We start from the raw sequence: 72089 nt of genomic DNA, 5'->3' as shown, positions 1-72089 counted from the left end.
GGAAAGCAACACTGATTTTAGGAAAACCCAAGGCAGAAAGCATTACCCAAGCTCAAGATAGTCATTGTATATTAATAAAAGCTTCGTAACCAGTACTAGTCAGTAAATCTCCCTTGTGAGTCAAAGAACATGGACTCAAAATATATAAAACACAAACTGTGGCCAGTACCAAGAGAAACCAACAGAAATATAGTAGCTCTGGGAGACCCTAACCAACCCATCTCAGATTAAAAAAGGACCCAAGGCCCTTACTGTAAAATTAATAAGGTTTGTCAGATAGAGAGCACAACTTTACAAGTGTCCAAAGGGTATTTCAGGAAAATTTAGCCAGACTTGCCCATTTATCGATCCATTCACCCGCCCACCCAACCACCCACGCTGCTACCCATTTACCCACCCATCCATCCATCCACCTACCTACCCATCCATCCACTGATCCATCCACCCACCCATCCACCTAACCAACCACCCATCCATCCACCTAACTGCCCACCCATCCATCCACTGACCCACCCATCCAATGTGCATTGAGAATCTACTCTCTACCAGGTGCTACACAAGGTGCTGGGGATCCAATGAAATAGAAAGATATGGTGCTTGCTATTAGGAATTTTACAGACCTCCTCCAAGCACAAAGAAAAAAGTAGACAAAGTTGACAAAGTTATTAAAAACAGAGGCATGATCATAAACAATGGGGTGTGACAGAGTGTAACAGGAGTAATAATGTGTCAGCAAAGGTCTCAGGTTTTCATTCAACAAGACATGTGAAGACAAGTGAGCAAGATGTGGTTCTTGAAGAGCTTATATTTTAGTAAGAGAGAGTCGAGTAAGTAAACATGAGCACAAGAAAAGAATATGATTCCAGATAGTGCTAAGTGCCATGAAGAAGATAAAACAGAGTAATAGAAAAGAACCTGTGTGGGGCAGGAGAGACGCTGATTCTTTGGCCAGTCATCAGAGGCTCCTAAAAGGAGACGGCATTGGGTCTGAGAGCCTCCAAGGTCAGAAAGGTGCCTGGGAGCCAGCTCATGTCAGGGTGTCTGGGCATTATTCTTAGAACCACAGGAAGCCTCTGGATGTGCCTGGGTACTTTGAGCGGGTAATTCCATATGGTTCTGCCGGGCCCAGAAGACGCCTTGGGTTCCCTGGGGAACCAGACACCCTTCTAAGCCAGAGCTACCTATGCCGGCAGGCTTGCAGCATCCGCAGAGGCTCAGATGGTAAATCCTGCTCTAATTACACTGGTAATTATGAACTGACACTTGCTGAGCTGGAAAGAGCATTCCTTCTGTTAGGAAATGATCGCTGGGAAGCCAGTCCCAGCCTCTCAAACAGGGAGGGTGCCGTGAATTTACAAACAGCGGATGGAAGGAGGTGAGATGGGAGCATAGGCACCACCCTGAGAAGTAAGTGAGGAGCCTGGACGCTGGGAAAGAGACTTGCTGGAACGTCCACACCACCTCTTCCTGTCCTCAAGGCAGCACCAGAAAGAACAAATCCCACAGTCAGTCGGACCCAAATTTTAATCCTTGTCCTCCTCCAGGGAGCTGGGTGACCTGGAACGGTTATTTGCCTCTCTGGGTGTGAGGCTCCCCACCTGCAAATGGGTTTACTAATGACCTTTCTTGTGGGAGTCCCCCGGGCACACAGTAGATCTGAGAAACGCCAGACCCTTCTCTCTGGGTTCTCCCACACCTCTTGGTGGGAAGCTCTGGAGGGAGGAGGAAAGAAAAGAGGATAAAAGGAAGGGAACTGCCAACCATAGAGGTTATTATGCTCCCCGGTGGTGCTGCAAGGGAGTTAAAAAACCCGTAATAATAAGATTCTCGCCCGGTGTTCCCTGTGACGGAGAACGACAGAGACACGAGAGCAGAGCATCCACCAGAACGCACAGAGGAGGCAGAAGAAGGCAGGTGATCAGAGGAATAAATCCACTGCAATCTGAAAAACAGCCTGCCTGCTTTCATCCATCTGGGAGGTGATGCAAGGACTCACACTCCGGCCAAAAACACACTGTTTTCTACCCAAACCACCCTGAGTGCAGCCATGGGCGTGGCAGCTTTCCAGAACAGACCCCTTTGGGGCTAATCAATCTTCTCCTTGGCCTGGCCATGTCTCCCAGTTCCTCGGCCCCCACTCTGAGCTAAGCTTGAGAAATATGCCACTGCCAAGGAGATTTATCCATTTTAAAAGGTCAGAGAATTACTGCCATTGAAACCTGTGCAAGGAGCAGGTGTAAATATGCCCCAGCTCCCCTTTGTGCTTTATCATGCTCAGGAGAGGAAACCTGGGGGAAGTTACTTTCCAGGCAGAGCATTTAACCACTTCGTGCCTGGGGAGCCAGGAACTCCCTGGGGACAGGACCTACCTGCCCATGTCACCTGTATCACCCTCTTCTCCCTCTCACCTGAGAAGCATCCCATCTCCAGCTTCCTGGGCTGCCAGCAATGCTAGGAACCTAGAGCCTCCCTGTGCAGTTTTGTGCAGCATCCTACTGGGGGTAGAAAGATGAACAACTCCACACAACAAATTCAGACCTCACCCCAGTTACTGCCAAAGCATTGAGAACGCAGGATACAAAGTCAGTTAAAAAACAATCACCTTGACCGTAGATGCCAGATCATCTGTTTTGCAATATGCTTCCTAGTGGTTTTACTAGGAAGAGAGAAGAGTGGAATGTCATTCCCCGAAAAAAGAATTCTCATTTTCTCACAACTGACTTAGAAGTTCCCAGCATCTCAAGATGTTCTAGGGACTGTGTAGGTCCAGGAAAACCCAAACTGTAAATGGGTTTTTTAAAAAATCACCACACTAGTGTGGAAAATGTTGACGGCTGGGGGAGTCTGGAGAAGCCTGCAGACACAGAAGGGAGAATCCAGGCTGCAGAGATGCATAGACCCGGGTTCAAATTTCAGCTCTGCTGCTTACAAGCTGCGTGACTGTGGGCAAGTCACTTCACCTCTCTGGGCTTCCACCCACAAACCCTGGTAGGAAAAGAGGGATGATGAGACCTAGTCTGTTTATGTGCTGTGGAGACTGAGACTAATTCAAGTATTATCACACGGCTTACAGCTGATACCCAATGAACTGTTATTACTTTGTCAAGTTGACCTTGTCAGCCCTGAGAGAAAGAGAAAGAGATTGAGTAACCAGTTCAAACAACCTATCAGCAAATCAAGTGACTACTCAATCAACTGGCCCAGCAACTGCACAGAATCTTCAGAGTTTAAAGGTCAAGATGTCACATGGATTGAGGGAGACAGGCCAGGAATGATACATTTGGTCCCTTGAGGTGAGAGGAGCCTAACTGCCCTCCACTTTCCCTGCACTCCTGCTTTCCCCGGGGCAGTGCACAGAATAGGATGTGCTAAATGGGGCTGACACCCCCAAATGCAGGAAAGCATGGTGGTTGGAAACACAGGCCCTGGAGCCAGCCTGCCAGGCTTCAAATCCCAGCAGACACCAGAGACCTTGCCGAGACTCCTTTTCCTCTTGTTATAGATGGGAAAGTTTTGCAGTTCTTCAAAAAGTTAAACACAGAATTACTATATGACCCTGCAAATCCACTGCTAGGTATATACCCAGAAGAAGTGAAAACAGATGTTCAAACAAATACTTGTACACACATATTCAGAGCAGCACTATTCACCATAGCCAAAAGGTAGAAACAACCCAAATATCCACCAACAGACAAATGGATAGACAAATGTGGTCCATCCGTACAATGGAATATTATTCATCCATAAAAGGAGTGAAGGGACTTCCTTGGTAATCCAGTGGTAAAGAATCCACCTTACAATGCAGGCAACGCGGGTTTGATCGCTGGTCAGGGAACAAAGATCCCACATGCCGCGGGGCAACTAAGCCCGCCTGCCACAACTACTGAGCTCACGAGCCTCAACTAGAGAGCCCACGTGCCGCAAACTACAGAGCCCATGTGCCCTGGAGGCTGCAAGCCACAACTAGAGAGAAGCCCACATGCCGCAACGAAAGATCTCGCATGCCACAACTAAGACCCAATGCAGCCAAAAATAAATAAAATAAGTAATAATTTTTTTAAAAAAGAAGTGAAGTACTGACACAGCTACCACGTAGACGAATCTCATAAACATGATGCTCAGTGAAAGAAACCAGTCACAAGTGGCCACACATTGTTGGTTCCATTTATATGAAGTGTCCAGAATAGGCAAATCCAGAGAGAGAGAAAGCATGTTAGTGGTTGCTTAGGGCTGGGAAGAGGGGGAATGGGAAGTGAGTGCTAATGGGGTTACCTTTTGGGGTGATGAACATGTTTAGAGGCAGTGGGTGCACAACACTGTGAATATACCAAATGCCACTAAATTGTTCACTTTAAAACGGCTACTATTATGTTATACGAATTTCACATCAATAAATTACTTCCAAAAAAACCCCACAGTTCCTCAAATTCTTCTACCAATAACCAGCAGCCAACAGCAGGAGCCTGGGGAGTGCGGCTCCAGGGGACAGAACGCTGGGAGGAGGGGAGGGGGCCCTGGAGCACAGAGCCCACTCTAATCACCCCTCAAATGACAGAGACCCCAGATTCAGACTCTCCGTGAAGCCTCCTTCGCCACTTAAACCATCTCCAGTCCACTCAAGGGCCAGCCACACGTCTCTCCAATCCCATCACACAGGAAATTTACACGTTTAATAAAAAGCTGCCGTCTTGACACTAATCTTAGAAAAAAAAATTCTTACATTTGTATTAATTTTCCTTCCCGGTTTTAATTGAAGAGAGCATACAGCATCACAAGGGAAATAAAACCTTACTTTGTCTATCTGAGGGCCATGTGGCTTCATTAGAAATTACATTAGTTCCTCATTAAGCAACAATAATAATGTAGAGTTGGAATCAATAAAAAAAAATGTTTTGCCCCAAGGTATAGATCCATTTGGTTCAATTATATTCTTACATGGCCAAACTCTGGTGGCTCCAATGCTAATAAAAATGTGGCGTGATGCCAGAAGATGTGGGCTTCCTTTATTTGCCTTCAAATGAATGATGAAATAGAGGGAAGGGCTTGATTCCCATCCTCACAACCACTCTCATCATTCCTAATGAGAAGCCACCTAACCACCCATCTAGAGCTCATACATCAAAGGTGCAAATAAGTTTCATCTCACCAGCCTTCCCTGATCAATCAGTAGTAGTTCAACCTGTTCTCTCTAAGGGTTGAGTTGTGCTATGGTTGATTACAGATGTCTGCCTTGGGCATGGGATTGGACGGCCATGCCTGGTAACGAGTTTGTGCCAGTTATGTCCAGGAGCCCCTCCAACTGGGAGGGGAGGTTAAGAAAACTATAGGCTATGAGCACTGGTAATTCCCACCCTTCTCCTTAGCGTGCCCACTGCATGGCTGGGCTGGGTTTGCACAGTAATAGAGAGGATGAGACTTTTTTACCTCTTCATTTCCATCAGACTTAACAAAAATCCTAAATCAGGACAAAATGAGTACTTACCTCACCCTCGACCAGGCTGTATGGCAGGGACAGTAGATCCTGCATAAAAAAATACAAAGACAAGAAATGTTGAGTTTCGCATTGAAACAATTGCTTTTCCTTTGTTTTTCTCTTAGACAAAATAACTATGCTCCTTGGAAAGAAATATTTGATTCATTTATTCCAAAAATGTTGATGCGGTGCCTAACACAAGCCAGGCGCTATTGTAGGCTCTGTGTTTTTAGCAATAAACGGATGGCAAGTCCCTGCCACTGGGTGGGAGAGAGGAGGAAGGACGTGGCAAATAAGGTAATAAATAACCATAAATGAAGATAATGTCAGAGAGTAATAAGTCCAATGACGATAACAAAATGGGTTGTGGGATGGAGAATGACAGGTGCTACTTTATGTTGGGGAGGGTTGAAAGTGAATGACAAGAAGGAGCCAGACATATCTGGAGTAGGTATTTTCAGTGTAGAAACAGCAGTTACAAAGGCCCTGGGGCAGGCACGAGTGGACAAGGGCCAGGAAGCAGGAAGTTTGGAGTATCAGGATAGCCAGACATCAGGGAGGCAAGCAGGGGCCAGATCATGTCTAGCCTGGAAGGTCAACATATGGAATCTGGGTTTTCTCTAAGCCAGTTCGGAAGCCACCAGAAGATTTTAAGCACACTTGCACGGAACCAAAAGCCACACCCTACTCAGTAGGCCCTAAGAGCCCCCATGCTGTGGACTGACCCACGCACATGCTCCACGTGTTCTCAGAATGCCGAACCAGCTCCCAGCACAGGAAGGGCCCCGGCTGAGACGAAAGGGAAAAGGTGAGCTGCACAGACACTTTGTGAAATGCAAATCCCAGGGCCAGGTGGCCCCCGGGCCTGGGACATCACTATCCAAGCCAGGTAAACCTTCTCTTCCTTCCTGTCTCTCTCCGCCCTCTGCTCGCACTTCCACCATATTTCCTATTGGTCGAGATGGTTTCCCACCTAAAGGGAAAGAAGACACCACAAGCTCCCCTTTTCCCTGCCCAAAGCTCAGATTGAGCCCCTTCATCACATGCCTGTGGCCTCCCCAAGCACCTCGGACTCCAAGGCAGAGAAACAAGAGAACCCCTTTCCTGGACTCTGCTGAACCAAAGAAAATACCCTGGCACTGGCTAGTCCCAGCCAGGGCTCCAGGCCCAACAAGCTGCAGGGAGCTTAACCAAGCCAGTACCTTAAAGACAAAGCGATGGGAGGTTGCTCTGCTTTGCTGCCCAAGGTCTTGGACACAGCAGACCAGGCCACCTGAGAAGACAACGTTCCACCGTCACCTCCCATCCATCCCAGGCTGAGCTCCGGGCTCCCCTCCTACTTCACAGGGTGGTCATGGGGATTAAGTGAGATACCACACACCTGGTTCATGGCCACCACTCAGCAAAGGCCCCAGCATCAAGAGCTGTTATTAGCCTAGACCAGCATCTTTGCCCAAAGCATCTTTGCCGCAGGCCTTTTTGCCATAAACATTTTCGCCACAAATATTTTCACTGCAAAACTAATTGGCTGTAGGGCAATTTTACTGTAAAAGATAAAATAACAAAAAAGTAAAGAGGGATGTTAAAAAGGACATAATGAAACATGAAAAATGAATAACAAAATTTAAGACTATCGTGAAATACAAAATATTTTCACACATTTAAAATGCATGCAAAGGGCTTCCCTGGTGGCGCAGTGGTTGAGAGTCTGCCTGCCAATGCAGGGGACACAGGTTCGAGCCCTGGTCTGGGAAGATCCCACATGCCGCGGAGCAACTAGGCCCGTGAGCCACAACTACTGAGGCTGCGCGTCTGGAGCCTGTGCTCCGCAACAAGAGAGGCCGCGATAGTGAGAGGCCCGCACACCGCGATGAAGAGTGGCCCCCGCTTGCCGCAACTAGAGAAAGCCCTCGCACAGAAACGAAGACCCAACACAGCCAAAAATAATAAATAAATAAATAAATAAATTTATAAAATGCATGCAAATATTATACAATGGAATATTACTCAGCCATAAAAAAGTATGAAATAATGCCATTTGCAGCAACATGGATGGACCTAGACATTCTCATACTGAGTGAAGTAAGTCACAGAAAGACAAATATCACATGATATCACTTATATGTGGAATCTAAAAAAACTGGTACAAATGAACTTATTTACAAAACAGAAATAGAGTCACAGATGTAGAAAACAAACTTATGGTTACCAAGGGGGAAAGGGGAGGGGAGGAATAAAATGGGAGACTGGGATTGAGATATACACACTACTGTATATAAAATAGATAACTAATAAGAACCTGCTGTATAGCACAGGGAACTCCACTCAATACTCTGTAATGACCTATATGGGAAAAGAATCTTAAAAAGAATGGATATATGTATATGTGTAACTGATTCACTTTGCTGTACAGCAGAAACTAACACAACATCGTAAACCAAGTATACTCCAAAAAATTAATCTAAAAAATAAAAATGAAATAAAATGCGTGTAGATTCACAGCAATACTGAGCAAATAACTGAGAAGGATCCATCTCAAACACCAGGATACGTGTTTGTAACTGAGCTCTGTATCACTGCTGCTTCTTCTTGGCAGATTGTCACAAGGCCGTTGGTGAATGTTCCAAAGTTCTGTTGGAAACATGGGTTCAACTTTGCGCCTTCAAATCACCGAAGGATTTGCAAACTGATGCTATCATTTTCTAGTATAATATGTGATTTGGCTTTGCACTCTCAATTTCACATATCCAGTAAGTTTTATCACCGTGTTTTCTATCAACTACTTTGATAGAGTAGTTGTTACCATCCACTGTTTTAAGACGACCACATCTACTCATCACTGTTTAGACCATCATGAGGGCGAAGATGGATGGAATATAAAAATGGGAGTCCTGAGTCAGTGAAGAAAGGAAACCAACTGTTTTCCAGTTATTTTATCTTTTACAGCAAAATTGCCTTAAGGCCAATTAGTTATGGGGTGAAAATGTTTGCAGCAAAGATGTTTACAGCACAGAAGCTTTAGGGCGAAAATACCTAGAACCATTATTAGTATGTTTATTACCACTGTTGGTCAAGTCCATGCCCCACAGATTAACAATGAACGTGGGCTAGGACTAGCCAGCACAGACCGTCCACATAAAGAGAAATCTTCGGGGACATGACAGAGCTAGAGCCACAATTTGGAAACAGGTAACTCGTGGAATAAATGTTGAGCTGCTTCTCCTACCACCTCCCAAAGGCTGTTAGACCAGGCACGCCTGTGGCGTTTCTCTCCTGTTTGCAAAGTGTAAACAAGAAGGCTTGTCCTGCCTGCCTGTGTTGAAAGGCACAGGCAGGGTAGAGCACCCGTCTTCTCCTCCCCCATCAGTGCCTAGTCCACGGGGCAGGCTCAGGTGGGTCTCTGACCTCAGCTTACAAGGGAGGCACAGGCTGAAAGGTGGGCAGAGGCAAGGTGGAACCCAGGGTCTGCATACAAGGGGGTGGACCAACAGAGATCTTTCTCCTGGGGTCTCAGAACCGAGCCCTGTGCCTCCCCAGGTCTTTCCTCTGTCCAGCATCCCTCCCCTTATCTCCAAACCCTCCTTCTACGCCAGCTCCTCCTCTGAGCCCCTCTCTTCCTTGCTCCCTCACCTCCTTTAGCAACTGTAAAAGCTCAGTTCTTTTTGCTTCTTTCTGTCCACCCTCCAGAACTGTGCTCAACATTGGAGACACAGTGAGAAGAACAAATGGACATGGTCCCCAAGGGCACTTACAGTCTGGAGGAGAAGCAGACAGGAATTAGGGAATCACAAATCCAAGTAAGGCTACAGCTCCAAGGAAGAGAATGTGAGGGCCCTCTGCCTTCTCATTTACTCCTCAAAGCCCGCCCCCCCCCCTTACCCAGACAGCTTTATTGCACAGCCCAGGACCCTTATCCCTTCTCACCTTGCCAGGAACCCTCTGCAGTGAGTCTATCTGTCCCCTCTCTGACATCTTTTCCCAAAGCCCTTCGTCCTTTGGGCTCCGTTTCCTATGCCCATTCCGGGAACGCCAGCATCCTCTAGGAATCCGCCTCTGCATGCACATTACTCCCCCTCCCTTGGAACCATTTCCTGTCCCATCCAGACCTCAACCCCTACCTCCTCTAGGACCCCCGTATGTGTGTGTCTGGTCCTGGCTGCCATCCTGAGCTCCAGACCCAACAAACTGACTGTCCACTTGCTCTCTCCACATGGGTGTCCCACTGACATTTCAACATCACACGGTCCAAGCCATGCCCTCCTCTTTCCACCAATTGTGCCTCCTCATCTCCTGGGTTGGAGAAGTGCACCCCAGTTCTGCCAGCCCCCTGAGCCTGAAGCCTGCGTACCTCCTCTCACTCATCCCCATGTTCCAACCCTCTTGATCCACGGCAGCTGTGCCTCTTGCACTGTACTCTCCCCCCTGGTCTGATTACTGCATAATAACTGCATAATAATAGATGCTTCAAAGGCTTCTGGACAAGTCTCTTTGTGCTACTGAAAACAATTTGGCTGAAAGCAAAGGGACCAGAAGGACAATTTGGTCAAAACGAATATTCCATTGCTGTTGTTTTTCTGAGTGTTGGTCATCTTAGTGAGCCATGATGTGGTTTTAAAGAATTTTTATGCACTAGGATCTGTTTATTCCCCCATATTCAGAGTTTCATTTTATTTTGTTTGTTTAAGAAATCGAGACCTAGTATTGCCAGGCTCAGCTGTAACTAATGGCAGACACTGGGCAATGAAAAGAAAGAGTCTCCTATAAAAATCTCATTCATAGCATTCATCTAGAGAGCCTCATATAACAGTCCCTTAAAAAGCAATGTACGTGCTGCCCTGTGAAAATCCACTTTGCAGTATGTGCGATCCTGGAAAGGTAGGGTCTCCATTGAATCCATACAAATCACGATCGATACTATTTTCCTCACCACTCTTTTCTGAATTATAAATGAAGAAAGTCCCTACTATTCACCAAACTCACCCCTCAAAAAACAATACAAATTAGACATCTATTCTCCTGGGTTTTTTCCTAAACATGTTCAAACATATCTGCCTATATATACATATGCAGATACACATAATATATACTTCTTAATTTTAAAAAATGGATTGGAGCTGTAGATATTGATCTGAACACTTGCTTTTTATAAACTTAACAATAGAGTATGAAAATCTTTTCCAGATAATTCATGTAGAATTGAGTTTCTCAATTCCAGCACTGTTGAAAATTTGGCCTGGATAATTCTTTGTTGTGAGGGGCTGTCATGTGCATTGTGGGATGTTTAGCAACATCCCTGGCCTCTACCCACTAAATGCCAGGACCATATCCTCTCCCCCAATTGTGACAACAAAAACTGTCTACAGACACAGCCAAGGGTCCCCCAAGGGGACCACCAGTTGAGAACCCCTGGTGTGGAGCCATCGCTTCCTTTTTTAACAGCTGCATAGAATTCCATACTATGGATGAACCATATTTTATTTAATTATTCCCCTATTCATCGACATTCAGAATTTATTTTAAATGCATCAGAGGGACCTGATGGTTAAAAAAATATCGTGGCAGCGTATAAAGAGTCATTTTACTTTATCCTTCTCATAAAGTTTGAATGCTTGTGTGTCTGGCTTGTTTAAAACAGACAGGCACTCTGTGTGCATTAGGCAGCTCTGTGAGTTTCTTTTATGTTTGTTCCTATGACGTGGGCGTTGACAGAATTCCACCTTATGTCAGAAAGAGACGGGTGATCTTCCGTGCCGTGACGGCATATGGGGAGGTGGCACTCTCATCCACCACTGGTGGGAGCAGCAACCGGTACCACTTTTCTGGTGGCCGGGCAATCAGGCAAAACAGATCAAGAGCCATCACTCTGTCTAACTATCTATTTCTTGTTCAGTAAAATTAGGTGGACACCTACAGTCTGCCCCTCCCCTTCTCTTTAGCCTGTATGAACTCAGTGAAGCTAGATGGCTCTCAAAGATAAATGCCTGGCCCTTCTCAGAAAGACAATTAATGAGCTCAGAGACTGCTTAAACGGAGATGAAATGTGAGATTAACAGACGCAGGGCCATCTATCCACCCACCAACAGGCTATCTCCTCCTCGCTGCGCTGTTTCATTAGACCCCACCAAGGAAACCCACCGAATGCACCATGGCTATCAGGTCTATTTTTGAGATAATTACAAGGCTTGGGCTTGGATCCACTTAAAGGCAGAAATATGGGACAGAGAAGGATTAAGGTGAACTCTACCCCTTTCTCGTCTACTGAAAATGTCCCAACAGGCTTTAAAGGGAAGAGAAAACTGCCTGAAACTTTCACCAGAGCCTGGTTGGTTGCTGCAGGAGCTGTGGGGCCCAAAGCTCTAATTCTGAACAGTGTCCAGTACAATAATGAGGGACCTTCCCTCCCTGCAGGCTAGTCTCCTTGCCCACCCCCTCTGCTCGCCTCGTCTGGGAACACGAGTGCCTTAAGGGGAAGGAAGGAGGAGGGAAGAAGGAGAGGAGGAAGGAGGGGCAGAGGACAGGGCAGAGGACAGGGCAGAGGACAGGGCAGAGCAGGATCCTGTGTCTCTCAGCATCACACCATTGCACTCTCTGGAAGCTCAGATGTTGCCACTCCACGCATCACTCTTAAAAATGGATCTGTCCTCTGCTCGCATGACCTTGAAAACAGGGAGACCGTGACGGGGTGAAGTCACCTCTGGGCAGGCTTTCTTGTTTCCTCTCCAGGCTGCAATCTCCTAGAAGGCACAGCAAGAATGCAAAACTGCAGGAAAGAACCCGGTTTGCTTGCGGCATCTCTGTCCCTCTACCCAGTGGAGTATTTCTGCAGACACTCCTTCCCCGTCATCCGTTTCGTGAGCAGAATTTCCGCCTTGACATCTGAGCGTGTCCCTCACTCCCCACCCCGATGACAAGGACAATGACAATGGGATATCAAGCAACAATATTCATAATAGCTGCTGCACAATGCCCAAGCAGGTGACACACTTTGCTCCTGCAACAGGATTAGAACTTGGATTAATCTTTGCACTTTTCCTTGGTGCCCCTCCTTATATAAGACTTTCCATCAATCAGAGGCCTCCTCCTTGCCTCTGGGAGGATTAGGATTGCTTTAGCAGGAGTGAAAAGAGAAAGAAATAGTGTTCAGTCTTTTTTGATATCCAAAGGCAGCTGCCAATCCAATGCCTACAGAACAATCTTGCCCTTTGAGGGAGATCACATAACCCAGGATGAGGAGCTCCATCACCATGTGGAAAGAGTCTTCCACAAACAGCCACCCAAAGACTGTAGATGGTCCAGAAGGAGTCCTGCTCACGCCCCAAGCCTCTGCAGAGCCCCAACGAAACCTCTCCATGTGCCCGCCCCCTTTTCACGGGTGCCCCTCCTTTTTCAAAGGAGACTTATAAGCCCCTTAAAAGATAGAGGGTGAGGCAGAGAAGTTGTAATGGTGTAGACAGAACAGTGGCGAACTCCCCCCATCATACGTGAATGAAAACATTTAATCCTCACAAAAAGACCACAAGAAAGGTGAATATTATTATCATGTCTGGTTCACAGATCATGAAAAGAGGGAAGTAAAGGTCCCAGGGTCCCCGTGGTTGGCGAGATAGGATTCAGACCCGCTTTGTCTAACTCTAATTCCAAGACCTCTCTTGTCCCCAGATTCTTTCACATAAATGAGAGGTCACACTTGGCATTGTCCAGAAGGACACACACTTGCCCTCAGGGAACTTCCAAGTGACTCGGGAAGGCAAAAAAATATTTAAGCAGAAGTGGAATATCATAACAGGCAAGGAGCAGAACACTCCAGATGAGGGAAGAAAGTCTGTCAACTGGGTCTCCTAGAAAGCAGATGTCAAGGTGGAGTTAGCCATGCAAAAGGTTTACTGGGGAGTAACACCTGAGTGGGGGTTAAATAGTGTCCCCCCCTCAAAATATGTTCAGTCCTAATTCCCCAGAACCTGTGCATGTGACCTTATTTGGGAAAAGGTCTTTGCAGATATAATCAAGGTAAGATGAGGTCACACTGGACTGGGGTGGGGTAGGGAGGGAATCCCTAAATCCAAAGACAGTGTTCTTAAGAGAGAAAAGGAAGATTTGAGACATAAGAGACACAGACACAGCAAAGAGGGCAATGTGAAGACAGAGGCAGAGACTGGAGCGATGCAGCCACAAGCCAAGGACCACCCAGAGCCACCAGAAGCTGGAAAAGGCATGTGGGGTCCCCTCTTAGAGCCTTTGAAGGGAGCATAGCTCCCTTGATTTTGGACTTCTGGCCTCCACAACTGTGATAGGATAAACTTCTGTTGTTTTACAGCGCCAGTTCGTGATCATTTTCTGCAGCAGTCACAGGACACCTGACACAAGCTGTGCAAGGAGAAGGGAGGAGGCAGGATGGGACAAGGGAAGCTATCAGTGGGGATGCAGACCTGACAGTTCCTGGCCGCTCGCCAGGGACTCCAGAGCCAAGTGCCCATTACAGGAGTCCTGTGTCCGGCAGAAAGGGTCAGGCCCTAGGACCACAGTCTTGCAGTCATTGGCCAGTGCCGACCTGAGAAGAGAAGGGCAGCTCGAGGGCTGAGGCGGGCCCAAGGCATTAACAGCTGGAGGCTGTCATCTGTCCACACCGTTCACAGCTGGGCTATGCGTCCCTTCTCGAAGGGAGAGTTCTGTGTCTGCCATAGTGTGGACACAGGAAGAACAGGATCAAGGTTCCACCCCACTTTTAAACCCCCGCAGTGTGCAAATAAGAGAACAAATAAGAGAATCACCAACTTGGAAGGAATCATTATCTGTCTTGCTACCTCATTCATTCATTCATTCATTCACTCATTTATTCACTCCACCACTATTTCCTGGGGCCTGCTCTGTCCTGGCACTGTGCTTGGTGAACTGGCAATCCAGAGTGAGCCGGCAGCAGCTCCTGAACTCAGGGGCTTGCATCCTAGTTAGGGGGACAGAGCACGCTAAAAGGTGCTATAAGGCAAGGCTGGAGGGACGGGTGGGCACAGTATCAAAGGAGCCTTGGGATCCAGCCCAAGTTGGGAGTCCGGAGTCTTCCCAAGGGCAATGGAAAGTCACTAAACATGACGGCAGGAAGGGACGGGATCACTTTAATTCTCACATGGACAATAGTTTGGATGGAGCAAGAGTAGAGATAGCTTAATGTGTTGAGAGGCACCTGTGGTTTTTGCAAAAGGTGATACAAGTGTGAATTAAGGTGGTGTTGGAGGGAATGGAGGAAAGGAGACAGACTTGAGAAATATTTTGGAGATAGAATCAAGAGGACTTGGTGGTGGTTCACCGTGTGTGTGTGTGTGTGTGTGTGTGTGTCTGTGTGTGTGTGTGTGTGTGTGTATGTGTTTTTTGCAGGCCAGGGGGTGGGGATGGGAGAATACCACGACCTCTTGTTTTCTGAGTTGCATATCTGGTGCAAAGTGATGGGTGATGCTAATAATTGAGCGGGGAATATTTGGGGAGAAGGAAAAATTGGGGGAAGAGTAAGAAAGTGTTTGATAGGCATGGGACAAGTGGACACATGACATTTGAGATGTCCTTTAGACATCCATTTAGAATAGTCCAGAAAGCAGCTGGACATGTCAGTGTGGGATTCAGATGAGAAGTCTGAACTGAAGTATGAATTTAGGATCTGAGGGACCCTACCAGTTGGTCTAGCAAAGTGCTACGGTTGGTCTATGTCAGAATCTAGTTGGTCCCATCAGCCCCATGACAGTGCACAGGGATGTGACGAAGCCTTGGGACCCACCTGAATAGGTACGCTGTATCTGTCATACAGGTGGGACAGGGAACAGCTTGTCAGCCATGTGGATGAGGCCCTTAACACAGGGGACAAGGGTCTTCCCTGAAGACCCAGGGCCATATCTAACCTAGACTCCAATGCGTGTTCACATGTGGCCTCAGAGCACTGGGGCACAACAGATCGGACGACAATCCTGCCTAGCATGGGCGAATCCAGTCATCAGGAAGAGATGATGTTGACCAGGTACTCTCTGAGCAAGTCACCAAGAGGTCAGGGCATAGTAAGTACTGCAGGCCAGAGAGCTCCCTTCAGTACCATAGCCCATCCTGGCTCTTCAGAGACACAAGACACAGGATACACCACATGAGCCAAGAGTGTTTCAAACTATGGAAGCATCTTGGTGAAGGGGAAAGAGCCTGGGATATTAAAAGTCAAGTGGTCCTGGCTTCTGCCACTGAACTATGAGATCCATCAGCATAAGGATTGTATCTGCCTCGTTCACTCCTATATTCCCAGACCTAGCCACTCCTGGTACCCATCAGGAGCTCAGCAAGAACCAGTAAGATGGATGGATGATGGATAGGTGGATGAGTGGATGGTGGATGGATGGATGGATAGGTGGGTGGATAGGTGGGTCTAAATTCCATCATGTTCCCTTGTCATTAGGAATAAAGACAGCCAAAATTTAAAATTCTTTAAAACCCATGTGTCCATTTTGATTAATAGCAACCTTTAAACTCCTCCCTCAAGCAACAGCAGAGGCTCATAGTTAAGAGTGTGATCAGACTGCCTATGATAGCCCCACCAAGGCTACGAGGCCTTGTGCACATCTCCCAACCTCTGTGAGACTCACCTGTGTGAGGTAGAATAATAACTGTACCTGTTTCATTGGTCTCTAATGAAATGAAATGAGATAACCCATGCAAATCCCTTAGGACAATGTATGGCAAATAACAGGTGCATGATAAATTGTATATTCCCCCTCCTCCTCTCCTTTCCTCTCTCCTCCTGCCATCAGACATCAACTCTCACTGTGCAGCGCTGCCCTCCTAGCCATACCACCCATCTGCGGGCCCCCGCAGCCTCTCACCTTTTCTCTTGTTCCTGAGGACCCTAATAAATCAACAATGACACAGAAAACAACCATACACAGTTAGCACATGCTGGGTTGATTGTGCTAAAGCCTTCATAATCCAACTCTGAGGAAGAGCATCTAGTACTCAATTTTTAAAATGTAATATATATTTAATGCAATATTAATATTTAACTCAATGCAATATTTGATATTTAATGCAAATAAAAATAGTAAACAGATTTATTAATGAATTACACAAGTACTTGCTTATTCTGTTTTTAAAGCATTTTTCTACCTAGAAGATAATCTTCTACCCCCCAGAAAGCAAATACGGGAGGGCTTTTGAGCTGGTTCTTGTATGTGGGAGAGAGTTGTCAACTTGTGGGTGGGCTTGGCCAACAAGCAGCAGCCATGGCTTTCATTTATTCATATAGTTAATGAGGGCATACTATGTGCTGGACACTGGGCTAAGATCTGATGGGAAGAGAAAAGGGTCCTTATTCTCTCAGAGCTCACAATTCACTGGGAAGTAAGATAACATTCTGTGACAAATAAAATAAGTGCCAGGAAGGAAATCTACACAGATAGTCACACTGAGCACTAGCAGGGCACCCAACTCAGACTTGGGTCGGGGGATAGTCAGGGAAGGCTTCTTGGAGGAAGAAACATATGAACTGATATAATTGGGAGAAAGGGAGGAAGAGCATTCTAGGCAGAGGGAAGAGTTGACTCAAAGGCTCCTAGGGACTGAATGTTTGTGTGCCTCCAAAATTCACATGTGGAAGCCCCACTCCCCAGTGTGACAGTATTAGGAGGTAGAGCTTTGGGGAGGTTATTAAGTAATAGAGGTAGAGCCCTTGTGAATGGGATTAGTGCCCTTATATAAACAAGAGACATGAGAAAGATGATATATCTCTTCACCATCTGAGGGCACAGTGAGAAGGCAGCCAACTGCAAGCCAGGAAGAGAGGCCTCACCGGGAATCAAATCAGCTGGCACCTTGATCTTGGGCTTCCAGCCTTCAGAACTGTGAGAGATAAATTTCTATTGTTTAAGCCACCCAGTTTATGGTAGTTTGTTATAGTAGCCCAAGCTGACTAGGACAAAGGCCTTCAGAGACAGGGTTGTGCCAGAGGCAAGAGAAGTTCAGAATGAATGGAGAAGAGAAGTAGGGGTGAGATTGGGTCTTGTGGGCCACGAGAAGGGGTTTGGTTATTATTCCAAGGTGATGAGACTTACACGTTGGAATGACCGGGGCTGAACTTTAGAAGTAACACACTGACTAGAAGACAGTTCTACAGCCCATATCTATTAAATTAATCGAAAGAAGAAAGGTGTCAATGGAAATGCAAAGAAAGTAGATTCAAGAAATATTTAGGATGCTGAATTGATGGGTCTTGGTGAGTGGGTGTGGCAGGTGAGAAAGAGGAACAAAGCAAAGACATGTGCGTTTTTAACATGAACAACTGGGTGGATGCATTAAACGATGTTAGTTGTCAATATCATTGTCATCACCACTATCATCGTCATGATTGACGATGTCTTGGTGCCACTCTTGGGGACAACACAGAATAAGTCTATTTCTACTTCCACAACCTGTCAGATCTGTTCCCCCAAATAAATGTAACCCATGGAAGGTGCCAAGGGTGATGATAGACAAAGTGGGTTTCACTTGGGTTCATCCTACATGAGCCAAACAACCCAACACGACATTGAAATAACCTAAACGTTCAACAAAAGGGGACTGGTTAAGTGAAGTATAGCACAGTCGTACAATTCAATATTATGTAACCTTTAGAAATCATGCTCCACTGTTATATTTAATGACACGAAGAAATGGGCTTATGCATTACATTTTTTTTTAATTTTTATTTATTTATTTATTTTTAATTTATGGCTATGTTGGGTCTTCGTTTCTGTGCGAGGGCTTTCACTAGTTGTGGCAAGGGGGGGCCACTCTTCATCGCTGTGCGCGGGCCTCTCACTATCGCGGCCTCTCTTGTTGCGGAGCACAGGCTCCAGACACGCAGGCTCAGTAATTGTGGCTCACGGGCCCAGCCGCTCCGCGGCATGTGGGATCCTCCCAGACCAGGGCTCGAACCCGTGTTCCCTGCATTAGCAGGCAGATTCTCAACCACTGTGCCACCAGGGAAGCCCTGCATTACATTTTTTTAAGTGTCAGGGTACATAGAGTAATCTGCTTATTTTAAGCACATGGTTGTGGGTTTTTTAGTTCTATATGCCACAATATTAACATTCATTTTCTGTTAATTTTTCATTTCTTTTATATTTTTCTACATTCTCCTTTTTTTTTTCCATAGTGCACATGGATTGCTTTGGTATTCATAACATTGTAAATGTAAACAAAACTCATGAGGTTCAATTTCATCCAAACAATACCTAATGAAAACACTAGAAGCCTTGGGTTAATGCTATGAACTGTCCTCCCTAACTTGAGGGGTGAAGTCAAAGGCTAATTCTGTTCCAAGACCAACAGGCTTTATTTCAAGGACTTATTTCTCAAGACCAGGGCTCTCTGGCCAAGGACCCCTACCCCCATCTCCCTCTTCATGACCATTATCATGGCTATACCACCATCTTTCTATCTTCCCATTAAGAGAGTGAGCAAAGAGAATGTAAATAAATACCAAAGCACTGACTTTCTGGGTTGTTGAAATCACATGTGTGGAGACTATACAGGGAAATAACGGGTCTTTCTCTGTGGAAGAAGAGGATCCAGTTGAATCAAACATTTATAGAAACCTAAGGAGGAGAAGAGAAATATTGGAAACTTACCCAGTCACTTTGGGTAAGGATGAAAGAAAGACTCCTAAGTAGTCTCCAAAGTCTGCTTCTTGTGGTGGTTTTAAAACCTGGTCCAAAATCAGGTGATGCTCCTCCCATCAAGAGGGGAGGTCTATGTCCCATCCCTCAAATCTGGGTGGGCTCGTGACTGTTTCAACCAATAAGGAACAGCACAAGTGATGCTATGTGACTTCTGAAGCCAGATTATAAAAGGCCACATAGCCTCTGCCTTAGTATCTTGGAAAATTCACTCTCTGGGCACTCCCTCTTGACATGGTTCCTTTTAAAACCCAGCCACCATGTGATGAGAAGCCCAAGCCACATGGGTGAGTCCCATGGAGGCACTCTGTCCCTGAATCCTAGCCAAAGAGAGGGTGTGGAGAAAAGCGAGCCCTCCTGCACTGTTGGTGGGAATGTAAATTGTTACAGCCACTATGGGAAAACATTATGGAGGTTCCTTTAAGAACTAAGAATAGAGCTACCATATAATCCAACAATCCCACTCCTGGGCATATATGTGGAAAAGACGAAAACCCTAATTCAAAAAAATACATGCACCCCAATGTTCATAGCAGCACTATTCACAGCAGCCAAGACATGAAAGCAACCTAAGTGTCCATCAACAGATGAATGGATAAAGAAGATGTGGTATATACAATATATATATATATGATGAAATATTACTCAGCCATAAAATAGAATGAAATATTGCCATTTGCAGCTACATGGATGGACCTAAAGAATATCATACTAAGTGAAGTAAGTCAGACAAAGACAAATATTATATGAGATAACTTACATGTGGAATCTAAAAATAATACAAATGAACTTATTTACAAAACAGAAACAGACTCACAGACATAGAAAACAAAGTTATGGTTACCAAAGGGGAAAGGGAAGGGGGCAATAAAATAGGAGTTTGGGATTAACAGATACACACTACTATATATAAAATAGATAAGCAACAAGGATTTACTGTATAACACAGGGAACAATATCCAACATACGTAATAACCTATAATGGAAAATAACCTGAAAAAAAAAATATATATATATACACACACACACATATTATTGAATCACTTTGCTGTACACCTGAAACTAACACAATATTGTAAACCAACTACACTTCAATTAAAAAAAAAAGAACCCTAGCCGAGCCCAGCCTTTCAATCATCCCAACCCAGGCACCAGACATGTGAGTAAAGAAGTTTCCAGTTGGTAATTTAGCTTCAAGCTGTATGAGTCACCCCCAGCCATCTGAGTCTCCCTAGTTGAGGCTCCAAACATTAGAGGACAGAGACAAGCTATGCCCTGTCCAAATTCCTGACCCACAGAACCGACAAACACAATAAAATCATCATCTTATTTTACTGCTAAGTTTGGGGTGATTTGGTAGAGAGCAACAGACAACTGGAACAAAAGTTGGTTCCTAGAAGTGGGATGCCACTAAATCAAAACCCAGATCATGTGGCATTCACTTGGCAACCATGTGACAGGCCTCGAGGAAACAGTTGGTGAGGGCAAGAAGGAAACCACTATTAGAAGCTGAGGAAAAAGGAGTTCCTTGTTCTGTAGTGGAAGAAAGTTTGAAAGCACTGTTGGTTGCAGTCATTTGGAAACTAAAAGTGTTCTGAATGAACTCAGGGATGCATCTAAGGAGATTTCCATAGTATTGAAGGTGTCTCCTGGTTTCTTCTAGATGCCTGTATTAAACTGAGGAAGGACAGAGCTCAATTAAAGAATAAATGATATCATTTGGGGGAAAGTTGGGAGTAAATACAAAAAGCCAAGGACAATCTTTCCACCCAGCAAAAGGCACTCAAAGTAAGAAAGGACACATCAATTCCAGATTGTTATCAGAACACTATGCTTGTTCTGGAGTAAAGATGAGGCCAATGGTGACTGACATCCATTTGTTAAAATCTCAGAAATTTCAAAGAGGACAGAGAAGGGGGGAGGGATAAACTAGGAGTTTGGGATAAACAGATACAAACTACTATACATATAAAATAGATAAGCAACAATATTTACTGTGTAACAAAGAGAATTTATAGCCATTACCTTATAATAACCTGTAATGAATTACAATCTGCAAAAATACTTAATCACTATGCTATACACCTGAAACTAACATAATATTGTAAATCAAATATACTTCAATAAAAAAAATCTCAGAAATATTTAAGGTGGTGCCTCCTAGAGACCATTTCAGTCGAACAAAATCCCATCTGAGAATCTTAAGGAGGTACTTGAAGACAATAGATTTTCTAAGGATATTAAGTGTGCTATCCCACAGGAGCCCCACAGGAGGCCCAATTACAGAAGGACTTATCTCAGAGAGATTTATGTGTGCAGTTTTGGTCAAATGAAACAGATAATGAATTGCCACATAAGAAATCCACAAAGTTTTTAAAGTAATTATACCAGCTTGGACTAAGAAGAACTGAGATGGTACTAATAAAAGGGGTTCTTTGGATCCCCAAACTTCTACAGACAGAAAGAAAGTTGAGAAATCTACTCAGCTGCAAATATGGCCTATTTCTTATGGGGGTAAAAGAAGGTGACTCAAAGGTCAGAATCAAGATCTCAGAGGATGGAGCCAAAAGCCACAAAAATCATTCCCAAAGACCTGTTTTGAACCTTAATCAAGAAATGGTCCTTATATGCCAAGCTGAATTTTAGAATTACTATGGGCAACTGACTGCTATGTTTTCCCCTTTTTTTTGAATAAGAACTTTTATTACAATTATCCTACACCTGTCTCATCATTACATATTGTGTAGAGAGGGGGAGCAGATAATTTGTGTCTTCAGTTTACAGGTCTTCAGATCTAGAGGAACTATATCCAAGGAACCAAACTCAAGGATCCTCATCCACATCTAGACCTTAAATAGGGTTTATGATATCCTTGGCCTCAAGCCAAGCTTGATGGTATAGTGGGAGATACTTTTAGGGGATCTTAGAGGAGAGTCAAGTATATTTTGCAGTGAGATAAATGCAAATAATTTGTAGCCAGATAACATACTGTGTTGGTTTTAGAAACATGGCCCCAACTCCTTTAACACTCTATTGGGATGTGGGAGCCATCTCCCCTGAGTCTCTAGCTTGCTGGCCCACCTGGCAGGTGTTAGACTTGCAAAGCTGCATAATGTGTGTGCCAATTCCTTTCAATAAATGTCTTTCTATATATTACACACCCTATTGGCTGTGTGCAGTTCAAGTCCAAAGGCCTTCTGCTGCAGAATTCCCTCTTGCTCAGTGCAGGTCTTTTGTTCTAGTCAGACCTTCAACTGATTGGATGAGGCCCACCCACATTATGGACAGCACTCTGCTTTGCTCAAAGTCCACCAATTTAAGGGTAAATCTCATCCAAAAATACCCTCACAGGAACACTCAGAAGAATGTTTGACCACATACCTGGGCACTGTGGCCCAGTCAGTTTGACACACAAAATTAACCATCACACTGGTCCAAACCTCTGATCCAGAGATTCTCTGAGTTTAATAAAATAGTTGTTGTTTTATGTTTTTTTAGGGTGGATTATTATATAGCAATGCAACATTAGAACACCCCTTAGAGTCACTACTTTGGGAAAAATCCCGGTGTTCTTCTTACTTGCTGCAAGTAATAATAAATCCTTCCTTCCCCTGAAAAAAAATAAATTAGAACACCCCTTGATATAGACTCCTACAGAGGAAGGCATAAAAGACTTTGGCCAGGCAACTTTGTACCTGAAACACTGGAAGCATGCAATCACTTAGTGAGAAGACTGCATTTCACTCTAAGTCAGCAAGGACAAGGAATAAAATCCAAACTTCAAATAAAACCCAACCTCCTCACACAGGATGCCATGGGCCCCAGCCCACCTCTCCAGCCTACCTCCTTTGACTCTCCCTTCCTGGAACACACCAAACTCTTCCCATTCTCTTTGCCTAAGATACTCTTCCCCCACCTTTTTCCAACTTGAGAACTAAACTAAAACAGTATGATCCCTGACCACTCTATCTAAGGAAACCCCCCAGTGAGCAAAGGGATAACAAAACCCTTCCTCCTTCTGTATGAGAACTTAACCTTCAGTTAACTTCCTAGCACTGTCTCCCTGGTAAACTAATTAGCTGAGATGTCAATTCTATTACTAGGCAACATTACCCAGAGTATAAGTGACCTCTCACTGGTATGTGGCATCCGGTCTAGGAAGAACTATAAATGAACTATAAGTACCTGATGGGATGCCATAATTTTGATGTCATTCCTCTGTATTAAGATGCTCCTTGCAGAGTTCCTGAGAGCTCTGCTGATGGCACTGTGACAAGAGATACTGGCTCCTGTGACACATGCAGCTTCTAAGCCAGGGCAGACCCACCCCTGCCCAAGGTGAAGTCTTCTTGCACTGATGCTGCATGAACCACTGAGGAGGAAGAACACCTGGTGTTGCCCTAGCAGCCAGCTGGGTTTCCCATCCTCTATCCTCCTAGAGCTTGTGATGCTGAGAGTGAACTGTGGAATTCTTATGAGTCTGAATGTTTAGTTGAATCTAGGAAGACCCTTAGTGCACCTCCCTCCTCCCATTTTCTCCCTCGTATCACCCTGTTTTTCCTTTATGGCACCTTTCACATTTAGTTTACTAATTACCTGTTAGTTTATTGACTGTGAACTTGAGGAGGTCAAAGACCATGTCCATCTTGTTCACCACTGTAAACTCAGCACTTACCCAACTGCCTTCACATAGTAGGAGCTTGATAAATATTGGATGGATGGAAAAAATTAGAGGAGGAAGTTGCTAGAAAGTTGTAAGAGACAAAGTAAGAGGTAAACAGAATCCAAACTGCAGAAGACCTTATTCGAAGTGCTCATGAGCAGTGAAGTACCCTAAGGGCCTTGAAGAGATGCAGAAGAGAGGGAGCTTCAAGATGGCGGAAGAGTAAGACGCGGAGATCACCTTCCTCCCCACAGATACATCAGAAATACATCCACATGTGGAACAACTCCTACAGAACACCTACTGAACGCTGGCAGAAGACCTCAGACCTCCCAAAAGGCAAGAAACTCCCCACGTACCTGGGTAGGGCAAAAGAAAAAAGAAAAAACAGAGACAAAAGAATAGGGACGAGACCCGCACCAGTGGGAGGGAGCTGTGGAGGAGGAAAGGTTTCCACACACTAGGAAGCCCCTTCGCAGGCGGAGACTGCGGGTGGCGGAGGGGGGAAGCTTCGGAGCCGCGGAGGAGAGCGCAGCCACAGGGGTGCGGAGGGCAAAGCAGAGAGATTCCCGCACAGAGGATCGGTGCTGACCAGCACTCACCAGCCCGAGAGGCTTGTCTGCTCACCCGCTGGGGTGGGCGGGGGCTGGGAGCTGAGGCTCGGGCTTGGTCGGATCCCAGGGACAGGACTGGGGTTGGCGGCGTGAACACAGCCTGAAGGGGGCTAGTGCGCCACGGCTACCCAGGAGGGAGTCCGGGAAAAAGTCTGGAGATGCCGAAGAGACAAGAGACATTTTCTTGCCTCTTTGTTTCCAGGTGCGCAAGGAGAGGGTATTCAGAGCGCCGCCTAAACGAGCTCCAGAGACGGGCGCGAGCCGCGGCTATCAGCGCGGACCCCAGAGACAGGCATGAGACGCTAAGGCTGCTGCTGCCGCCACCAAGAAGCCTGTGTGCGAGCACAGGTCACTATCCACACCGCCCCTCCCGGGAGCCTGTGCAGCCCGCCACTGCCAGGCTCCCGTGATCCAGGGACAACTTCCCCGGGAGAACGCATGGCGCGCCTCAGGCTGGTGCAACGTTACGCCGGCCTCTGCCGCCGCAGGCTCGCCCCGCATCCGTACCCTTCCCTCCCCCCCGCCTGAGTGAGCCAGAGCCCCCGAATCAGCTGCTCCTTTAACCCCGTCCTGTGTGAGCGAAGAACAGACGCCCTCAGGTGACTTACACGCAGAGGCAGGTCCAAATCCAAAGCTGAACCCCAGGATTTGTGCAAACAAAGAAGAGAAAGGGAAATCTCTCCCAGCAGCCTCAGGGCCAGTGGATTAAATCCCCACAATCAACTTCATATACCCTGCATCTGTGGAATACCTGAATAGACAACAAATCATCCCAAATTGAGGAGGTGGACTTTGGGAGCAACGATATATATATATTTTTCCCTTTTTCTCTTTTTGTGAGTGTGTATGTGTATGCTTCTGTGTGTGATTTTGTCTGTATAGCTTTGCTTTTACCATTTGTTCTAGGGTTCTGGGTGTCCGTTTTTTTGTGTGTTTTTTTTACTTTTTAAAAATTTTTTTTAATAATTATTATTTATTTTTTATTTTAATAACTTTATTTTATTTTACTTTATTTTATTTTATTTTATCTTCTTTCTTTCTTTCTTTCTATTTTTTCTCCCTTTTATTCTGAGCCGTGTGGATGAAAGGTTCTTGGTGCACCAGCCAGGCGTCAGGGCTGTGCCTCTGAGGTGGGAGAGCCAAGTTCAGGACATTGGTCCACCAGAGACCTCCCAGCTACACGTAATATCAAACAGCGAAAATCTCCCAGAGATCTCCATCTCAACGCCAAGACCCAGCTCCACTCAACAACCAGCAAGCTACAGTGCTGGACACCCTATGCCAAACAACTAGCAAGACAGGAACACAACCCCACCCATTAGTAGAGAGGCTGCCTAAAATCATAATAAGGTCACAGACACCCCAAAACACATCACCGGACATGGACCTGCCTACCATAAAGACAAGATCTAGCCTCATCCACCAGAACACAGCACTAGTCCCCTCCACCAGGAAGCTTACACAACTCACTGAACCAACCTTAGCCACTGGGGGCAGAAATCAAAAACAACGGGAACTACGAACCTGCAGCCTGCGAAAAGTAGGCCCCAAACACAGAAAGCTAAGCAAAATGAGAAGACAGAGAAACACACAGCAGATGAAGGAGCAAGGTAAAAACCCACCAGACCAAACAAATGAAGAGGAAATAGGCAGTCTACCTGAAAAAGAATTCAGAGTAATGATAGTAAAGATGATCCAAAATCTTGGAAATAGAATAGAGAAAATACAAGAAACGTTTAACAAGGACCTAGAAGAACTAAAGAGCAAACAAACAATGAGGAACAAAACAATAAATGAAATTAAAAATTCTCTAGAAGGGATCAATAGCAGAAAAACTGAGGCAGAAGAAGGGATAAGTGACCTGGAAGATAAAACAGTGGAAATAACTAACACAGAGCAGAATAAAGAAAAAAGAATGAAAATAAATGAGGACAGTCTCAGAGCCCTCTGGGACAACACTAAAAACACCAACATTGGAATTATAGGGGTCCTGGAAGAAGAGAAAAACAAAGGGACTGAGAAAATATTTGAGGAGATTATAGTTGAAAACTTCCCTAATATGGGAAAGGAAATAGTTAATCAAGTCCAGGAAGCACAGAGAGTCCCATACAGGATAAATCCAAGGAGAAACATGCCAAGACACATATTAATCAAACTATCAAACATTAAATACAAAGAAAAAATATTAAAAGCAGCAAGGGAAAAACAACAAATAACATACAAGGGAATCCCCATAAGGTTAACAGCTGATCTTTCAGCAGAAGCTCTGCAAGCCAGAAGGGAGTGGCAGGATATATTTAAAGTGATGAAATGGAAAAACCTACAACCAAGATTACTCTACCCAGCAAGGATCTCATTTAGATTTGATGGAGAAACTAAAACCTTTACAGACAAGCAAAAGCTAAGAGAATTCAGCACCACCAAACCAGCTTTACAACAAATGCTAAAGGAAATTCTCTAGGCAGGAAATGCAAGAGAAGGAAAAGACCTACAATAACAAACCCAAAACAATTAAGAAAATGGTAATAGGCACATACATATCGATAATTACCTTAAATGTAAATGGATTAAATGCTCCAACCAAAAGACATAGACTGGCTGAATGGATACAAAAACAAGACCCATATATATGCCGTCTACAAGAGACCCATTTCAGACCTAGGGACACAAACAGACTGAAAGTGAGGGGATGGAAAAAGATATTCCATGCAAATGGAAATCAAAAGAAAGCTGGAATACAATTTTCATATCAGACAAAATTGACTTTAAAACAAAGACTATGACAAGAGACAAAGAAGATCAAGGGATAATGATAATGATCAAGGGATCAATCCAAGAAGAAGATATAACAATTGTAAATATTTATGCACCCAACATAGGAGCACCTCAATACATAAGGCAAATACTAAGAGCCATAAAAGGGAAAATTGACAGTAATACAATCATAGTAGGGGACTTTAACACCCCACTCTCAACAATGGACAGATCATCCAAAATGAAAATAAATAAGGAAACACAAGCTTTAAAGGATACATTAAACAAGATGGATTTAATTGATATTTAAAGGACATTCCAACCAAAAACAACAGAATACACTTTCTTCTCAAGTGCTCATGGAACATTCTCCAAGATAGATTATATCTTGGGTCACAAATCAAGTCTTGGTAAATTTAAGAAAATCGAAATCATATCAAGTATCCTTTCTGACCACAACGCTATGAGACTAGACATCAATTACAGGAAAAAAATCTGTAAAGAATACAAACACAGGGAGGCTAAACAGTACACTACTTAATAACGAAGAGATCACTGAAGAAATCAAAGAGGAAATCAAAAAATACCCAGAAACAAATGACAATGAAAACACGACGACCCAGAACCTATGGCAGGCAGCAAAATCAGTTCTAAGAGCGAAGTTTATAGCAATACAATCCTACCTTAAGAAACATCTCAAATAAACAACCTAACCTTACACCTAAAGCAATTAGAGAAAGAAGAACAAAAAAACCCCAAAGTTAGCAAAAGGAAAGAAATCATAAAGATAAGATCAGAAATAAATGAAAAAGAAATGAAGGAAACGATAGCAAAGATCAATAAAACTAAAAGCTGGTTCTTTGAGAAGATAAACAAAATTGATAAACCATTAGTCAGATTCATCAGGAAAAAAAGGGAGAAGACTCAAATCAATAGAATTAGAAATGAAAGAGGAGAAGTAACAACTGACACTGCAGAAATACCAAGGATCATGAGAGATTACTACAAGCAACTCTATGCCAATAAAATGGACAACCTGGAAGAAATGGACAAATTCTTAGAAATGCACAACCTTCCGAGACTGAACCAGGAAGAAATAGAAAATATGAACAGACCAATCACAAGCACTGAAATTGAAACTGTGATTAAAAATCTTCCAACAAACAAAAGCCCAGGACCAGATGGCTTCACAGGCGAATTCTATCAAACATTTAGAGAAGAGCTAACGCTTATCCTTCTCAAACTCTTCCAAAATATAGCAGAGGGAGGAACACTCCCAAACTCATTCTACGAGACCACCATCACCCTGATACCAAAACCAGACAAAGATGTCACAAAGAAAGAAAACTACAGGCTGATATCACTGATGAACATAGATGCAAAAATTCTCAACAAAATACTAGCTAACAGTATCCAACAGCACATTAAAAGGATCATATACCATGAACAAGTGGGATTTATCCCAGGGATGCAAGGATTCTTCAATATACGCAAATCAATCATTGTGATACACCATATTAACAAATTGAAGGAGAAAAACCATATGATCATCTCAATAGATGCAGAGAAAGGTTCTGACAAAATTCAACACCTTTTTATGATAAAACACTCCAGAAAGCAGGCATAGAGGGAACTTACCTCAACATAATAAAGGCCATATATGACAAACCCACAGCCAGCATCGTCCTCAATGGTGAAAACTGAAACCATTTCCACTAAGATCTGGAAAAAGACAAGGTTGCCCACTCTGACCACTATTATTCTACATAGTTTTGGAAGTTTTAGCCACAGGAATCAGAGAAGAAAAAGAAATAAAAGGAATCCAAATCGGAAAAGAAGAAGTAAAGCTGTCACTGTTTACAGATGACATGATACTATACTTAGAAAATCCTGAAGATGCTACCAGAAAACTACTAGAGCTAATCAATGAATTTGGTAAAGTAGCAGGATACAAAATTAATGCACAGAAATCTCTTGCATTCCTATACACTAATGATGAAAAATCTGAAAGTGAAATTAAGAAAACACTCCCATTTACCATTGCAACAAAAAGAATTAAATACCTAGGAATAAACCTACCTAAGGAGACAAAAGACCTGTATGCAGAAAATTATAAGACACTGATGAAAGAAATTAAAGATGATACAAATAGATGGAGAGATATACCATGTTTTTGGATTAGAAGAATCAACATTGTGAAAATGACCATACTACCCAAAGCAATCTACAGATTCAATGCAATCCCTATCAAACTACCACTGGCCTTTTTCACAGAACTAGAACAAAAAATTTCACAATTTCTATGGAAACACAAAAGACCCCGAATAGCCAAAGCAATCTTGAGAAAGAAAAACGGAGCTGGAGGAATCAGGCTCCCTGACTTCAGACTATACTACAAAGCTACAGTAATCAAGACAGTATGGTACTGGCACAAAAACAGAAATATAGATCAATGGAATAGGATAGAAAGCCCAGAGATAAACCCACGCACATATGGTCACCTTATCTTTGATAAAGAAGGCAGGGATATACAATGGAGAAAAGACAGCCTCTTCAATAAGTGGTGCTGGGAAAACTGGACAGCTACATGTAAAAGAATGAAATGAAAAAGAACACTCTCTAACACCATACACAAAAATAAACCCAAAATGGATTAAAGACATAAATGGAAGACCAGACACTACCAAACTCTTAGAGGAAAACATAGGCAGAACACTCTATGACATACATCACAGCAAGATCCTTTTTGACCCACCTCCTAGAGAAATGGAAATAAAAACACAAATAAGCAAATGGGACCTAATGAAACTTCAAAGCTTTTGCACAGCAAAGGAAACCATAAACAAGACGAAAAGACAACCCTCAGAGTGGGAGAAAATATTTGCCAATGAAGCAACTGACAAAGGATTAATCTCCAAAATATACAAGCAGCTCATGCAGCTCAATATCAAAAAAACAAACAACCCAATCCAAAAATGGGCAGAAGACCTAAATAGACATTTCTCCAAAGAAGATTACAGATTGCCAACAAACACATGAAAGAATGCTCAACAACACTAATCATTAGGGAAATGCAAATCAAAACTACAATGAGGTATCACCTCACACCGGTCAGAATGGCCATCATCCAAAAATCTACAAACAATAAATGCTGGAGAGAGTGTGGAGAAAAGGGAATCCTCTTGCACTATTGGTCAGAATGTAAATTGATACAGCCACTATGGAGAACAGTATGGAGGTTCCTTAAAAAACTAAAAATAGAACTACCATACGACCCAGCAATCCCATTACTGGGCATATACCCTGAGAAAACCATAACTCAAAAAGAGTCATGTACCACAATGTTCATTGCAGCTCTATTTACAATAGCCAGGACATGGAAGCAACCTAAATGTCCATCAACAGATGAATGGATAAAGAAGATGTGGCACATATATACAATGGAATATTACTCAGCCATAAAAAGAAACGAAACTGAATTATTTGTAGTGAGGTGGATGGACCTAGAGTCTGTCATACAGAGTGAAGTAAGTCAGAAAGAGAAGAACAAATACTGTATGCTAACACATATATATGGAATCTTAAAAAAAAAATGGTCATGAAGAACCTAGGGGCAAGAAGGGAATAAAGACGCAGACCTACTAGAGAATGGACTTGAGGACATGGGGAGGGGGAAGGGTAAGCTGGGACAAAGTGAGAGAATGGCATGGACATATATACACTACCAAATGTAAAACAGATAGCTAGTGGGAAGCAGCCGCATAGCACAGGGAGATTAGCTCGGTGCTTTGTGACCACCTAGAGGGGTGGGATAGGGAGGGTGGGAGGGAGGGAGACACAAGAGGGAAGAGATATGGGGATATATGTATATGTATAACTGATTTACTTTGTTATAACGCAGAAACTAACACACCATTGTAAAGCAATTTTACTCCAATAAACATGTTAAGAAAAAAAAAAAAGAAATGTAGAAGAATTTCAGGTAAAAAAAAATAGTATATATGTATAAAATGGATGGCTAATGAAGACCTGCTGTATAGCACAGGGAGCCCTACTCGTTGCTCTGTGATGACCTAAATGGGAAGGAAATCCAAAAAAGAGTGGCTGTGTGTATGCCTATGGCTGATTCACATTGCTGCACGGCAGAGGCTGGCACAACATTGTAAAGCAACTATACTCCAATAAAAATTAATTAAAAAAAAAAAGTTAAAGTATATGGTTTACATTTCAGAAAGGTCATCCTGGCAGCAGTGGGGGTAGGGGGAGAGGGGAAGGGGGCAGGAGAGATGAGGGACAGGGGAACAATTAGAGGACTATTATAGCTAACAGTACTGGTGAGAGGCAGTGGGATGGGGAGGACAAACAGTCTCAAGAGATGTTTAGGAAGCAAAATCTGGAGCATCTGGAGTGACCAATTTAAATGTGGGAGGCAGAAAAATGGAGGAATCCAGAGTGACCATGGAATGGACACTTGGGAGACTAGGCCCATGTGGTGATATTAATCTAGAGAGGGACACAGAAGGGGTGATGGGTCTGGGGGCAGGAGAGGTGGTGAGTTTAACCTTGGACCTCCCAGCAGCGACGTCAGCCACACAGTTGGAGCCTGGAGACAGGGAAGCTGGGTGTCAGCACATACGGAGGTAGTTGGGGGCCATGTGCACGACTAAACCCATCCAGAAAGTATGCAAAGTGATATTTTAAAGGGCCAGAGATAAAACTCGGGTAGTCTGGTGCAGAAAGAAAAGCTGAACAGAGGAGCTAAGAGGGATCCTGCGTGGAGCTGCACCAGAACGAGAGAAGATGCATGTCTTTGAATCCTCATGACACTGTGCTTGTACATCTATCATGGAACTGATTTCTTTCTTAAATAACAGTCATTTCTGTTTGTATCTAATCTCTCTAAAGTAGAGTAGAATTCCTTACCATCTTTGAAGTCCTGCACATAGTAGGTCCTTAATAACCTCCCTGTATCTGAACTGTCTGAAGATGGGAGGGGGGGGGCGGGGGATCACTAATTAGTTTCAATCCAGACTAATTGCTTTTTTAAAGTCTCATATAAATCTGACTTTTAATAGGTTCTGAGAATCGATGTTTCATTATTTTTTGCCACAGTGGAGTTTATCCCTGGTGATGGGTCATTACAGATCATCGCTCTCTGAGAAGTCCCCTTTCTATCTCTCATTTCCTGACTTTTCAGCAGGATATCTTTGTTCTTGAGAGTGAAGGGAAAAAAAATTAAATGGGTCTTGGAAATTAACAACCGGGACCAACCAGACCAGAGGAAGAGACGCTTTGGTTCTCTCAAGGAGCCCACTCCAGACAGAATCCTATTGCTCAAGAGGAATAAACAGAAGGCTTATTTGGGGCCTCCATCAAACTGATATTTTCAGTATATATCTGGCATTCGTTGAGTGCCCACTGCACACTGGGTACTGGCTGAGCGGTTTACATGTGACCTCATTTAACCATCACAACAGTGAGAGGCATGGACGATGGACCATGGACTACAGTCAGCCCCATTTTCCAGGTGGGGACACTGAGGCTCAGAGAGACGAAGGAGGCCGCCCAGGTCATGGAGCTATCACGCTTCACAGGCCTGCCTCAAAGTCTGTCCACACTCCCACAAAGCAGGCTGCTGTGCATCTCTGGTGCATATGTTCAGCTCTGAGTCACTGGGGCCCCAGAGGAGCTCACCTAGAAGTCACAAAGGGTCTCAGAGCATCCCCTGCCCAAATGTCACCTGGGAGTAAGAATAGTGACAAGTTTCCTCCTTACTCTGACCTCAGACAACAATCCTTTCTCTTTTCCCTGGCACTGAGATTCCCCCGTAGAATCATTTGTGTACAGCCAAGCAAAATGGTGCACCCCAGGAGAGCAAAGAAAGATCTGATGCCAGAGAGCCCCGCCCCTCACAGTCCCCTGATTTTTACCGCAGCAGGGTCTGAGCATGAAAGAACCATCAGAAGGGGAGTTCCAAACTGGTTAGATTCTCTCAGATGTCTACGTGCCAAGGCGGAAGAAATCAACAAGGAATAAACCTGCAGGTGATCCATCATCACCCATCTCACCGAACCCTTCGTAAATCTCAGGGTCTGTGGATGTAACCAGGACCCAGGGCAGTGAGCTGGCCCCTCGTTACCCCACTTCCATTTTCCTTCCGGGGTGAGAGTGCCAGGAGGGAGACAGCACAGAAGTTGCAATGGCTGGGAATCCCGCAGGACTGGGTTTGAACACTGCCTGTGAGACAGTAAGCATATCATCTCTCCTACCCAAGCCTCACCTTTCTCATCTGTACAATGGGGTTAATTATAGCTCCTGTCTGCTCAGATACAAGGAGCTAATGCCTGGAGGGCACTTATTTATCCCAGTGCCTAGTGAACAGTGAGACCTCAGCAAAGGTTAGCTGTTACTAATATCTTTACACAGACTGCAAGTAAAGAGTCTGCAAAGCAACAGATAAATTAGGAGGGGAGACGTAAAAAGCCTCAGGGTGGCACACGTACTTCTACATTTCCAGTTCAATATTAGACTGTTGTAAGGAGCACAGAGCAGACTTGGCCCAAATCCTGACTCTGTCCCTCTGGATCTTGAGCAAGTTACTTAACCTCTCTGAGCCTCACAGTGTTTAGGGTCAAGTATGAGAGAAAGGTAGACAAATAATTATGCAAATAAACATATAAGCAGAAAGTGAGATTTGTGCTACCGTGGGAAAGGGAAGGAAAGCAGCATGACTGTGAGGGCGTAAAATAACAAAGCAACCTGCGGTGGACTGCCTGCTGGGATGAGGGGCAGCAGTTGGGGGAGACTTCCCTGAGGAAGATGAGGCAAATAGGAGACAGTCAGGTAAAGAGGACTGAGAGCATTTCAAGCAGAAGAATGGTACGTGCAAAGGCCCTGTGGTGGGATGGAAGATGGTCTGGATGTGAGTCCCAAGCTGAAATTGGAGAGGCAGGCAGCAGGCAGACCCTACCAACTTCAGGAATAAATGTCTTAGAGGGCAGAGATTTCTACCTCTTGATTTAGCCCAGATGCCTAGAGCAATGCCAGGCACATAGATAGTGCTCAAAAAATATTTGCTGAACTTACAAAATGCGAGCTCATATAGCTTATTTTTAGCAAGTCAGCCACTTATGGGTGGATGCACCTTGCATCAAGCCCTGACCCATGGTGGGCAATGCCAGAGGGAGGTCCAGCGTTCTAGACTTTCAACAGTCATGGGAGGCCACTGCCCAGGATCTTTAATCCAGCCTTCTGTCTGAGCCAGAGGCACAGAAAACACAGGTGTGCCATGACAGGCCTTGGAAAGTAAGAGACTTTCCTTGTGAAGTAATTTTCAGGGAAATTCTACGCTTAACAGCCCACATAGGAGAGATGTTTATTTCCCAGCTGTTCATTATATTTCAATGAATAGCCCCATTTCATGGTAAAATGTCCCCCAAACATCTAATTCAGGTTCTTTGCCTCTGGAACACACAGAGCATTTCCCTTCTGTCTTTGACCCAGTTAGGAGTGTGGGGTTTGGGAATGACTTAGGGGAGGACTTAAGACCTTAAACTGGGGTCCAGTGAAGGTGCAGACATGGTGTCTGCGTCTAATATTATATCACTCAGAGTTGAACAAATGGAGGTTTCGTTCTCAGAGTCTCAGAAGACTAGGCTGCTCCCTCCTGGCAACCTGAACACCTCCTAACTTAGGAACCTGAGGTCAAAGGGCATCTGCAGTCCATTGTCTAGGAACTGACCTCCATCACATACTCACTTTCCATGGCCACCATGTTGCCCCATATGACCTCACCACCAGCCTCAACTGATTAGATGGAGGCTGAGGCCTGACCCAGAGGGAACAAACCCATTGGATGACGGGCAAGCAATCAGATTCACTCACATAGACTGAGCGGGAAGAGGCCATAGTCTGAGTCGAAGGCTGATGAACTGAAAAGTCATGCAGCAAAGGGTGGGAGCAGCACCACCACAAAGTGGCCACAGCCACTTTGGCCGTGTACAGCCATGTGCCAGACACAGAAGAGACTGAGCAGTGAGCGAAGCCAGATCACCACCAGCTACAGAGAAAAAGGGGGGTGGATATGTTCTGAGAGAAGCTGATGGCAGTCTGCACAAGCCAGAGAGAGAAAGGGGCACAGAGAGGGTAAGTCACAGACCTAACGTCACACAGCTGTGCCCAAGCCAGGATTTGAGCCCAAGCCTAACTCCAGGCTACTGAGTTCTTACAACCACACACACTGCTCTCTGCAGGAGGGTGGCAGGATAAAAACTGCTTTGGGGGAAGATTATTTGGGGAATGGAGAGGGGTCTGCAGAGTGAAAGGAGAAGCTGCTGAAAGCTGAGACCTGCCAAGAGGCTTGTGCTGTACTTGCGGCATCATCTTCTTTGCTGCTCATGGTGGTGTGTTTTCTTTGGGGTTTAGCCTTGACTCGAGTGCGAATATATGCCAGCAAATATGCCAAAGGCTCATTTCACTTACCCAGTGACCCCCCACCATTAGAGGTCTATGCAGGTGTTGTTATTAATCTATACTACAGATGATAAAGCCACTTCCCGGTGGAGCCAGGGTATGCACCCAGGTCTGTTTGCTGCCCAAGACCACACAGCTGCCTGATGCGTGACTTTTCTACCAGGCTGAGCCCAGCAGTGAGGCCCGAAAGGCCGCAGGGATGGAGAGGAGGGGCCCAAAGGACGTTTCAGGAGATGAAGTGTCAGCTCACCCAGGGGACCATTTGGGGACACAACCAGGGATGCCCAACAGGCTAAAGAGGTAGAACCTTCCACAATTCTTAGACAGATGAGGACAAAGAAGGGAAGTAACATTTCCAGTGATGGCTTCTGAGTCTAAGCATTTCCTGGATTTTTCTATAACTGCTACCAGTTTCCATCCTTCCGTCCACATCCCATTTTGGATTTTCTGAGTGTCTCAAGGCCACTGCACCCTCTCTGATGCTTTGCTAACAGAAAACAGCAACCAGATCATTGTCCCTTCTACCTGACAAATGTCTCCACTTGGGTATCAGTGACTTAACTTCTCATGTCCCCTTGATGCAAATCATCAGTTGGAATTGTTACTTTTGTGGCAAAATTTGTCTTCCTTCATTCACCATTAATGTCTTATAAGGGTGCGGTACAACCCTGGCATCTCCACGTGGGTCTTGCCCAGGGTTAAGAACTCGTGTTCAAAACTCTTTACAATTCATCAGCAAAAACCAATGTGATTGTTAAAGGGTCTTTTACTTGTTTGGGCAATAAAGATTCTTTAAGCTAAATGTTTTTACTCCTCACATTTCCACTCAAAAAAAAAAGAAAGAAAGAAAAAAACTGGAGGAAAGATGTTTTACTTTGCAGATGACAGAACTTCCCTTGTTTAAAAGCAATTTAGCATATAGTACTGGTCAGAGTGTTCCTCATTAAATAGTCCAGAAACATTTAATGGAAATGGTCCAAAGTAGCTGAGTTAAATGGATAAAGACATGTCACCCTGTAAATGTGAACACTGAATAACAGGCTGCTGAGTTCAAGACAGTCCCACCAGGGTTACTGAGACAATACTGCAGAAATTGAAGGATGAGTGCAGGGTGGGTCGTGGATATTATTTCTCCACTTCTGACTGTCTCCATGTCAGGAAATCCAGAATTTAAGGAAATGGAGATTCACTGCTGCAGGAAGGATTCGAGAGAGTTGAAACTGACTGCTTGTTCTGAATTCTTTCATCTATCCAACAAATTCTGATTGCCTACTAAGTAGTAGACACTATGATGGTCCAAGGGACACCCTTAAATGAGAGACGTGACTCCCACCCTCAGGGAGCCTACAGTTATTGGAGACATGTAGCGAAGAGAAAGGACTGGATGTTATGAGCATGCATCACACGGAGACACGGGAGCCAGGGGAGGAGAAGCCAGGGATGAAGTACTTCCATCAAATACCATGTCCCGTCAATTTTCATTACTAAACATTTCCCAAGTGAGTCTGCTTCTTGACACCTCCCCTGATGTCACTCTAGTTGAAGCCACCAAGTCACTCTACTTGGACTATTGTAACAGCCTCCTAAATAGTTTTCTGGAATCCACTCTGGTTCCCCCACATAGCTATCAGAGTAACCCAGAAGGGTCTTCAAAGTGCACATCCGATCATCCACCCACCGATAAAGCCCACCAGAAGAAACAGGAGAGGAGGGGGAAAGAGGAGGAGAGGAAGAGGAGAGGGGAGGTGGGGTGCTTTCCCCAGAGCTAGCGCTGCATTGCTGGGACTTTCCTAGCATGTGATTCTGGGCAAGTGTCTTCAGCTTGACTTTCCTCAGGTACAAACTAAGGCTAATCATAGCACAGGTTGAACTAAACAAAAATCGCTGATATTCAGCTCTTTTTGACCTACAGCAATGACAATTCCATGTGGTTCAACCCATCATGGAGCTACTGTGAGATGAAATGAGATTAGCACAGCGCCTGACACACAGGAAGGCTCCATGAACAGTGGCTGGCATTCACCTCCTGATTTCTCCCTCTGCTCAGTCCTACCTTCTTGCTTTGCAAAAACTCCCCTGGCCATTTGTGCAGCCAGGCTGTCAGCTCCATGGGCATCTGGGTTGGGGGAGCCCAATGGCCTCCTTCTCCCCTTGTTACAGCCCATCAGTGGAGTGATCTTTATTTCTGGCCTGCTCCGCAGAGCTGACATCTGCCTAGCACAGAGGAAAATTGTTTCTGCCACATCCTCCAATAAGAATGATTTTCTTCATGCTCCGTTTGTCTACAACTGTCTTTCCGATCACTCTCACTGTTAGCACATGGTCTACATGCTTGAAATTCAGCCAGAGGAACTGGGTGAAATTTATGATCCACTGACTACTGAAGCTCTGAGCCATCAGATTTGAATATAAATGTTGGAATGAGGTCATCAGAAGCAACAGGTAGCAAGACAGCCAATCTGCAGATTTGCCATGGTGCAAATCCATACTTTAAACTGCTACCAATTAAAAACATTGATCGGATAACCTATGTTAATTAACAGAACACAGAAATTCTCCCAGCCTTTTATTTTGAGATTATAATTTTTGACGGAGTTTCAAATGCCTCAGTGTCACTATTAACGTCAGCATTTTCCCAATAACGCTCTGCTCAAACAGAACAATTCATTAGTGCTAAAACCAATTTACTGGAATGGGCTGAAAATCGTCTCGGTTTTCTCTATTACTGTATTACAAGATGAAATATTTCATGAGCCACTGGTTGACATGCTTGACACTTCCTCTCATACCGCTTAGCTCACTCAAGGTGGAAAGTCTCCATTTGACAAATGAGATGCCAGGGACAAGCTTAAAAAAAAAAAAAGTCCAGGCCCTTAAAAATGGCTTACTGCCCTTTAAAATAGAGCCAGCCCCCCATCTATATTTTCTAATGAACTTATCTCTTGCAAGATAATCCTTAAGATAAATGAAATCACCGAAGCAAAATGCTTAAGATGGTGCCTGACCCAGAGTCATTGCTAAACAAATATTAGCTATTAATTGGGGGAGGCATGAAGATTAGAGGGGTTAAGATTACAGACTGCAAGTCACATGATGAAGTCAAGGCCCATCTCTGCCATTTCTTAGTTTGGGTGACCTGAGACTTAGAGCAAACCTCTCTAAGCATGAGTTTGGTTTTTTCCCCAACTCTGAAATGGGCATTATTCTATTCTATTACTTTATTAGTTTTCTGAGGCTGCTGTTAACAGGTTATCACAGACTTGGTGGCTTACAACAATAGAAATTTACTCTTGAACAGTTCTGGAGGCCAGAGGTCCCTCTGAAAGCTCTAGGGGAGAATCCTTCCTAGCCTCTTCCAGCTTCTGGGGGTTCCTGGTGTTTCTTGGCTTGTGGCCACAACACTCCAATCTCTGCCTCTGTGTATCTCCTCTTCTTATAAAGACACCAGTCATTGGATTTAAGCCCCACTCTAAATCCAGGGTGATTTCATCTCTAAATCATTAACTAATTATATCTGCAAATACCCTATTTTAAATAAGGTCATATTCCAAGGTTCCAGGTAGATTTGAATGGCAGGGGAGGGGACACTATTCAACCCACTACACAGGGTAATGATACTACCTGCTTTGTAGAATGGCTAGGGGGATTAAATGAGAAAATTGCACTTAAGATGCTTGGCCAGGAGCTGGCATATAGTAGGGCTCAGTAAAAAGAGTTAGACATAGAAACGACTACTCTAATTTACACTTCCCAAGACCGCTTGGTTCTAAAGAGCTGCACATTCTCCTGGAAGCACAGCTGTCCTCACTTTCCTTGGTTATTTGGTTTTTCTCTCCCCACTTTCATGCCCAGTTTGGGTTATTACCAGCACATCAACAGTTTGCCGAGTCATCGCCTCTGAATGCCCTGCAATTCTCCCCATAGACAACAGAGGGGGCTTTTCTACAGGCAGATAAGATCAAGCGCTCATGGGCCCTTCCCTGTGGTAATGTCCATCCCTTCTTGGCTTCCCAGAGCCCTCAGGACAGGGTCCATGCTCTCTTGGCCTCATGGTCTGACCTTGCCTCCTTCTCCAGCTCCAGCTCCAGCTCCACCTCCAGTCTCCTTCTTGAATGTGTCCCCACTAAGTCATGCTCTACTTTCCAGTCTCAGATAAGGCATCGCCTCCTCCAGGAAGCCTTCCTGGTTTGAGCCTCCAGGTCTGAGTTTAGTATCTTATTGTGTATTGCCTGCCTACCTCTATCAAAACATTTCTCTCCACAGATGGAGAGAACAAACGTATGGACACCAAGGGGGGAAAGTGGGGGGGGGGGTGTGTGATGAATTGGGAGATTGGGATTGACATATATACACTAATATGTATAAAATGGATAACTAAAAAGAACCTGCTGTATAAAAAAATAAATAAACAACAACAAAAAAACAACATTTCTCTGTCTCTCTGTAGTGTAATTGCTTGATTGCATGCCTATCTCCTTGGCCATAGGAAGAGTTTCTTAAGGTCAGAGCCAGGCTCATAGAAAATCCGATGAATGAAAGAATCAACAAATGAATTCTCACAGCTCTACCTATAAGAATCTAATAAATATGAGATTGAAATTGTACACGTCATTTAATTAGGGACCCACTACCTGATTTTCTTTTGGCTCAGGGCAAAGCCAGGACAGTCCAAACAACATTATTTTAGGCCAGAACGATGGCCTAAGTCAAGGCACCATGATCCTGGAAATAAGACTTTAATTTTCACATTCAATTTGTTCTTGAAAAGCTACATCCATACGTGCATACATGCATATATAAGGAGCAAAGAGAAGCTTGCTGCTTGGGAGAAGTAGGACAAAGTGAGTTGGGAAAATGTGGTTCTAACCAGCTCTGTGACCTTTGAAAAATCACTTAACCTCTCTGGGCCTCTGTAGCCTCAGCTATTAAACAGGTGGGTTAGTCTAGAAGACTAACTCATAAGCATCTCATTCTGTTTCTTTGAAATTCAAATAACTGCCCTTGAATTCATCCCCACCATCCACCACCAACAACTAAATTTTGTAAAACATATGCTCAGCTTCCTTGAAAGGAGATCCATTTGTCATGTGATCCCTGGCCAGGTAGAGCATGGCCTCCAGTCAATCCTGCTGCTAAATCATAATCTCCAGAATTTCACAGGGATAAAATATTGACTGTTACCCAGAGCCGTGGAGAGTTCCAATTTGGCCTCAGCCGAAAAACTCCTGGAAAAATTGAACATTGCACATTCTCTAAACTCCCACGCAAGTCGGAAAAAACCCTAGAGACCCTGGTTCTTTTAGGTTAAGGCTAAAATAACTCAGTTGAAATTTTTTTCAACTAAACACAAGATAATCTTTTTCTCTGAAGCTTTATCTGTGTTCTCCAGTATTCCGATACTTGGTAAGAATTCTTTCTAAAGCATTGGTCTACATTGAAGGGCAGGTGCCCTCTAAGGAACTTGAATGGGAGTATCTGATGGGGAGGGGATTTTGTGCCTGAAATCAAAGCTCAGGCCAAAGAACCAAAGGTCCCAGAATTACAAGGGTTGTGGGAAGCCCAGACACAATGGCAGTGTGAATACGTCATTGCATCTGCCAAGTGCTATACAGTTTTCAAGTGGTCTTATTATACATTATTCCGCTGATATAGTCAAACTTATATCTAACATGACATTCACTCTAGGAGGATAAATCATTCTGAATTTTTTATCATCTCCCCATATTATTGAACCAATTTAAATACTATCAAATGGTGGTAATGGCCAAACTAATATCTTTAGCTCTGGCATTTATCCTGAGCTACATAATAGTATTCCCAGCTGCCAGCTTGACATCGCCACTTGCATACTTACTCAGTACAAAATCTAAACCAAACTCTTGATTTCAATCTCATTCTCCACCCCAAAGGCATCCTCTTCCCATCTTTATCATCTCAATAAATGGCACCACTCTCCACCCAGTTACCCAGACCAAAAACCTCAGAGACATCCTTTTCTCTGTTTCCTCATCCCTCATGTCCAATTCATCAGCGAGTCTCACTGGTTCTACCTCCAACATACATATCCTGGGTCTGTCCATTCTCTCCATCCTCCTGATCCAAACCTCTATCATCTCCCACTAGAACTGCTGCAGGAGCCTCCCAACTCAACTATTTCCCCCTTTCCTCCCCCACCATCCATTTTCTACCCTGGTTCCAAAATAATCTTTTAAAAATATGAACCATGTCATATCATGTCACTTCCCTGCTTAAACGTCTTCAGCAAGGGATTCCCCATTACATGTAAAATCAAGTCCAACTTCTGCACCGTGGCTTCCAAAGCAACGTGGGTCTGGTCCCTGAACTACCTCTCCAAGATCCTGCCGGCTCCTTCTCCTCCTGACTCTCGAGGGTCTTGGCTGCACCAGTCAAGCCCTGGCCCACCCTGCTTGCTGCTGCCCAGCCCTCCCCAAGGCTGGCTTCTTCCAAACCTGCCAGTTGAGCCCAATGTTATCTTCTCAAAGAGCCTCCCCTGGTCACCTACCCAAAGCAGAATCACTACATGTCCCCATTGCTCTTTATCACATCATTCTGTTTCCTTCACAATATTTAGTATCATTGGAAATTAGCATACTTACTCATTTATTACTTCCTTACCATCTTCCCATCCACGCTCCTACTAAAACACTAGCTCCTAAACAGCTCCTCTTGTTATTCTGATCACCTCCCCTTCACCCCACTGTTGAGGGAGGGGCCCCCATCCTCAATGGTACGAGATGGCAGAACACAGGATACCTAGCCTTGGACAGGTGAGATTCACACATATACTCACAGCTGGGGGAGGAGGACACCTGTGTAGTAACAGGGGGGGTGGGGTGCCCCTGGTCCCTGCAAGAGAATGTGAGGGGCTTGTTGGAATAATTTCACAGGCTGGCAGGGAACTGAAGCCCCTCAGGATGAGGATGGGGTGGAGCGCAGCTGGTCTGGCTGGTGGCGGAACTAGCAGGGTGAGGGGCCTTCCCTGCTGTGTGGGGGGCACCTCTGACAAGAGCAGGGGAAACCAAGGGGGCCTGTGAGACCCAAAGATGTCAAGGCAGCACTTGAAATTTTAGGCTTTACCATACACTTGTCCACTGATTTATGTCCAGCGCCTGGAACATTGCATTTACTCTATAAATACTTGATCAATGAAGGAATGAATCCCAAGCGATAGGCCCTCCCTCTTTCCCACCTTTGGTTTGACTATCTGGACACTTCACAACTCAGAAGGTGGCTAGATGGGGAGTGAGTGTGACTCTGGTTCCCTGTGTTGCCTCTCCTGTGAGCTAACCAGCTCTGTTTCTTCAGGATTCCCTGTGGATTGGAAGTATAATATCCATAAAGGAAAAGATCAATGCAATGTTTTATTTAAACTACAAATGTACAAATGTTATGGCTGAAGAATGAGTCTTCTATCCAGCACCTGTTCAACATTTCCATTTATTTTTCATCTGAACCATTTCACTCCCTGTATCTTTACAACATGGAAACATGGTCAGACTCTTTCTTTCTGAATATTCGCCCATTAGCACTAGAAGGAGAAATGTACATGGGAATGTAATGTTCAACAGCCAATGAACAATGCCCTGTCTTCATTAGTGCTTCTAATGTATATTTCAGTGGTTCTTCTAATATTTATTTTTAATATGAAAGAGGGGCATGCTCGTTAGAAAAGACTTGAAAAATACAGAGCATAAGAAAGAACAGAATAATTGCTCACAGCCCTACCATCTGAACACAGCAATTGAGGGCTAGTTTCTTCTGATTTTTTTTCTAGGCATAATCATCTTTAACAGAGCTAGATTTATACAACATCGTGTCTTATTTTTAATTAATATCAGAAGTACCACTATTTTGGTGTTATAACAGACTCCTTAAAAACAGAATTTTTAAGGACTGCATAAGATTGCATCAACTGGATGGACCTTAAGTCACATTTGGGTTGTTTGCAATTTTGGTTGTTTGCAATATTGAAACAGCACTGAGCACACTTTTATTCTTAAAGCTTTTATAATACTTCAGATGATTTTCTTCTGAGAAATTCTCAGACTCTCTGGACTAATGTTAAAGATATCTTTAAGGCGTTTGATCTACATTGTCAAGTTGTTTCCCAAAAGAGATGTGGTAAATTACCTTAAAAAAAAACAAAACAAACAAAAAAAAAAAACGAGTTTGCTTTTAAGCAGAGTGACATTGACTTTGGCTCTCTCTCTTCTGTTCCTAAGTATTTTCTGACATAATTCAAAAGAGGCTTTCAGCGCCTTACCTCCCATTTCTTTCCTATGAAATTCTCACCCATGAATTTCCATTTGTCACCACAGAATTCTAAGTCAATGCATTTTCCTGCTATAGTGTGTAGAAGTTCACAATCTGGTCCTGCAATGGAGGCAATAGTTCAGGTTGCAGCTCTGGACACCAGGCTTAACCAATCAGAATGCCTGTCCCTCACAGTCTTCTAGACATGTCACAACAGCCTTTCCTGCCAGCAACAGGGGCAGGTACATATCAACGGCAGAAAACTCAACATGGAAGAAAAGACTCTTGAGATTGACTTGGCCTGAGATGAAATTAAAAATTCAGTTCAAAGAGTTTAAGCGATCCAAAAGAACTATTTTCTTCTGGTATTTCAAATATAGCCCTGTCTTGTATGCAAAAAAAAAAAGATGAGTTCTGAGGATTCCTTTATCTTTTCAAAAGAAGCACTTCTTAATAATGTAGCCTGAAAGCAACGAGCTTAGAGAAGAGAAGCCCAGGCTTTGTATGAGTCTAAATCACTCAGCTATGCAAAGTGATGGGAATTTCTAGACCTGGGTCTTCTCTGGCCCTGGACCCATCCACCAAAACCAGTGCCTACACCTTGAAACCAAGGCTACCAAATGACCAAATGGCTTCTTCGTCCCTGTCATTGTTGAAGAAAAGCGACATGGGCCAGCCTAAGTCACAAGCCACTGTTTGAGTGTTCCTGGGCGGGAATTAGAGCACCAAGCCCCCTCTCCCAAGACAAAGGAGGGAGGGAAGCATCAGGGTCCCGTCACGCTGCACTCCCCCTGGCGTTGCCCCATCCCCGCCATGACTGAATCTGCAAAGGAGCTTTTTTAGTTTCTCTACTTAGATACGAACCTTTAAAAGCTTCCCTGTGAGGGGCACTCTAGAGCCATGTGCCGAAAGTCTTCAAAGAGCTTCAACTGTCTAAGGAAATAGTCTAAGGTATGTACCCAGATTGAGGCACCAGGGTTGGTCATTGCAATTCTACTCCCAGTTGAAAATAACAGAAACAACCAGAAATGGAGAGCTGGCTGAATAAGTTACGTACATTCGTTCATACAGTGGAATGCCATGTGATTTCGAAAAATTAAGTGACAGAAAACATTTAGTGACATGGAAAAAAAAAGGTAGCCCTGGGTATTGTCTGGGGAGGTGGGTCACTGTGAAAAGGAGCCTGAGGGGTCAGATTTCTGATCTAAGCGCCGGCGTGGGTTTTGTCAGCCTACTCTGGCCAAAAAGAGCTGCACGTCTGAAGGCGGTTAGTGTTGGCAGGGGTGGAGAAAGGCCAGCCTTCAGCGGTCTCAGGCAGCAGGGAGCGTGTCTCATGCCCCAGGTGGGCGCCACGGACTCCTGCCCTTGCTGGATCCTGCCAGCCCCACACAGATGGGGAGAAGGGACCCGCTCCTTGAGCCCCACCCCTTCTTAGGGACTCCACTGTCCAGCTTTGGGCTCTGCTTGTCCCAGATGTCCTGAACTGGAATTTCCTTAAATGGAATCACCATAAAGATACTTTAACAGAATATTGCTATTTTGGAAAATGTTTTAAAGCCCATGGCACACTGTATCTGCCTTGCTGAGTCCCCAGGTAATTGCTGTGTTATAAAGATCTACTGCTTGGGAGTTGTCGAACGGTGCTTATCTAATAGTCCTCACTAACTGCGCAGCCACTAGCCACACATGGCTAGTTAATTTAATAAAGATTAAATTTTTTTTTTTTTAAAAGCAGGTAACAAAGCAATTATATAATTGCTTTGGCCATAGAAAAAGTCTGGATATTTCAATATGGCAGCTTGAGGACATATGTTTACCTTCTCTTACTCCCCAAATCCCATGGAAACAAGAAGCCTATGATGGTGCTAAGAACTGGAAAGAGTGGGGTGCTTTTGCTGGATCATCTCTGCGTCCCAACTGAAGTAATGAAGAAGTTTACCTGAACACTACAACTGGAATGGCATTTGATAAAGAAATTGACCCCTCTTCCTAAGGGAGATCCAGTGTTCTCATCCCTCAGGATAGCCTTGCTCATGTGAGCATTGGGGAGAGGTTGACCAGCCTGCCTGCCAGCTCCACTCCTGCACAACATAAAGCAAAGCCTATCAGATATTTACACATACACACAAACCCACACACCACAATCAGTCCTTCAATGCATAGGGGAGGTCTAATGGGGAAACAGACTCACACTCAGCAGAGGAAACCCACACCAGTATCTGTAAAGAAACATCCCCTTCTCTTGAGACCAGTTGCATTATTTGTTTTACAATAAATATCCTTAACTGTTTTTAAATTCCTTTAAATCAGTCTACAAAAGTCTGGATGACAAGGCCAGTTACAGGAGAAAACAGAAATGTTATAAACCCTGACAACGTAAAATTAACAGCAGGAGGAGAGATGGAGAGAAGTGTTAGGGTCCTAATTTTTTTTTTTTTTTCATCTTACTTAGTGGGTGATCAAGAGTTACTCTGTAAATAAGATGAAAAATAGAGGCTGAAGATCATTATTTAAAGGTACAGAGGTAACCAATAGGATGTCTAATATTAATGATAGAACCACCAAAAATCAGGATATGGAGAGAAGGGAATGTGCAAGGTATTGCAAATGAGCTGAAGTCCTCATTCGTCAATAGACAGATATTTATCTTTTAGAGTCAATATTGATAGAATCAATAGATATTGCATTTTAAATTGGGAAGAAGAAATACGGGTATTGTCCCACGATTTAGAGGAACAGAGGTGGCCATGAGAACTTAACACAGGCAGGGCTCCAAGCCATTACCTCCGGTGTATGGGTTGAGGGTGGAGGCACACAGGGAAGCTTTGCTTCTAAGGCAACACACATCTGCATGCCTTGACTTGCATAGCACATGCACATTTTACAACAACAGCACAATTTTAAAACACAATGGAGCTTTGACAGGCAGGACATAGAATACATCAGAGATTCTCTGCCTGTCTGCAGACGGAATCAACTGGGAGTTTGGCAAAGCTCTGATGCATGAGCACCACACTCCCCGCCCCCCACCAACCCCCCGCCCCCAGCTCAGATTTCAAATTGGATGGGTCTGGGGTGGGCCCATGAATGGTTAAATTGAAAGCTCCCCCAGGTGGCTCCAACGCGCTGCCAGGGCTGAGAACCACTGACTCGATACGGGTAGAATCATCATCTTCCTAATGTCTTCCATCTCCTAAATTTTCCATCAATCCATGCAACAGCTATCTATTGAGTACCTACTGTTCTACATGCGGGGGATCAGGTGGTGGACAAGACCTTCTACCAAGGGACTTACTGTGGAGGGAGGGAGGGGGGAAGAAGTTATTCAGCAAATGACTCATTCATTAATACATTTTAATCACAGCAAATGTTACACAAAGGGTATCATAAAACCATGCATTATTTTTGTAATCTGGAGGAAATGGATGACATTTTTTAAATCCACCCTCTTTTTTTTTTTTTTTTTTCCCTTAATTACTCAGCCCCTCCCTTTCCCAGAGACTGGAGGTCAGCATCTCTGTCCTTCCCGAAGACGCCATCAGGAGCTATAATTCCATCTCCAAGCAAGGGCTGGAATCCTGCCCCCCAAGCCATCATGAGCTGCAACCATAAAATCCGTGTCCTGAAACCCTGGCAACTGGCCAGAGTGACCGCATGCTGCCTGCACGTGTCTTACATTCTCACCCCCAGCAGGGAGTGGAAAGAGCAGGCAGAGAGCATGAACAAGGACCCCTCCCCCCAAAACATGCCTGCCTGTAGTGAGGTTCTGATATGACACAAGCTTGCAGTCGGGGCTTCTTTTCGAGATTTCCACGGATTTCTCCCCAGCCAAAACAAACATCCAAGAGAACCAAGGAAGCAATGAAAAATATGGATCTCATTAATCCGGGGATAGCTAAAAGGGGGCCGTCCATAAAGTTGGGGGTCTGGGCATCCACAGTCATCAGCCTCTGACCTGCAGTGTTCTCTCCGATAACAGCAAAAAGCAAAGTGATTCTTTTTGTTTTGCAGTTTATTTTTGCTGGAAGAGCAAAAAAAAAAAAGCTACAACTATAAAATGGAAAATCATAGAAAATCAGAGCCCTTAACTTAATCCAACACCAATAAAGAGCAATAGAGAAGGCTAATGACCGACGGTAAACACAGGTTGGTCCCACAGTTAACTCGCAGGGGCTGGACAGAGACAGAGAGCTTGACACCAGGGCTATTACACGGCTAATTTGGTTAGAGGCAACGACAGGCTCCTTGTAGCGAGCGCCTGCCTTTTCCCATTTCATCTCATTTTTATCGTAACCATGTTTTTATTTTCACGGGCCAATTTGATTCTGTCCCATGCTTTCAGAATTGAGTTTTTCAGATTTATGACACAAAAGCTTTCAAATGGTTGTGACATCCGGGCCTCCTCATACAGATCGCCACAGCTCTTCTCTATACCTGAGACCCCACAGCCTACAAGGGTCTCCCTTGGCCTGAACCCCAAGGTCTCAGGGCCGCATAGTCTCCAAAAGAAACATCTTTATTACCTCCAAGAGAGAACCATCCATGGCCATAACTTACCTTCTTTTCTCTGCCCACCACCCCCAGGCCAGCCGACTGTATCTGTAGACACTCCCCACCCCAAAAGTCCCTTTATTAACCCATTCAGGGCTTAAGTCCTATTAGAACTGCGGTCCTCGGTGGAGAAGGTGCTGCCCTCTAGAGGGAGCTGTGAGAATTTGTGGGGATGATTTTGGTCATCACAGTGATTCTGGGGACACCACTGGCCTTCTGGGAGCAGAGAAGCTAGGCATCCCACAGCGTAAGGGACAGACCCACATGCTCTGTCCCGCACAACTCTGGATCGGTCGTCAAACAGTCTCAATAGCAAAGAGTAATAATAAATAAGCCTGTTTAAAATGATCTTCACCTAGAACCTAACTCTGTTTCACGTGTAAATACAAAATATATTTGCATGGTTGAAATAAACACTGTTCAGACATGTAAATAAAAGATTGTACTTTATGCCATTTAGAACTTGACCAAGGGTTGTTCAGCATTTGGGGAAACTAAGTCACCAAGAAAAACACACCTCATGGTTCCAACTTCCCAGGACAACTGATCTGCATTGGTAGATGTCACAGAGTAACTCTACGTACCTAAGCTTTCTTCCATGCTTACAGCATTCTGATGTGGCTCCAATCCCAAAACATCATTTAAAGAAAGAGCATAACAGCTACTCATTTAGATGTTGTCATCTTAAATCCCAGTATCCATTAGAAGTAGATTGAGAGCAGTTATCCTCCAGCATAATTGAGCATTTACATATTGAAGTACCTCCCTATTATAAATTGCCTCCTTTTCAAGAGGTAATGAGAGGGCTTCCCTGGTGGCGCAGTGGTTGAGACTCTGCCTGCCAATGCAGGGGACACAGGTTCGAGCCCTGGTCTGGGAAGATCCCACATGCCACGGAGCAACTGGGCCCGTGAGCCACAATTACTGAGCCTGCGCGTCTGGAGCCTGTGCTCCGCATCAAGAGAGGCCGTGATGGTGAGAGGCCCGTGCACCGCGATGAAGAGTGGTCCCCACTTGCCGCAACTGGAGAAAGCCCTCGCACAGAAATGAAGACTCAACACAGTCATAAATAAATAAATAAATAAATAAAAGACCGTGAATTTCAAAAAAAAAAAAAAAGAGGTAATGAGAGAAAAGACAGCCTCTTCAATAAGTGGTGCTGGGAAAACTGGACAATTACATGTAAAATAATGAAATTAGAACACTACCTAACACCTTACACAAAAATAAACTCCAAATGGATTAAAGACTTAAATGTAAGACCAGACACTATCTCTTAGGGGAAAACATAGGAAAAACACTCTTTGACATAAACCACAGCAAGATCTTTTTTGACCCACCTCCTAGACTAATGGAAATAAAGACAAAAATAAACAAATGGGATCTAATGAAACTTCAAAGCTTTTGCACAGCAAAAGAAACCATAAAGACGAAAAGACAACCCTCAGAATGGGAGAAAATATTTGCAAATGAAACAACAGACAAAGGATTAATCTCCAAAATATAGAAATGGCTCATGGAGCTCAATATCAAAAAAAACAAACAATCCAGTTAAAAAATGGACAGAAGACCTAAATAGACATTTCACCAAGGAAGACATACAGATGGCGAAGAGGCACATGAAAAGCTGCTCAACATCACTAATTATTAGAGAAATACAAATCAAAACTACAAAGAGATATCACCTCATGCCGGTCAGAATGGCCATTATCAAAAAATCTAGAAACAATAAATGCTGGAAAGGGTGTGGTGAAAAGGGAACCCTCTTGCACTGTTGGTGGGAATGTAAATTGATACAACCACCATGGAAAACAGTATGGAGGTTCCTTAAAAAACTAAAAATAGAACTACCATACAACCCAGCAATCCCACTACTGGGCATACACCCTGAGAAAACCATAATTCAAAAAGAGACATGCATCACAATGTTCATTGCAACACTATTTACAATAGCCAGGACATGGAAGCAACCTAAATGTCCATCAACAGGTGAATGGATAAAGAAGATGTGGCACATATATACAATGGAATATTACTCAGCCATAAAAAGAAATGAAACTGAGTTATTTGTAGTGAGGTGGATGGACCTAGAGTCTGTCATACAGAGTGAAGTAAGTCAGAAAGAGAAAAACAAATACCGTATGCTAATGCATATATATGGAATCTAAAAAAAATGGTACTGATGAACCTAGTTGCAGGGCAGGAATAAAGACATAGACATAGAGAATGGACTTGAGGACGCGGGGTGGGAGGGCAAAGCTGGGGTGAAGTGACAGTAGCATTGACATATATATACTACCGAATGTAAAATAGTTGGCTGGTGGGAAGCAGCAGCATAGCACAGGGAGATCAGTTCGGTGCTTTGTGATGACCTAGAGGGGTGGGTTAGGGAGGAGGGGAGGGAGGCTCAAGAGGGAGGGGACATGTATATGCATGTGGCTGATTTGCTTTGTTGTGCAACAGAAACTAGCACAGTACAGTGAAGAAATTATACTCCAATAAAGATCTATAAAAAAAAATTGCATCCTTTTTATTTCTCCTTTATATTAGGGCAAGATTTCTTTTGATGCTATGTGTAAAGGTGGGTTATATTATCTGTATGTTCATCGGGGTAGGAAAGGGTTGAGGCAAAGTATTTGTTATAAAACAGTGGCATTTACTCTAATCATTTTTTGCTTTGCCAATAGTCTGCATTGCTTGTATGCAAAAACCTTGGCCAGGTAAGGCTGGCCCTGAGCTCTGGCCACTGGGTGCCTGGAGTCACCCTACCTGACAGTCCAGATTTCACACCCGCAGCTGGGCTTGCCCTTCGAGCCCAGCTCAGGGTCTTGAAACCCCTTCCCATGCGTGCACGCTCTGCTTCTCCTGGCCCCTGACCAGCCCACCCCTCCAACCTCACCTTGTCTCCCTGGCTCACCACACCCCAGCCACCTCGCCTTCTGACTATTTCTCAAACAGCGTGCTCCTTCCGACCACAGAACCTCTGCTCGTGAAATTTCCCCCTCCTGGACTGTTCCTGGCTAACTCCCATTTATCCTTCAGCTATCACCCTCTTTGAGAGGCTTCCCCTGACTCTCAAACCCAGGTCAGCTCCGGCCACCTGCCTGTACTTCTTGCAGAGCAGTGACCACGACTGTAATTAACTAGTGTGTGATTATCTGCTTGACATCCGCCTTCTTCGGCAACTCAATGCTCCATGAGATGGACTTCTTCCTACTTCCTTCCTCACTGTATCTCCCCCAACTAGATAGTGATGAATCTATAGTTGGTGCTCAATAAATACTTCCTAATGAGTGAAACCCAAACTCAGTATGCAAAGTTCTTGAGATAATAACAGCCTTCTCTCTGCCTCCCTGTCTGGTCAGTGCAATGGAAAGCTGCCCCAGACGCCCTCGGGATGAAGACTTTCTAGGAAAATCTTCACAGGGATGTTAGCCTCCTGGGCAGGGATCTGGGTCTGTTCCCTTCACTGATGTAACCCCGGCAGTTGACACAGGGCGTGGCCCATAGTAGGGGCCCGATAGGTACTCATCCAACCAATCAGTCAATCAACCACAACAGACCAGACATTGGCACTGTTTTCTTATCGATAACACCAGAATTATGGTGCAGTGGTACATTTGGGATGGTTTTGAGGGAGGGATGACTGCCCATCCCAGGCAGGGTTGAAATTTCCAGGCCTTTGTGGCTGCCCACACCTCGTCCCTGTGGGCTCAGGGCAGGACCACGCACTACAAACATGATTATCCCACCCTCATCAGAGGTAGCACCTGCCGCAGCTGTGCTTCATGCCACTATCCCAGAACCCCATGCCCCAAAATCCTCCTGGAAACCCCCGGATGACTGAGATTAAGGATCCTTGCCACTTCAGAGCTATCCTTCAATAAATGCCCAGGGCCTGAGCATCTGAGCAGCACGGGGATTCACGGGGCAGAGTGACCCCAGTGCAGACAAATCCCAACAAACCGCGAAGGACCAGGAGCCGCAGAGAGCTCGATACACACCCCGCCTCTCGCTCACTCCCCAGAGTCACTGCCTTAAGCAAAGGGATTACTGTGGGTAAATCATTATGAAAAGGCTCCCGCTGGAGAGGATGAAAGGAGAATGGAAAGAAAGCAATGCTTCAGCGAGTTAGGGGCAGGAGGCAAGGGCTCAGAGCAGTCTGATTTTCCTGGCCCCCCTCCCCACATGGAGAGCCAGGAGGGAATAATGCCTTCATGGCTGAGCAGACCCTCCCCGAGGCTTCCCATTTAAAAAGCCTCACACTGAGGGCTGTCCTGGAACAGAGGAAACCTCCTGCACCGATCACATAGGGACAAACCAAAAAGATGACCTTGTCGAAAGAACAAAATACTGACAGTCCAGAGGAGGCGCTTCCATGTGACTCTGTCTGGGCACATGGTCCCCAACTTGGCTACATTCCCCAAAAATCATACATCACTACAAATTGTTATATATTGAATTCTATTCAACTTTTCTTGAACCCACCAAGCTCTTGGCTTCCTCTCCACTTGATGCCCCATCTCCCTAGAATAATCTTCCCAGATGTCCACAGGCCAGCTCTTCCTCTCCCTTTAAGTTTCAGCTTAAACGTCACCCCTCCAGGAATCCTTCCCAGACCTCCCTCTTCTGGTCCCTCCATCTCAGCAGGCTGTTTGCTTCCTTCATGGCTCTCAGGATAACCTGAAAGCTTTTTATTTCACTGCTTGACGACTTGTTTGCTGCACTTTCCCTACTAGAATGCAGCTAGCACAGGGCAGGAACTGTGTCTCTCAGTCCCCCTGGAGTCCCTGCCCGCGGCTTAAGGCAGCATCTGGCATTTAGTAGGCAGGCACCCACTCAGTTGCTGTTGAGTAAAGGACTGAAACTCTGTTGGGGACACTTGGTACTTAATCAAGCCATCCATGTATTCACCCACTTATGGGTAACCACGATGTGCCAGGGACTGCACTGGATGCTTGAGCCACAGTGTGAGTCATTTCATGAAGCCAGAAGAGGCAGGTCCACGTCCTTCTGGCTCCGAGAGGTGTTCCCAGGGTTATTTCTGAAATGGGGAAAGTGCAGGTAAGGTGTCCCACTGCTTGTGTCATGCCCCATGTACACACACGTGTACACACACACACACACACAGGAAGTCCGTTGCAACGCCCAGGGCTCCCTTGCTTCTACTCCCCAGGAGACAGCACCCACAGGCAAAGCCACCCCTGCAGCCTAACAATTAACAACGCAACCCCCTGAGCCCCACAGCGTCTGCGTGGATGGCAGCAGCTGCTAGGTCAAGGGTTTCCACTTTGAGCTGACTCTACTTTGTGGTTATTAATTTTAAGTGTCAACTCGGCTGGACCATGGTGCCCAGATATGTGGTCAAATGTTATTCTGGATGCTTCTGGGAAGATGTTTTTAGATGAGATCAACATTTAAATCGGTGGACTTTGAGTAAAGCAGATTGTCCTCCATAATGTGCGTGGGCCTCACCCCATCAGCGGAAGGCCTGAATAGAACAAAAGGATGACCTCTCCAGAGCAAGAGGGAATTCTGCAGCAGACGGCCTTTGAACTCAAACTGTACCATTGGCCCTTCCAGGGAGGCAGCCTGACAACCCACTCTGCAGATTGTGGACTTCTCAGCTTCCATAAGCACGTGAGCCAATTCCTTAAAATAAATCTCTTTATACGTACATAGAGAGAGAGAGACAGACAGACAGGCAGGCACATCCTACTTGTTGTGTTTCTCTGGAGAACCCTAATATACTTCTCAAGGGCTCCAACCTTCCCTCCAGGTCACAACCAGTCCCAGACACATCAGGAAGATCGGGAATGGGGGAGAGGATGGCTGGCCCCCAGGCCTGCATATGACACACTCCCAGGTGAGAGACAAGAAAACATGGGAGGCACCCATGAACAGAGGTGGGGTGCTGAGGGGCCCTGGGACTGGACCCAACCAATACCGACGTGGATTTGAATACAGGCATCACCACTTACTCAGGCACTATCTGGAGGCAGTTTCCTCATCTGTAGAATGGGGATGGTTGCAGCTCCTGGGCCCTTCAGATGTTTGTAACCCACCTGGCCTGGCCCCCCTCCCCAGGACTGTCTAATGGTAACAGGGCCTGAGTGGGCACCTTCTTGCAAATGAGGAGCCCTTGGATGGTGAGTAGCCGCTCCCCTGGGGTCAATCAGGAGAAGTTTCTCTGCCGTCCTCCCTGGAGCGAGAACAGAAAAAGCTGCCAGGTAGCTCTTTGCTCTCCAGAGAGTCCATTTTAGTAGCAAACAGGCTGGTGAAAAGCCATCTCAAGACTCAATGCTGAGCAGGTAACAGCCATTTCCTCCAACAAAGAATTCAGAAACAAAAAGAGGGAAGAGTGTTTCTGCATCATCTGTGGCATCCCTGGAGAGAAGGCAGCCGGGAGCTCTGTGCTGACCCGAGGAGCTCCTCATACAGACCTTCTGTTACTGACAGCTATCCTGGAAGCGGCTGCAAATACTGGGTCGAATTTGGGTCTTTTAGGTTCAATGGAATTGGTACTTTCATCTGATGATTTTAAATTATTTATTCTTTTCCAAAAAAAATATGCAGCAACTCTCCTCCTTACAGACGTCCTAAATCAGATCAGGAATTCGGGGATGCTTCACATACCCCATGAAGGTATGGGTCCCTGCAAGCTCCCTCAGACACACAGCAACCTAATTCTTCGGGTGTGACCACCAAGTCCACATGTGCCCTAAACGGAAATGGGTGTGTTTGGAGTCATTATGACTTCATCTGTTAAGAACGGACTCACTTTAGGGAAAAAACACATCTTTGAATTTCACTTGAACGTTAAATCAGTTTTAAAGAAACAAGGAGGCTCAAAGGATTTCACTTTGGCGGTTTAAGTTTCACTGCTTTCTGCCAGCACCACTTCTGCCCTAGTCCTCTATCCGCCCCCTTGCTCTCTTCTTCCAGGGGTGAAATGAATTCGAGGCAGCCATCAGGTTAGCATCAGAGCTCATGAAGGCACACACAGCTGCACCCAGGGAGATTTGGGGTTTGGGATTCCACTAGCAGCAAAAAGCCTATCACTAAGAGCTGGAGTGACCTGACCCGAGTCTTGCCAAGCCCCCTTTCGGGGATGCAGCAGTGGGTCCCAAGATCAGCTGGGAGAGGTGGGCAGTGTAATCCAGTGTAAGTGTGTACATGGTTTCACTCCATATATGCACGAATGCTCCATGGAAGCCCTTTCTGTCCTTCTCCCCTGCTCCTGCACAGCCCCCTGCTCTCCACAAACCTTGCTCTGCTTAGCCTGACCCATTTCCCACATTTGAAGAGAAAGGGCATGGTCTCCCTTTCTTGGATATGGGGACCAAGAAGGAGGGGAGTCCCATGGTTGGCTTTACACCAGGGTCCACTTTGAAAAGTAACATCACTGCATCCTCTTTTCCTGGGAGGTCATCAATGCAACGAGAGATTTGGGGGCTGTGGCAGGAAAGGGACCCCATCATTTAGGAGGTTTGGGGACCCAGTGTAGGCAACACTGATTGTGGACGCTGGACCCCCTTTCTTCTCCAAACTCAGCTATAGATTCTGATATGGGATGTGTTTGCACAGTAGGTGCAATGATGGTCTTTGAGAGTATCAACTCTGCCCCAGAAAAGCTTGTAACTGAAAGTGCTTCAAATTAAGAGCAGAGGGAGAGAACACTTTACACAAAATTCCAAGAGGCAACTTTAATGTGAAATCCAACCATCACATCATCTCAAAGACTCTGATAGCCCTTTCCTCATAAACAAGATTTCATCACACACACAAAAATCTAGTGACTGCAGGAGAAAGCATTCAAGATAGAAAACGAATTTCACTTGGCTAGCAAAGAGATGTTTAATTTCTTTACCCATTCAACGAAGATGTGCAGAGTGTCCACTGTGGGCAAGACAATGTGTGAGAAATACAGATGGATCAGAACCTGACCCTCATGGAAATGATGCTCCATCAGCGGAAAAAAGACATGAGCAAATAATTTCAAAACCTCATTCAGGAGGAGATGAAGTTGCTAAGATGGAGATAAAGATGTTTCATGCCATCATCTCATGGGAGAAAAAGGCAAAACCAGACCTGGGGAAAGTCCGTCAGAATTCTAACCTGTCTAATGCAGGCACCAACAACCCCAAAGACGTCCTGAACCTCCATGAAATGGGATTTGAAATGGGATTTTGCACAGTCTGTATTTTTAGAAATTTCTCATTCCTTTTGCAGTCCTGATATGGCACAGAGAGATGTACACATCTTAATCTCCAGATTAAAGAAATGCAATTGGAACTTCATACAAGTATATGGTAGAAGCCCCAGATGGAAGAGTCGGAGATCACAATGGCTTCATGTGACCCTGTGCCTTAAATGCAGAATGGACACATAGCCAGGGAAGAGAAAGGTGATGCTGGGCATGGCCATTCCCTCACTCCCATAAGAGCCAGACAAGTGGTCCTTAGCATATACCTAGGGATATGATTGGTCCACGCTGAGTCCAGGCTGCCTCTGGACAAAGGCATGTTTTCACTGCAGGTCACTTTTTGAGGGCTTTCTCCATCATTTTTCAGCTCTGTTCCTGGGGAGTTGGTATTAGCAGGGGTTATCACCCCCACTTTATAGACATGGGAACATACCCTCATTTCCTACATGGCAGGCAGCACAGTGCATTGGTTGGGACAGTGGACTCTGACCTAAGACTGTCTGGGTTCAATACCCAGCTCCACCACTTACTAGCTGTGGGGTCTTGACAAGTTGCTTAACCTCTCTGTGTCCCTGTTGCCCTATCCTGACCCACAGAATTGCCAGAAATGTAAAGCACTGAAATGAGCATCTGGCAATGTAAAACCTCTCCATAAATGTGAGCTATTATTACCCACCAAATATGTTAAGCTGCTTTCCAAAATCACATTAGGTAGTGGCAGGTTTAGAAAACAATCCAAGTTTCATAGTGCCCAATTCACTGGATTTTTTTATTGAATTCTGCTGCTCTTTTAAAGGAATATGGTAAACTCCTCTCCCATGCACAAACTCAGCCATATCTGTACAACATAAAGACACTTTCCGACCATAGTTGTTTGGACCCCTGACCGAAGCTGAGCCAATCAGATTCCTTTCCTAGGAATCTGGAGTTGAAACAAGAGTCCAGTCTTTCTGGCTGCTGTCTTGAACAGGGGCCATGAGGACTTGAGAGCTATTGGTAACAGCTGTTTCCTGTCGTGTAGACAGGGAAATAAAGCAAGCCAGCCTTCAACAAGAGAGGAAAATGTGCTCGGTATATGGAGAGGGGCAGAGCTGCAAAGCAGAGGAAGAGAGGAGTGCCTGGGTCCCCAGGAGCTCCAGTGCTGGCTCCTCAGACCCAGCTGGCTCCCTGACTTCGGAGTTCCCCACATGCTCCCTGTTTAGGCTACCACAATCTGGTTTCTATACTTGCAACCAAAGAGTCCTAAGGCATACAAGGAGATGCCTAATTACCTACTGTGTCTGCACAGCTCAAGACTCACAAGGATCAGGAAATGAGAGTCTGAGCACCAAACGGCAGCAGCTGCCTGGGAACCTCTCTGGACATCAGCCTCTTGTTCCCCTATCTTGTGGTGTCATTAGAAACACCCTAAGAATCCTGGAAGGAATACTAGTGTGCTAAAAGAGCATGAAAATAAAAGTCTGGGAGTCTCTGAGGAGGCAGTGTGACCTAGGGCAGCAGTCCCCAACCTTTTTGGCACCAGGGACCAGTTTCATGGAAGAGAATTTTTCCACGGACCAGTGGGGGGAATGGTTTCAGGATGATTCCAGTGCATTACATTTATTGTGTACTTTATTTCTATTATTATTACATTGTAACATATAATGAAATAATTATACAACTCACCATAACGCAGAATCAGTGGGAGCCCTAAGCTTGTTATCACGTGCCACTCACTGATAGGGTTTTGATATGTCTGCAAGCAATTGATTTATTATGGTCTCTGTGCAGTCAAGCCTCTCTGCTAATGATAATCTGTATTTGCAGCCGCTCCCCAGCAATAGCATCACTGCCTCAGCTCCACCTCAGATCATCAAGCATTAGATTCTCATAAGGAGCACACAACCTAGATCCCTCTCATGCGCAGTTCACAGTAGGGTTCATGCTTCTATGAGAATCTAATGCCACCGCTGATCAGAAAGGAGGCAGAGCTCAGGTGATAATGCGAGTGATGGGGAGCAGCTATAAATACAGATGAAGCTTCAATCGCTCGCCCACCACTCACCTCCTGCTGTGCGGCCCGGTTCCTAATAGGCCATGGACTGGTATGGGTCCGTGGCCTGGGGGTTGGGGATCCTGGACCTAGTGGAAAGAGCATGAGCACTGGAATAAAAAATATCCACTGTGTGACCTCAGGAAAGTTACTTAACCTCTCTGGGCTTCAATTTATCAGTAAATGAGGATAAGGCATCTATGTAGTTGAAGGGGTTAAGGAATATAAACTGCCTCCATATATTAGGCATGTATTAAATAATAACTATTGTTATTATAGGCTATAATTATTTATTAATTATGTTAAGATATTATAAATAAAATTAACATCCCCAAATGTTGTTTTATTACATATAAACGTACCCATACATAATAAATCATTGTTCTTAGTATGGCGTGGAATACCCAACTAACATTTAGGAAAAACAAAAGCATTGCTCAGGGAATATTTTAACCAAATCTGTTTTTAAAAAAATATATAGCGGCAGGGCACCAACAGCCTCAACAGATGTCACATGCTGCTAAGCCTCCCTGAATACCATTCAAAGATCCCTGGAGAGGAGGGGACGGAATTAGGCTGGGAAGCATATAACTCTTGCCACCAGAAGCTTTCTCTCGTGCTGGCTTGGGGTTCCTGCAAATGTGGTGACTGAAGCAGCACACCCCAGAATAGCATGCTACCTTGTACCTTGGCAGATGTTACTACTCAGTCGTGATGCTTTTTCTTGCTAAACCTAGATAGTTCCACAGAATCCTGCACACATTGACTCAGGCACCTATGAGCTATTAGCCTGAGTTGCTCTGCCCTATTATACTGATTTGCTGAGATTCTTCTAGGGAGTAAAGAACCACCCTGAAGCCAACTGCCTTCAGGGGCCAGGAAACCAGGGTAGAGGTCAAGAGGGCTATATTTCTGCAGGCCTGAATGTATTTCCTAGGTCTGGCTCTAAATAAAAGAGTACGAACTCTCAGTTCTGTGGATAATTCTAGGACATAGTGGAATCCTGTTTTCTATGGCTCTTGAAGGCCACTCTGGAAGCAGATGCAATGTTAGTTCTACCTAAAGACAAGGCAAAAGTACAGAATGACCTCCAGAAGCCCTTGCCAGGCTGAACTGAATGAGCTCCAATTATCTGGTAACGTGGTCCACTCTGATTCCAGGATCAGATGCTCCCAGGATGCTCCATAAACGCTCCATAATCAAAACCTAGGTATATTCATGTTAAAGCATCACTTATGTCAACAGTTTTGTCTTCACGAAAAAAATTAAGATGCACTTTACAAATTGCCTCACTGAAAGCTAAAGTGAACAGCTGCCCCCCACCACCACTACCACTGTGGATCTTACCCTCGGACTACGGAGATACTCTGGGGCAGGGAGACCAGCCTGCATGTATCTGGTGGATGTTGTGATGCTCTGTCCAGATCCTCCTTCAGTAAGGAATATCTTACTCCTCGGGGTACTGGGAGAGCTGCCGGCAGAAAGCCCCGAGCCATCAGCCCCCATCAGAGATTGCCTCAATTGAAGAGTCCTAACTTGTCAAAGGCTGGGGCAGCCCGAATCCAGGGACTTAGGTTATAGGGTTATAAGAGCCAGGCTCCTAGTCTCAGTGGGGGGACACCTCTCAAGTTCCTCCTGGCTTCCAGATCTGGGCAAGGCTGCACTACTGCCCCACTTCCCCCTTCTGCTGCCCACCCCACCTCCCTCCACAGGTATTGATCCTAATGAACACTAACCTCCGTCTTGTTAGCTTTCCAGGCAACCCCATTTGCAACAGGATGAGTGGCAGGAGGGAAAAGAAGTTAGAGGCCAACCTTAACAAAATCCTACTTGGGTGCTGGGTGCTTGGCTTGTCGTATTCCTTTACTTCTCACACTATCATCCCTATTTTGCAGATGGGGCTCAGGAAGATTAAATACATTGTCCAAGGTTGTGTAGCCAGACCAACCTTGATCCAACACATCACACTGATAAACCACATAGCCCTTCATCAAGCTCTGCATAACTGGGACTTGCGTGGACAAGTTATAATAAATGTAATTTGGCCAAAATTAGGTGCTGCTAACTTTCAGTGCAATTCAGCAAATAGTCACTGAGGCCTTAGCAGTGTGCTGTGTTGCTCCCCAGCTCCTTAGTTTCTCAGCAATTAGTGAATATTGAATACCTACTAAGTAAGGGGCACACAGTAGGGAGAGTAAGGCTAGAGACAAGTAAATGCAAGAAAGTTGAAGGTGACCCGTGGACCAGAGCCAGACCAGAAGGACAAAGAGGCATAGGATCCCAGGACAGTCAGGATTGCTTGATTTCTCTTCTTTTTCCTTGAATTGCCTGAGAAATGGGACTGTAGAGCCCTGAGCTTTGGGGAATAACACCCAGGAAACCTCTCAGGGTTGTCAGAGAAATGCATTTTATTTCATAAACTACTGTAAGAATGCTTGAAAAAAGGCAATGCCCAGAAAGAGTTAGCCAGGCCACTGTAGCTCCAGAAGATAACAAGAGCCCTTCCTGCCAAAACGAGGCCGGATGCAACCTGAGACAGGGTGAGAATGATGTATGAAAAGAGCCAATTTCACAAGATGAGTCTACAAGCTGTTCAAGGCCACAAGTGTCAAGGGAAGCGGGACAGAGCAACATCAGAATAGATTTGCATGGCCCAGGATGAGCTGCCCCTGGGCACAGAGAGGCAGCAAAAGCCTGTAGAGGGAGGGGAGGGGAGGGACTCAGAGCAACAGTGTGCCTGGCGTCCTTGGAACCTTCACCAGGACACAGCGGGGGAAGCTTAGGTTCCTGTTCCCATAGTGCTTCCTATGGGATTGGGGGGACAAAAAATGGGGGCTCCTTTGTAGGGATGGGTTGTTCTTCATCTTGATGGTGGTGCTGGTTACACAGATCTATACATGGGGGAAAACTGCATGGAACTACACACACACACACACACACACACACGAGTGCGCGTAAAACGAGAAAACTGAATAAGGTCTGTAGTTTAGTCCGCAGATTGCACCAATGTCAGTTTCCTGGTTGAGACACTGCTACAAGCTGTCACCACTGGGGAAAGCTGGGGGAAGGGATCACTGGACTCCACTTACTATTGTTGCCTTCCTGTGAGTCTGTAATTATTTCAAAATATGTTTTTTTGTTTGTTTCTTTTTATTTTTTATACAGCAGGTTCTTATTAGTTATCTATTTTATACATATTAGTGTGTATTGTAAATCCCAATCTCCCAATTCATCCCACCACCACCACCCCCCCGCCACTTTCCCCCCTTGGTGTCCATATGTTTGTTCTCTACATCTGTTTCTCTATTTCTGCCCTGCAAACCAGTTTCATCTGTACCATTTCTCTAGATTCCACATATATGTGTTAATATACGATATTTATTTTTCTCTTTCTGACTTACTTCACTCTGTATGACAGTCTCTAGATCCATCCATGTCTCTACAAATGACCCAATTTCCTTCCTTTTTATGGCTGAGTAATATTCCATTGTATATATGTACCACATCTTCTTTATCCATTCGTCTGTCGATGGGCGTTTAGGTTGCTTCCATGACCTGACTATTGTAAATAGTGCTGCAATGAACACTGGGGTGCATGTGTTTTTTTGAATTATGGTTTTCTCTGGGTATATGCCCAGTAGTGGGATTGCTGGGTAATATGGTAATTCTATTTTTAGTTTTTTAAGGAACCTCCATACTGTTCTCCATAGTGGCTGTATCAATTTATATTCCCACCAACAGTATGAGAGGGTTCCCTTTTCTCCACACCCTCTCCAGCATTTGTTTGTAGATTTTCTGATGATGCCCATTCTAACTGGTGTGAGGTGATACCTCATTGTAGTTTTTTTGTTGTTTTTTTTTAGCTTTTTAGAGTTTTGTTTTGTTTTTAACACTCTTTGTTGGAGTATAATTGCTTTACAGTGGTGTGTTAGTTTCTGCTTTATAACAAGTGAATCAGCTATACATATACATATATCCACATATCTCCTCCCTCTTGCGTCTCCTCCCACCCTCCCTATTCCACCCCTCTAGGTGGTCACAAAGCACCGAGCTGATCTCCCTGTGCTATGCGGCTGCTTCCCACTAGCTATCTATTTTACATTGGTAGTATATATTACTCCATGCCACTCTCTCACTTCGTCCCAGCTTACCCTTCCCTCCCTGTGTCCTCAGTCCATTCTCTACATCTGCATCTTTATTCCTGTCCTGCCCCTAGGTTCTTCAGAACCTTTTTTTTTTTTTAGATTCCATATACATGTGTTTAGCATACAGTATTTATTTTTCTCTTTCTGACTTACTTCACTCTGTATGACAACTCTAGGTCCATCCACCTCATTACAAATAACTCGATTTCGTTTCTTTTTCATGGCTGAGTAATATTCCATTGTATATATGTGCCACATCTTCTTTATCCATTCATTTTGATTTGCATCAAAATACAACGTTTTTAAATGATGCTCCTCATTGTCCTCCCCCTTCCCCTCCCTCTTCCTCCTCCTCCTCATTCTCCCTCTCCTCTTCTTCTTTTCTCTCTCTCTCTTTCCTTCTCCCTCTCCTTCTCACTACTGAGGACAATTTGATGATGTCACCAAGATAAAAAGGCCTCAATGGATGAGAACAATTATCCTGTTCAGCACTTGGCTGTGGCTGCCTACATCGTGTTACAGGGATGAGTGATTATTACACTGGGCTGCATTTTATAAGAATTTAATATATATTCCTTCACACTTTGATCCCCCCCACATTATTTGCGGGCCTTGTCAGAACCTTATTCCATTGGCAAATGGATGCCCGTTTTAAGTTTCTTTACACAAACATCTATAAAAATTTATCTGAACGGTTAAATGTAATCACATCACATGTATCGAGTTTGCTTTTCTCATGTAGTCTTTTCTTTTGCCCTTTTATTCATGAATTCCCCCTCCAGGTCTCCTACCAGTAGTTCATGTGACAATCTAGAATGCATTGTTCCAAATTTTTCTCTATTCTCAAATAAGTATGTATACGCTTCGTACACGTACATACATGGTTGCTTCTATCTTCATTAAAATAGGATGTTGGGGGCTTCCCTGGTGGCGCAGTGGTTGAGAATCTGCCTGCCAATGCAGGGGACACGGGTTTGAGCCCTGGTCTGGGAAGATCCCACATGCCGCGGAGTGATTAGGCCCGTGAGCCACAATTGCTAAGCCTGCACGTCTGGAGCCTATGCTCCACAAGAGAGGCCACGATAGTGAGAGGCCCGCGCACCACGATGAAGAGTGGCCCCCACTTGCCGCAACTAGAGAAAGCCCTCGCACAGAAACGAAGACCCAACACAGCCATAAATAAAAAAAAAAAAAAAAAAAAAAAAAGATACAATGAAGTTAGATGCTTGCACCTAATGGCAGAATCACCATTCATTCAACAGTTAAAAAAAAAAAAAATAGGATGTTATATGCCCCTTTCAGCATCTTTACTCACTCAACGGTACTTCACAGATATCCGTCAACACAACTGGTATTCCTGATTCATTCTTTTCAACGGCAGAAAAATTAATTCGTTCATTAATTCAACCATTCCTCTACAGGTGATCTTCACAGTTTCTGCCCCCCTCTCTGCCTCTAAAAACAATGCCACATTAAACACACTTGGACATATATTTTTGCTTATGCTTATGCCTTCAGTTCCATGGGTTGGATTTCCAGGAGTAAGATAGCTCAGTTGAACGGTTTGTGTATTTTAATTTTAACTAAAAGCTATAGCCTGCTTTTCAAGGAAATCCTTCACTTCCTGGCAGCAGGGTATGGACATCCTTTCCCTGAATTCCCACCAGCAGCAGGGAATCGCTTTATATTCTGGACTTTCAGAAAAATGTAAACTGATACTGGGTTTTGGTTCCCTTATCACTAACTGTGAGCGTGATTTCATGTGTCTGTTGGCCATTTGAATTTGCTCATCTGTCAACTGCCTCTTCCTGCCCATTTTTCTAGTCTGTTTCTTTTTTTTTTTTTTTTTTTAATGGCTGTGTGGGTCTTCTGTTTCTGTGCGAGGGCCCTCTCCAGTTGCGGCAAGCGGGGGTCACTCCTCATCGCGGTGCGCGGGCCTCTCACCATCGCGGCCTCTCCCGTTGCGGAGCACAGACTCCAGACGCACAGACTCCAGACGCGCAGGCTCAGCAATTGTGGCTCACGGGCCCAGCCGCTACGCGGCATGTGGGATCCTCCCAAACCAGGCCCCGAACCCGCATCTCCTGCATTGGCAGGCAGACTCTCAACCACTGCACCACCAGGGAAGCCCTCTAGTCTGTTTCTTAAGCTCATCTGGATGACTTGTAAGATTCCTTTTCATATCCTTCACAGAATATTTTCCAGGTCTATGATTCATCTGTTGACTTTATTTATGATATGTTTTGCCATTCAAATGTCTTTTTGAATCATTAAGAACTGAATTTGCCTGACTCTTCTTGTACGCTTGTGTGTTCCCAGACCCTCTTCGGTGGGGGGTATCTTCCTTCTTAGGCTCAGTGGGGCAAGAAGCCTCACTCCACCTTCCCTCCAGGGCTTCACTTCTCTTCTCAGAACCAAGATCTTCCCAGGGCCCACTGCATTCTGAGCTCACCCCATTCTCTCTGCTGGAACTCAGAAAGCCAAAGGCCACAATTGCATCCAGCCACTCCCAGGGCCCTGCAGTCATGTGGCTCAACAGGCTGATGGATTTGCATTGATAGCACGGGAGAAAGAAGCCAAATTCAGCTGCCATCTTCACAGAATCTCATTTTTTTTCATTTAAGGAAAAGGTAGATGCAAAGTCTGTATGAGGTGTGTGTGCACACGTGCGCGTGTGTGTATGTGTAATGAATTCACCAAAAATTCACAAAAAATCTTCAGTGCTATTTTTAAATGTCTTCTGACAGAATCTAAATGTGCATATTGAAGGGTTTCTATTTCCCTTCTACTCCCTCATTATCTAAGGCAACCAAGCCATGTTAACCAAAGACAGAACATAAACCTACCTCATTTATTTAAATCCACCTCATTGCCCCAACCCAGATTTGTATTATGCAGATTTACGTATGAATCTGGTCAAATCAGGCCCAGTGTATTAGTTTGCTATGGCTTCGTAAAAAATTCCCATAATTTTGGCAGCTTAAAACAGTACCCAGTGATCATCTCACAGGTGGGGATCCAGTGGCCTTGGCTGGGCTCTCTGCTCAGGGTCTCCCAGGCCAAATCACAGTGTTGTTGCCCTGGGACAACCAACTAAATTCTGGAGGAATTGGGAAAGATTCTGGAGGAACTGGGGAAGATTCTGCCACCCAACTCACGCAGGCTGTCATTCCTTGTGAATGTAGGACTGAGGCTCCCGTTTCCCAGGGGTCCCTCTGCTCTGAGAGGCCACACACACTAAGCCTCATGTAGCCTCTCTATCTTCAAACCAGCAGCAGCACTGAGTCCTTCCCACACTTCAGGTCTCTCACTTCCCCTTCTAACTCCTGCCAGAGAATGTTCTCTACTTTTAAGGGCTCATGGGATTGGAATGACCCACTAGGAATTGTGCCATATAACAGTCCACAGTCATGGGGGTGCTATCTCTTCACATGCACAGGTTCTGGGGATCAGGGGAGTGTGGAGTCGTGGGGTCCATTCCTAGAAATCCTGCCTACCATGCCAGGGAACCATGACACACCCTAAGAAACCAGCCAGGCTCTGGTGAGCTGGTCCTTCACTGCCCTAGGCTGGACTCTCTTAGAGGTGTGTCCACCACCTTCCTCTCTCTGGCCCTTGCAGCATCCCCAACCTGACTGAGACCTCAGCTAGACATTCTCCTGACTACCTGTTCTCCCAAGTCTGGGGCTAATCCTTCCCATATTGTTTGCCTGCAACACTGTACAACTGGCACTTTATGCAGGTCTTCCATAGACTGGGCTCTTTCTTCTTTGCTAACAGAGACATAGCACTACCGTAAGTTCTCCATAAATAGTGTGGGAGGAAGGAAGGAGTGAGGAAGGGATGGGAGAAAGGAGTAAAGGGAGAGGGAAGCATAGGAGAAAGGATGGAAGGAAGGGCAGAAGGGAGGAGAGAACGGAGGTATAAGAGGTTGAATAGGAACCCCTCCTTAACTTATAAAATCTGTAACTAACTGGTTTAGCTTCCCTCTCGCAGGCAAGGCCCAAGCATCCTCTGATGGTCTCTCTCTCCCTCTCTCTGTACCTTTTAACACCAGCAGAAATCGCTCCTGAATTCATCTCCTGGCCTCTAGACTCAATGCTTTGGTCTTTCCCAGTCTCAGTCATTACTTTTGGCTTCATCACGTCAGACCTGATGCCTCAGACTGTGCCCCTGGTCCACCAGCTTCTCCTGGGAAGCTGCCTGAGCTCCCCCTTTGCATCTCACTGATACCTGTGGGCCCACCCTGCCTCACTCCCAGACCCCACCCAGGGCTTGAACCCAGTCCACCCTCTCCACCTTCACCTGCCTTGCCATAGTATCACAACATCAGCATCATAAACAGATAACATCTACTATGTTTGTCATTAAACTACTGAGCATGTCCTGCATTTTTAACTGGGCCTAAAAGAAGGTTTTAATGCACTGAGATCGTGTGGCACATTCAAGGACATTTCTGCATATTTTACTGATCTTAGTAGGGGGACACCTGCTATTCTCTGAAGACATTCACATCTATGGACCTGTCCATTCAATATACATTTATGAAGCCTGTTGCATTCCAACCAGGCAGACCTCCTGCAAATGGCAGTCCTCACCAGATGCAACCTGAAAACACCTTGCAAATAAGCATCCCACCTAAATCAAAGAGGAAATCAAAAAATACCTAGAAACAAATGACAATGAAAACACGACGACCCAGAACCTATGGGATGAAGCTAAAGCAGTTCTAAGAGGGAAGTTTATAGCAATACAATCCTACCTCAAGAAACAAGAAACATCTCAAATAAACAACCTAACCTTACACCTAAAGCAATTAGAGAAAGAAGAACAAAAAAACCCCAAAGTTAGCAGAAGGAAAGAAACCATAAAGATCAGATCAGAAATAAATGAAAAAGAAATGAAGGAAACGATAGCAAAGATCAATAAAACTAAAAGCTGGTTCTTTGAGAAGATAAACAAAATTGACAAACCATTAGCCAGACTCATCAAGAAAAAAAAGGGAGAAGACTCAAATCAGTAGAGTTAGAAATGAATAAGGAGAAGTAACAACTGACACTGCAGAAATACAAACGATCATGAGAGATTACTACAAGCAACTATATGCCAATAAAATGGACAATCTGGAAGAAATGGACAAATTGTTAGAAAAGCACAACATTCCAAGACTGAACCAGGAATAGAAAATATAAACAGACCAATCACAAGCACTGAAATTGAGACTGTGATTAAAAATCTTCCAACAAACAAAAGTCCAGGACCAGATGGCTTCACAGGCGAATTCTATCAAACATTTAGAGAAGAGCTAAAACCTAACCTTCTCAAACTCTTCCAAAATATAGCAGAGGGAAAAACACTATCAAACTCATTCTACGAGGCCACCATCACCCTGATACCGAAACCAGACATGGATGTCACAAAGAAAGAAAACTACAGGCCAATAACACTGATGAACATAGATGCAAAAATCCTCAACAAAATACTAGCAAACAGAATCCAACAGCACGTTAAAAGGATCATACAGCATGATCAAATGGGGTTTATTCCAGGAATGCAAGGATTCTTCAATATACGCAAATCAATCAATCTGATAAATCATATTAACAAATTGAAGGAGAAGAACGATATGATCATCTCAATAGATGCAGAAAAAGCTTTTGACAAAATTCAACACCCATTTAGGATAAAAACCCTCCAGAAAGTAGACATAGAGGGAACTTACCTCAACATAATAAAGGCCACATATGACAAACCCACAGCCAACATTGTTCTCAATGCTGAAAAACTGAAAGCATTTCCACTAAGATCAGGAACAAGACAAGGGTGCCCACTCTCACCACTATTATTCAACATAGTTTTGGAAGTTTTAGCCACAGCAATCAGAGAAGAAAAAGAAATAAAAGGAATCCAAATCGGAAAAGAAGAAGTAAAGCTGTCACTGTTTGAAGATGACATGATACTATACATGGAGAATCCTAAGGATGCCACCAGAAAACTACTAGAGCTAATCAACAAATGTGGTAAAGTAGCAGGGGACGAAATTAATGCACAGAAATGTCTTGCCTTCCTATACACTAATGATAAAAAATCTGAAAGAGAAATTAAGGAAACACTCCCATTTACCATTGCAACAAAAAGAATAAAATACCTCGGAATAAACCTACCTAAGGAGGCAAATGACCTATATGCAGAAAAGTATAAGACACTGACAAAAGAAATTAAAGATGATACAAATAGATGGAGAGAAATACCATGCTCTTGGATTGGAAGAATCAACATTGTGAAAATGACTATACTACCCAAAGCAATCTACAGATTCAATGCAATCCCTATCAAACGGCCAATAGCAATTTTCACAGAACTAGAACAAAAAATTTCACAATTTGTATGGAAACACAAAAGACCCCGAATAGCCAAAGCAATCTTCAGAAAGAAAAACGGAGCTGCAGGAATCGGGCTCCCAGACTTCAGACTATACTACAAAGCTACAGTAATCAAGACAGTATGGTACTGGCACAAAAACAGAAATATAGATCAATGGAACAGTACAGAAAGCCAAGAGATAAACCCACACACCTATGGTCACCTTATCTTTGATAAAGGAGGCAGGGATATACAATGGAGAAAAGACAGCCTCTTCAATAAGTGGTGCTGGGAAAACTGGACAGCTACATGTAAAAGAATGAAATTAGAATACTCCCTAACCATACACAAAAATAAACTCAAAATGGATTAAAGACATAAACGTAAGGCCAGACACTGTAAAACTCTTAGAGGAAAACATAGGCAGAACACTCTATGACATATATCACAGCAAGATCCTTTTTGATCCACCTCCTAGAGAAATAGAAATAAAAACAAAAACAAACAAATTGGACCTAATGAAACTTAAAAACTTTTGCACAGCAAAGGAAACCATGAACAAGACGAAAAGACAACCCTCAGAATGGGAGAAAATATTAGCAAATGAAGCAACTGACAAAGGATTAATTTCCAAAATATACAAGCAGCTCATGCAACTCAATATCAAAAAAACAAACAACCCAAACCAAAAATGGGCAGAAGACCTAAATAGACATTTCTCCAAAGAAGATTACAGATTGCCAACAAACACATGAAAGACTGCTCAACATCACTAATCATTAGAGAAATGCAAATCACAACTACAATGAGGTATCACCTCACACCGGTCAGAATGGCCATCATCCAAAAATCTACAAACAATAAATGCTGGAGAGGGCGTGGAGAAAAGGGAATCCTCTTGCACTGTTGGTCAGAATGTAAGTTGATACAGCCACTATGGAGAACAATATGGAGGTTCCTTAAAAAAGTAAAAATAGAACTACCATACGACCCAGCAATCCCACTACTGGGCATATACCCTGAGAGAACCTTAATTCCGAAAGAGTCATGTACCACAATGTTCACTGCAGCACTATTTATAATAGCCAGGACATGGAAGCAACCTAAGTGTCCATCAACAGATGAATGGATAAAGAAGATGTGACACATATATACAATGGAATATTACTCAGCCATAAAAAGAAACGAAATTGAGTTATTTGTAGTGAGGTGGATGGACCTAGAGTCTGTCATACAGAGTGAAGTCAGAAAGAGAAAAACAAATACCGTAATGCTGACACATATATATGGAATCTAAAAGTTTTAAAAAATGGGTCTGAAGAATCTAGGGGCAGGACAGGAATAAAGACATAGACGTAGAGAATGGACTTGAGGACAAGGGGAGGGGGTAGGGTAAGCTGGGATGGAGTGAGAGACTGGCATGGACTTATAAATACTACCAAATGTAAAATAGATAGCAAGTGGGAAGCAGCCACATAGCACAGGGAGATCAGCTCGGTGCTTTGTGACCACCTAGAGAGGTGGGATAGGGAGGGTGGGAGGGAGACGCAAGAGGGAGGAGATATGGGGATATACGTATATGTATAGCTGATTCACTTTGTTATATAGCAGAAACTAACACACCATTGTAAAGCAATTATACTCCAATAAAGATGTTAAAATTTTTAAAAAATAAATAAATAAGCATCCCACCTGCAGCAGCCCACGCTTGCCCACCTGTGCTCTGTTATGGTATTTTTCTCATCTCAAGCCAGGAATGCAAACTCCATGATTGATGAGACTTGTCCAGAAGCCACACGCAAGGTGGGGAGTGGGCACTTCATCAACCACATTCTTAATTCTCACCATGCTCCTTCACTACCAAAATCTTAATTCATTGTCAGAAATGTGCTTTCTACCCCTCGGTGTGAGAAATAATGACTTTGTCAATCACTCCTCTTTTGCTGGACTTAACTGAATTACCTAAAATGTCAAGATAATGTCTCCCCGGCCTGTTTTCACTATGGTACCAGCTTCTTCTCATTAAATTATGTTCAGATACATTGATTTCCTTCAACAGGGAGTAATGGAACTCTGCCAGAAATTAACACTAATCTTCTAATTCAGTAAGAATAAAATATGTGACTGATTTAACCTTAATTAACAGTTCACAAAAGGCTGCTTAATGTCAGGTGGCATATGCATCTTAATTATCCAACAGCACTATTTCTGTTTGCAAGATGAGGTAGCGGTCTTTGAGAATTCTGTAGGGTTGGTTGCGTGTTTTTTTCTTTTGTTCTACAGAATCTTCCTCCTTGTTACCACTCCATCATTGTGGTTGTCAGTGGGTTAGGTTTACAAGCAAGAACTTTTTATTACTGGGCTCTCTCTCGCAAATCGTTCCCTTTATTTCGTCTAAAAGAAAGTGATATAGCCTATCAGACAGGATAGGCTGGGTTATGCTGCAATAATGAATATCCCTTAAATCTTAATAGCCATAAAAAATTTTTTACTTCATGCTACATACTAATGATGGGTCAGCTGGAGCCACTGGTCCACTCTGTCATCACAACAGAGCCTGGATCTACAGAGTATCTTAAACACTGTTTCCACTTGCCATGGGCAGTGGGAAAGAGAATATGGGAAAGTGTGCAAGGTCTCTTGAACCTTTTGCTCATATTCCACTGGCCAAAGCAAGTTTTTTGGTCCTACCTACACTCAAATGCCAGGAAGAAAGTTCAGTCCAACCATGGCCCCAAAAGAGGAGATAAAGATAAAACCTTGAGGACAACCAGAGAAAAAAAGACACATCACATCCAGGAGAACAAGGATAAGTGTTATAAGAGACCTCTAATTAGAAGTCACACAATCCAGAAGAACATGGAGA

This window comes from Balaenoptera musculus, chromosome 15, assembly GCF_009873245.2.
Source record: "Balaenoptera musculus isolate JJ_BM4_2016_0621 chromosome 15, mBalMus1.pri.v3, whole genome shotgun sequence".
NCBI lineage: Eukaryota > Metazoa > Chordata > Mammalia > Artiodactyla > Balaenopteridae > Balaenoptera > Balaenoptera musculus.
Note: the sequence above shows the minus strand (reverse complement) of the source record.